Source organism: Bos indicus x Bos taurus, chromosome 10, assembly GCF_003369695.1.
Source record: "Bos indicus x Bos taurus breed Angus x Brahman F1 hybrid chromosome 10, Bos_hybrid_MaternalHap_v2.0, whole genome shotgun sequence".
Classification (NCBI taxonomy): Eukaryota; Metazoa; Chordata; class Mammalia; order Artiodactyla; family Bovidae; genus Bos; species Bos indicus x Bos taurus.
The window spans coordinates 40,810,578-40,882,472 of NC_040085.1; the positions used below are offsets into that span (position 1 = coordinate 40,810,578).

Consider the following 71,895-nt stretch of genomic DNA (forward strand, 5'->3'; position numbering starts at 1 on the left):
CCCATTCTGTTGTTTTCCTCTATTTCTTTGCATTGATTGCTGAGGAAGGCTTTCTTATCTCTTCTTGCTATTCTTTGGAACTCTGCATTCAGATTGCTTATATCTTTCCTTTTCTCCTTTGCTTTTCACTTCTCTTCTTTTCACAGCTATTTGTAAGGCCTCCCCAGACAGACATTTTGCTTTTTTGCATTTCTTTTCCATGGGGATGGTCTTGATCCCTGTCTCCTGTACAATGTCACGAACTTCAGTCCATAGTTCATCAGGCACTCTATCTATCAGATCTAGGCCCTTAAATCTATTTCTCACTTCCACTGTATAATCATAAGGGATTTGATTTAGGTCATACCTGAATGGTCTAGTGGTTTTCCCTACTTTCTTCAATTTCAGTCTGAATTTGGCAATAAGGAGTTCATGGTCTGAGCCACAGTCAGCTCCTGGTCTTGTTTTTGCTGACTGTATAGAGCTTCTCCATCTTTGGCTGCAAAGAATATAATCAATCTGATTTTGGTGTTGACCATCGTCTTATGTAGTAACACTTAAAATCATTAACAAGGTATCTTAAAACATACAGAAAAGTGTTGAAATAAAATTCACATTTTAAGACGAGAGAAATTGAAAGATAAAATTTTTCTCTGCCCATTGGCCTCGTGCTTCCCCTCTAGGGTACACTGTGCCTCTGCACTATGTGTTAACCAGATCTTCCCAAGGGCAGAAATACCTGTTCAACCATGAAAATCAATTTTTCTCCTTCTGGTGCCAGCCCTGTAACTGCATAGAAGATAACATTCCCTTCTCAATCCTGTAAGGGGTCACAGTAATTCCCACTCACCTTGTACGTGCAGGCGTCTTTGGTGAACTTAATGTACAATGTCAACACATCATCCCTTAAAGCAGAACAGACTGGTCTGACAACCTGGGGGGATACTGGGCCCCAGCTAAAGGAAGTTCTCAGTTTAAACACTTATCTATGATCTTATCAATGTTACTTGTATTTTGCCTATTTTACAAGATTATTATTTCTTGTATTATCAAATATGTGATTGAGCCTCAGGTAAAATGAATGATTAGGTGACTTGAAATGATTGGCCAAAGATATAGTTCAGTAAGATCAAGGATTGGGCTTCCCTGCGGGTTCAGTAGTAAAGAACCCGCCTGCCAATGCAGGAGACACAAATTTGATCCCTGATCTGGCAAGATCCCATGTGCCACAGAGCAACTATGCCTGTGGGCCACAACTACTGAGCCTGTGCTAGAGCCCAGGAACCACAACTACTGAGTCCAGGTGGTGCGGCTACTAAAGCCTGCACTCCCCGAAGCCTGTCTACAGCAAGAGAAGCCACCTCAGTGAGAAGTCCATGCACCACAACTGGAGTAGCCCCTGCTCACCACAACTGGAGAAAAGCCCCACACAGCAACAAAACCCCAGCACAGCCATAAATAAAGTTTTATATATCTATATATATAGATATGTGTGTGTATGTATATGTATACACACACATATATAGATCAAAGATTGTAATAGTGTATCTCTAGGTATGGGAAGAAGCAACAAGAGGGAACCATGTACTGAACAATAACAGACAGATGGTGCAGAGGCTTTGGGCTGCTGTTCACAGGGCCTCGTCCAGTAATAGCACAATAATGAAATACTCACCTGACCTGGGATGTCTAGCACTGTGAGACAAATTGGTCACTACATGCCTCCCAAACTTCAGTTGAAATTAAGACTGAAAGGGAAGGGATTGTAAAGAATGTTGCCCACCATCCAGTTCTCCAAGAATCAAATCATCAGTTGCTGCAGTTTGGTGTATCTGAGAAGGGAATTCAGGAATGAATTCATTCAGGAATGAAGATCTGGAATGACGCACTATGTGCTCTGGGAAATCTGGCAGAAGGCCTTCAGATAGTTAGATATTTTAAGGAAAATTTTCTTATAGCCTGGATTCTTACACCTTTGCATACTTAGAAAAGCACTGCAAACATCATCTAAGGTATCTGTTTCTCGTGACTAGCAACAATCTCCTACTGAGATGTGTGCTTGGTTGCATGTACCTCTTTATCAAAAGCACATCACTGACCTCTCCCCTTACCTCTTCAGAGCAGTTCCCCAGAGTATCCACTGTCTCCTGGGCTATGGTTCTCAGGTCGGCTCAAACAAAACTTTCGGTTTCTTTCTTTGATGATTGATTAATTTTTTTCCTTGACAAATTTATAAGGAAAACAAGTAAAGTTACTCATGATCCTACCACCCAGAAATAACCCTGTTATTATCATGATGTGTTTTTTTCCCCATAGTGTTTGTACATAACATGGCTGAGATCACATCACATACGTACAACTCACTTGACCCTAAGAAAGAGGCAGAGCTGGGCTGACACCCTGGGGCGGCTGGCTCTGGGTCCAGACCTTCCTCTGTAGCCATTTCCCTGTACTGCCTCTAAAAAGTTAAGGCTTATATCCATTTTGAGAAGCTGATGAAAAAATATTTAAATGTTTTAAGTTTGGAAATATACACTTACATTCAAAAGCACGTAAAGAAACCAGAAGTAGCCAAAATAATTCTATCATATAGTTAAAAGTTGGAATTTTGCCTGGAAAAGTATTAGTGTTTCATGTGGAAAAAATGTTAATTTCTACTATTTCTGTGTAGCCAACATTTTAATTATTAAAACATCACTCTTCAAGCTCTTAAAATGAGAAAGTTTGGTAAAATGAGTAAATGAGTCAGTTAACAAAGTGATTAAATTGACAAGTCAAGTGAACTGATTATGTCGTAGATTGGGTTTTGGGGGGCACTGATTTTTGGCAAATTGCCCTGCTTTTATTGGAGATGGAGCATTGCTTTATTAGAATTAGAGATACACACACACACACACACACACACACACACATACACACACACTTATTGAGTGAATAAATAACATGAATGAATGAATAAACTGAATTTTGCTTTAATAGAAATGATCTTTCCAAAATTTTTTACATGGTGTAATGGCTTTACATGCTGTCAGCATTTTAAGAAACTTGAGAGTTGCCTGAGATAGAAATTCTCGTTCTGGATCATAAGTATTCACCGTGTGCATATTCCTAGTTCAAATACATACTCATGGCTGATTGGCTGCTTAGTGAGAGCCAGTACTTGCTGCGGGTTCTTGGTCCAAGCCCCACACACTGTGAGTGAGCTTGGAGTCAGAAGAGCGAGGTTCCAACCTTGATAGGCTTATGCATTACTAGTTCCAGAACACTGGGTAGTCAGTGCACCCCCGAAATGTTTCCTCACCTGTAAAATGGGCATTGTTCTGACACCTGCCCCACCTTGTTCCCAGCATCACAAGGTGCAGGGAAGTACTAGAGAAGACCAGTTCATTACTGTGAAAATGATTAGACCTCAGGGTCTGAAGTGACCCTGGTGTGGTGGAGGGAGCCCTGGGGAGAGGGCCACTGCTCCGCTTTGCTCGGGTTGCTGCTTTTCTGGTCAATGGTGCCCATGACAGAGAGACACACAGACCCAGTAAACTGCCTTCCTCAGGTCACCTGCCATGAAGAGCAAACAGCATGGCTTTACAGCCAGCGTGTCCTCACAGCTACTTCCGGCCTGACTCTGCGCAGAGCCCCTGGTGCTGGGGTGACAGGGAGGGCCCGGGTTCTCCCACAGTTACCCCTGGGGCCCCTCAAACTGGCCTCTCCCCTCTCTACCACTCCCAGCTCTGTACCCAGCCTGCAAGGCTTCTGAGGGGTATCTAATGACCACTTTTGTGACCTCAATGAAGGAAATTTGTAGGTAAAGACACCTGGCTTGAGAGGGTGGGGACAGGGAAAGAACACAGGGCCTGGCATAACATGAGCCCGGGAGAGCATCAAAGACAAAAAATGAGGGGGGAGAAAGAAGTCTGGGAAGCACTGTTTTTTTCCCTCCTCTTTTTCCTCAAGTGTTACAGTGAAATCATTAAGGGGCAAAAAGGGGGGAAATGGCATTGAGTGCTGTATTAGAGTGCTGGGGAAGGTGACAGTCCATTCCAGCTACCATCAGGATACTTACCACTGCTAAGTCCAGCCAGTCCAGGCCACCGGCCCCCAGCAACTCCTTGCAAACACACCTGGACCTCCTGACCTGGGCAGGATCCCTGCCACCAACCAAGTAGTAATTTATCACCCGCTCATTCTGGCTCACTTTATCCTTCATGAGTTACATTAGCCCTAGTGGAGACCTAACATAACAGTTCAGTTCACTTGTAAGGTGCTTATTTCTTCCAGAGAGCTTTATATATGCAATATAAGAGTTTATACATCTGCATAAAGAAGTGGTGGTATATACACACACACACACGTGTGCACATATACACACACGTAGAAAAGAATGACATGTTGCCGTTTGCGGGAACATGGATAGATTTGGAGGATTATGCTAAGGGTGAGACAGTGAAAGACAAGTACTGTGTGCTATCACGTACATGTGGAATCTAAGAACTGTAACAAGCTAATGAACAGGACAGAAAAGCAGCACACTCACAGATACAAAGGAGCCAGAGATTACCAGTGTGGCAGGAGGGGCACTACAGGGACTGGGGAGTGAGAGGTACAAACGACAGGGTGTGAGGCTACAAGGAGACATGTTTTGTACAACACGGTGAATATAACCAGCATTTTGTAAATGGAGGGTAACCTTTCAAAATTGTAAACAATATACAAATTTTTTAAATGATTAAAAATGTATAACACATTGTATATAAAAGATAAAAATAGAAGCTTACACATCTGACTAGCTCTTCAGGGTTGAAAGCACTTGTGTGCAGATGGACTGTGAATTTGAAGGTTCTAGTTCACCCAATGTAATTATTATCTGACATCAGATAAGGCCCCCATCTCACTCCTCAGAGATCTGGTTCAACTTAGCCTATACCCCAGTTCCAGGGCCTGTGAACAGGGCTGGTTTCAGACCATAACAGGCCCTGAGCCTTTTAATTACAGAGTCTACATTCCACATTAGACCAAACACATCAGTATATACCCACATTTCACATTAAATATAACATTTTTTGCTGTGAAAAAAAATAAAAGGGTTTTCCTAATTTTGCTTTTGAAATTATTTAGGTACCAGTCATTCACTGACTATATGATTGGCTATGACTTTTGAGCTATTATCATACATTCACAGGAAATTCTATACAGTGAGAAAATCAAACCGTAGGTTTCTTTTCAAATGTAAAGAACTTACAAATACTAAACTGAAAAATGAATGAAGTCAACATAATTACATCTTACAGATGTTTCATTAAAATGTATTACTTTCAATTTTATACTTTTATTCTTGTGTTTTAGGTCCATTAACTTGTTTCTCATCTCACATGTTTTCACAAGCTTTTGAAATAGCTGGTCTGCCAGGGGCCCTGTTTTCCCAAGGCCTGCTGGCCAGAAGATCCTGTTGCTAAAAGACCTTCTCAAGACTGGCCTGGCCTGCACTTCACTTCTGGCATCTTCTGATTCCTGGTCACAAACTTAGCTCCTTCGTTGTCTCCTACAACATATTCAACCACACTGAATCTTCAACAAAGGGGAGACACAATAAGTTCTGAGGGCTGTGGACAGAGGTCACTTACATACCTCGCAGCTTTCTGCCCTCTGGTCAGCACTACCCTTTCACCCCCTGTCCACCATCCCTCATCCCACATCCTCCAATCTGCCTGTGGCCACCCTGCCCAGGGCAGCTCTCCAGGGTCATACCCTCCCCTTCCCTTGTCGGGCTGCTTCTCTCTGAAAGAGCAGACCTGCCAGGAAGGCTGCACTCCCCAGGCTCATTGAATTTCCTGTCTCCTTTCATAAGCATTTATCTGGTGCATTCATTTCTGGAGAGCCCCTGGGCAGGAGCCCCTGCTGGCCACTTTCTGGATGAGGACTTCTCATCTCTCAGGTCAGAGCTTCTGCTTGCCTTTTCCACCATTAGAAACTAACAAGATCATGGGACTTCCCTGGTGGTCCAGTGGCTTAGACTTCACGCTCCCAGCACAGGGAACCCCAGTTCTATCCTTGCTCAGGGAACTAGACCCCACATGCTGCAACTAAAAAGATTCCATGTGCAGCAACGAAGACTGAAAATCCTGCCTGTTGCAACTAAGACCTAGTGCAGCCAAATAAATAAATTAATTAAAAAAAAAAGAAACTAATTAGATCAGTCCAAGTTCTGGTTTCATTGAAACTTCGTTTCCCCCTCATGGTCTCCTCTGACCTTTAACGTTCCCCTGAAACAACATACCCCTGTCTTCACAGGATAATGGGAGGAATCAAGTGACAAAGTCCCAACTGAGACCCTGTCTTCCCCACTCCCGGTCCTGGGCTTTTTCAGGGTTTCTTTCCTTTTGACTGTCTTTTATTACTTGGCTTTCTTCATGAAAGAAATGCACTGCACTGTGAATTTCCTTCAGTAAACACAGACGCTTGGCTTGTTTGAGCAAACAGGGCCACAGAGATGGGACGGAGCAGAGGAGGCAGGGTGGGCAACAGGTCCATCTTCTCTGTTAACCACAGGAGGTGCAGTGTCCAGGAACCACGAGGCTTAGGAGGCCCATGAAAATGTTTAATTTCTTAAAAAAAAAAAATAGTTATTTATTTGGCTGTGCTGAGTCTCAGTTGTTGGGATCATGTTTAGCAGCATGTAGGATCAGGAACAGAACCTGAACCTGAATTGGGAGTGCAGAGTCTTAGCCACTGGATCATCAGGGGGAGGTCCTTTAATCTCTTTTAAAATCAGAAGGAAAAAAACAAACAATTTTTAGGTTGAAGGAAATGTTTCAATATATAATAATATTTGTCTTCATACCAATATAGACATAAAATAAAATTTAATCATTTTTTTAAGAAGGAAGGAGCCCACAAAAGCAAGAGTATCCAGGGTCCATTTCAATTATAATGTGGCCCTAGTGGGCAGGTGTCTGCTCACTGAACTTTACATGTGAAAGTCCATTTAAAGTTGTGCTGCTGGTTGGGGAATGGAAAGTTGGCACCTCCTGAACTATGAATAACCATCACTTATGTCAGGTAAACCAGAGGAACTAATTACAAGGCTGGTTCTGTCTTCTGGGTCAGCATGGACTGGAGCCAGCAGCCCAATCCTTGTAAAGCCACGGACCACACTCTGGGGGCAGGGGCTCAGCTTTCCCCATCTGGGGGGAAGTTTGCCTCCTCTCTTGGACTATCATTCCAGTTACAGCTCAACCCAGGGTTCCCTGAAGGTCAGGTAGGCCATCCATTAGAAGGCCTTGGAACCTTGCCTGGCCCATCCTCAAACCAGCCACTCCCACTGGGCCCCTCCTTTTCTCCCTGAAGCTTATTAGCATTCTCAGCAGAGAAGTGGCAGAAAAGGGTAAAAAACAACTTGAACTTTGCTCCATATACAGTCATATATTTGACTCCAATACAGTCAGCCCCGTATTCCAACCCCAGCTCTAGTACTTGCCAACTTTGTGTGCTTTCTGAGCCTCGATTTTTTCAATTAAAATGGGGATAACATTACCTGTTTATACAGTTATTGCAAGCATTGAATAAGAGAACCTGTGCAAAGTCTGAGGACCCAGTGGTAGCCTAGGGTTGGCAGCATGATAGTAGAGTCTAGGGCATATGTCTTAAAGTTGTGTTTTTGTACTTTCTGCAATATAAATAAATATTGATAGCTGCAGCAAAGATGGTTCTTCCTCTGGCATAGAGTAGTTCCTCTCACTCTTTTTTAATGTCCTAATCCTATCCATTAATAATCTGCCTTCATGGTTCTGTCTGCCACCCACCTCCACAAGCCAAGGGAAGACAGTGTGGTGTGCTGGGAAGTCATCTGGGTAAGAGCTCAAGGACCCTCAATTATAATGTGAACCCTGCTGCCCCTGAGCTGCAGAATCTTGGGCAATTTGCTCCAACAATTTGGTCTTCAGTTCCATATCTGTAATATTAGGTTTCCCTCTGTGAAATAATAAATACATATATATGTCTATACCTGATTCCTGACAAAGAATTCCTAAAACTCTTGAAAAATAGAGGTCCTAGGGAAATCTTCTAATACTTAAGTCTTTGACTCTAGTTCCTAACATATAGCTTCCAAGACCTTTTAATTTCCTAAGTGATAGGAGTGTCATTTGTTCTAATGAGGTGACCTGTGGTCAAATTCTCGATAAGGATTTGTCACCAGAAGGACCAAGCCATGATCAGAATCTTAGAACTTTCAGCCCCAACCCCCATTCTCTGGGGCTGAAAATGGAGTTAATAATTGACCTGGCTTCCCAGGTAGCCCAGTGGTAAAGAATCTGCCTGCCAATGCAGGAGACACAAGAGATGCAGGTTTGATCCCGGGGTAGAGCAGATCACTTGGAGGAGGAAATGACAATCCACTCCAGTATTCTTGCCTGGAAAATCCCATGGACAGAGGAGCCTGGCAGGCTACAGTCCATGAGATGGCAAAGAGCAGGCACGACCGAGCACATACATACCTATATGGTGCTGCTGCTGCTGCTACTAAGTCGCTTCAGTTGTGTCCGACTCTGTGCGACCCCATAGATGGCAGCCCACCAGGCTCCCCCGTCCCTGGGATTCTCCAGGCAAGAACACTGGAGTGGGTTGCCATTGGTGAAGCCTCCGTAAAAATCCCAGTAGGACCAGGTTCGGGAAGCTCTGAGATGAGCATTGACATGCTGGGATAGTGGCATGTTGCCACTCCACAGGCACAGAACTCCTGTACTCGGGACTTTTCTGGACCTCACCCTCTGCATCTCTTCATCTGGCTTTAATCATTTAATTAATCATTTTAATCATTTAATCTTCATTGTGTCCTTTACAATAATCCTGAGTTCTGTGAGCCATCCTAGCAAATATTTTAACCCAAAGAGGGGTCAAAGGAAATCTGATGTGTAGCCAGTGGGGGTCAGAAGTACAGGTGACAGCCTGGGACTTGGGACTACCACCTGAAGTGGGAGCAGTCTTGTGGAGCTGAGTCTTTAAAAAAATTATTTTTGCATTTTAATTTTTTTACTAATTAATTTTTGTTACAGAATAGTTGCTTTACAATGTTGCATTAGCGTCTACTGCATAACATAATGAATCTGCTCTATGTATACATAAACCGTCTCCCTTTGGGGGGACTGAGCCCTTAACCTTCGAGATCTGATGCTAACTCCAAGTGGACTGTGTCAGAACTGAACTGAATTGTAGGCCACTTGGCTGGTGCCAAACAGCTTGTTGTAGTGAAGAATCCACACGTGTGGTGTCAGAAGTGTTGTGAGTGTGGTCACTGCTTGGTTTTATGATTCTGGGCAATGGCAAAATTTCTTTACACAAAGAAAAGACTGGGGATTCTTTGTTTAAAGGTGTGTGCATGCTCAGTCATTCAGTTGTGTCCAACCCTTTGCGACTCCATGGACTGTAGCCTGCCAGGCTCCTCTGTCCATGGGATTTCCCAGGCAAGAATACTGCAGTGAGTTGCCATTTTCTTCTCCAGGGGATCTTCCTGACCCAAGGATTGAAACTGCGTCTCCTGCATCTCCAGCATTGCAGGCAGATTCTTCACCCTCTGAACCATTGGGGAAGCATGACACTACAAAAATGGGAGATGGAAAAATTCACCAGAAAAGGCAGAGTGAAAGCCTTCTATTAACTTCCCTCAGTTGAAACCCTGAAGGTGGAGCTGGGTTTCAAGTTGCTTACCAACAATCCAGAGCCTGGCTAGAAGGCTCCTGTGCTGCTAGTGGCCTGCGAATTCTCATAGGGCACTGAGATGAGAAGGGAAAATGGAGCTTTAAGACTCAACACTGCTGAGAGCAACAAAATCCCCAAGGCAAATCCAGGAACACACAGGATTCCCGAGAGCCTGGGGGAATCACAGGTTTCAGGCTGGGATCAGGCTTCATCAACTTTCCCGACTGGGAGGTAAGGTCACACTTGAAAATCCCATTGCAACCAACTCAGCCCAAGTTCACATTCCTTCAGGCAACCAGCTGCAAAACCGTAAGTTTGTGGAGAGAGTCCGTGTGAGGATGTGGGGCCAGACAACCTCATTCCGACTGCTAACCTGGAGGGGGGGTGGGAGGCAGGGGACAAGGGACACCAATTCTGGAATTCCTATCCTTGCCTGTTCCTGCCCACCCCGCTCTTTGCAGTTACGGAAACAATTTCATTGCAGACAGGTGATTTCTCAGGCATGTTGTTGGCAGTACATGGAATAAATCACTTTCTCCTCCACCCTGAGAAAAATTGTCCCTCTCCTGTAGGAGCATAATTCAAGCAGTCTGCCTCCAGGGAGCTGAGAGGAGTGCAACCAGCGCCGGTGGCCTAAGCTCCAAGAATTATGAGCAGTGAAAAGACACGATGAAGAGAGGTGCCTCGGCGGTAAGGCAGTGCCTGCCTCAGATCAACCTGACACTGAAACTCAGACACAGGACGTTTTCTTCTCTCTACACCTAAATAACCATTTAAAGTAGAAGTATGCTGCTGCTGCTAAGTCGCTTCAGTCGTGTCCAACTCTTTGTGACCCCATGGACTGCAGCCTACCAGGCTCCTCCATCCATGGGATTTTCCAAGCAAGAGTACTGGAGTGGGGTGCCATTGCCTTCTCCAAAGTAGAAGTATAAAACCCACTTAAACCAGGCTTCCTCGGTGGTTCAGTGGTAAAGAATCTACCTGCCAATGCAGGAGATAAGGGTACCATCCCTAGCCCTGGAAGATCCCACATGTGGTGGAGCAACTAAGCCTGTGCACCACAACTATTGAGCCTGTGCTCTAGAGCTCACGAGCTGCAACTCCTGAGCCCATGTGCTGCAACTGCTGAAGCCTACGCTCCCCGGAGCCCGTGCTCCGCAACAAGAGCAGCCACAACAATGAGAAGCCGCAATTGTAGAGTAGCCCTTGCTCACCGCAACTAGAGAAAAGTCCACACAGCCAAAAGGACCCAGCACAGCCAAAAACAAATAAATAAAAATTATTATTATTAAAAAAATTTTTTAATTAAAAAAATAAATTTAAACCATGAGTCTATTTATAAGATTTCTACTTACACATAACTTTCTGGTAATCTATGTAGCTTCTAAAATGAGTGTTGGTTCCTCACTAAAATTAGATTATATCTAGTGATACAGATATATTTGTACATTTACATATTTTGTAAAAACAAAATACTGGAACAAGCTGATAGGATTAAGTGTAGGAGTAGAAACAGCCTCCTTTGAGAGCATGGAGTCAACAAACTTCTTCTAAATAGTAAACAGTTTAGACTTTGTGGACCTGTAAGTCTCTGTCACAGCCACTCAGCTCCATCATCGTAGCACAAAACAGTCACAGACGTCACAGAACTTAAGGAACGTCGTCGCGTCCCAGTAAACCTTTACTTAAAACTGCTGACATTTGAATTTTACATAATTTTCATATGTCATGAACTTTTATTCTTCTTCCAAGCTTTTTTCAATCGTTTAAAAATTTAAAAGCCATTCTTAGCTCTCAGGCTGTATAAAAACAGGCTGTGATTTGAAGAGTGCCCACAGGAGACAGTTTGCCCGATTCATCAGAATTCCCAAGGCAAAAATATAATGAAGGCAAAGTTTTGTTTTTGGTTGATTTAATCCTTTCCCTTGCCTATGGCGTACTATTTTAAAGTAAGATGGAAAAAAAAAAAAAAGACCATGGTGAGGGTGGGGGTGGGGTGCAGTTTAGGAGTTTGGGATTAGCATATACAAACTACCATATATATAAAATAAGCTAAACAACAAGGCCCTACTGCATAGCACAAGGAACTACATTCAATAGCCTATAATAAACCACAATGGAAAAGAATATGAAAAAAAAATACATATGTATGTCTAATGAATCACTTTGCTGTACAGCAGAAACGAACACAACATTGTCAATAAACTATGCTGGTGCTACCTCAATTAAAAACAAATTCCATTCAGGGAAAACAGAACCACTCAGGGCTGCTGTGGTGGTAAAGGCACCCCTGTAACCCCGCCCTTCATGCGTGCACGCGCTCTCGGTTGTGTCCTACTCTTTGCAGCCCCCTGGACTACCCAGCTCACCAGGCTTTTCTGTCCATGGAATTTTCCAGGCAAAAATACTGCAGTGGGTTGCCACTTCCTACTCCAGGGGATCTTCCCGACCCAGGGATCAAAACCACGTCTCTTTTGTCTCTTGCATTGGCAGGTGGGTTCTTTACCACTGTGCCACCTGGAACGCCCATCCCCACCCTAAACAAAACCAAGCCTTCCTGAGACTTCCTTGATGGTCCAGTGGCTAAGACTCTGTGCTCCCAATGCATGGGGCTTGGGTTCAGTCCTTGGTGGGGAAACTAAAGACACTGCAACTAAGACCCAGCACAGCCAAATAAATAAAAATAAATAAATATTAAAACAAAACAAAAAGCCTGCAAACCTTCCTGCCTCGACAGCTGAAATGCCTTTAACAGAGGATAAGTTCTGGAATTTGACATATTAAATTAATAGCCACAATAAGGATAAAAATAAAGTAAGATAGGTGGGTAAGGAAAAAGTTAAGTCAAAGGAACACATTATCAACACAGGAATTTCAGAAAGAGCAAGGGAAATATTTTGAAGAAGGTCCCTCTTTTGCTACCTTGTAACCAACTACCGACTTTACCTTCAAGGCGAATGAATTTTGCTTCTGGCAAAATCAACAGACTTCTGTCGACTCCCATTATATTCCAGGAACACAGAGAGTGCAAAGATGAGGCAAAACAGCTCCTGCTCTCAGGTAGAAGAGAACTGCTATTAGATAATAAAAGGTCCTTTCCATTAAGTGAAAAGAGTCAATGATTCATTGAACAAAACATTTACTGAGCACAAAAAGGTAAAATGGTTGTCTGAGGAGGCCTTACAAATAGCTGAGAAAAGAATAGAAGCTAAAGGCAAAGGAGAAAAGGAAAGATATCCATCTGAATGCAGAGTTTCAAAGAAAAGCAAGGAGAGATAAAAAAAAAAAAAGTCTTCCTAAGTAATAAGTGCAAAGAAATAGAGGAAAACAATAGAATGGGAAAGACTAGAGATCTCTTCAAGAAAATTAGAGATACCAAGGGAACATTTCATTCAAAGATGAGCACAATATAGGACAGAAACAGTAGGGACCAAACAGAAACACAAGATATTAAGAGTTGGCAAGAATACACAGAAGAACTATACAAAAAAGATCTTAATGACCCAGATAACCATGATGGTGTGATCACTCACCTAGGAAACATCACTATGAACAAAGCTAGTGGAGGTGGAATTCCAGCTGAGCTATTTCAAACCCTAAAATATGCTGCTGTGAAAGTGCTGCACACTATATGCCAGCACATTTGGAAAACTCAGCAGTGGCCACAGGACTAGAAAAGGTTAGTTCCAATCCCAAAGAAAGGCAATGCCAAAAATGTTCAAACTACTGCACAATTACACTCATTTCACATGCTAGCAAAGTAATGCTCAAAATCCTCCAAGCTAGGCTTCAACAGAACGTGAACTGAGAAATTCCATATGTTCAAGCTGGATTTAGAAAAGGCAGAGGAATCAGAGATCAAATTGCCAACATCCACTGGATCATAGAAAAAGCAAGAGAATTCCAGAAAAACATCTATTTCTCCTTCATTGACTATGCTAAAGCCCTTGACTGTGTGGATCACAACAAACTGTGGAAAATTCTTAAAGAGATGGGAATACCAGACCACCTTACCTGCCTCCTGAGAAATCTGTATGCAGGTCAAGAAGCAACAGTTAGAACCAGACATGGAACAACAGACTGGTTCCAAATTGGGAAAGGGGTACGTCAAGGCTGTATATTGTCACCCTGCTTATTTAACTTATATGCAGAGTACATCATGAGAAACGCTGGGCTAGATGAACCACAAACTGGAATCAAGATTGCAGGGAGAAATATCAATAATCTCAGATATGCAGATGACACCACCCTTATGGAGAAAGTGAAGAGCAACTAAAGAGCCTCTTGATGGAGGTGAAAGAAGAGAGTGAAAAAGCTGGCTTAAAACTCAATATTAAAAAAAACTAAGATCATGGCATCTGGTCCCATCACTTCATGGCAAATAGATGGGGAAACAATGGAAACAGTGACAGAATTTATTTTTTTGGACTCCAAAATCACTGCAGATGGTGACTTCAGCCAAAAATTAAAAGATGCTTGCTCCTTGAAGAAAAGCTGTGACAAACCTAGACAGAGTATTAAAAAGCAGAGACATTACGTTGCCAACAAAGGTCCATCTAGTCAAACCTATGGCTTTTCCAGTAGTCATATATGAATGTGAGAGTTGGACCATAAAGTTGAGCACCAAAGAATTGATGCTTTTGAAGTGTGGTGTTGAAGAAGACTCTTGAGAGTCCCTTGGACAGCAAGAAGGTCCAATCCATCAATCCTAAAGGTAATCAGTCCTGAATATTCATTGGAAGGACTGATGCTGAAGCTGAAGCTCCAATACTTTGGCCACCTGATGTGAAGAACTGACTCATTAGAAAAGACCCTGATGCAGGGGAAAGACTGAAGGCAGGAAAAGGGTACAACAGAGGATGAGATGGTTGAATGGCATCACTGACTTCATGAGTTTGAACAAGCTCCAGGAATTGGTGATGGATAGGGACGCCTCCAGTGCTGCAGTCCATGGGGTCACAAAGAGTCAGACACTCTCTTTCAGCAAGCGAACTGAAGAAGAATTACTACATTCCAGGTCCTGGGTTGGGTCTTCCTCCTTTTCATTTGGTTATCTGCTTTTCTTAATGCATAAAAGTGTCAAGCTGGCAGTCCCAGATGGAACATCAAAGAGGGAAACCACAGAGTGACTGGTCTCTGCCCTAGCAGGGCTGGACTAGGGAGAGGTGAGTGAGAACTCCAGGATGCAAAACCAAGGAAGTCTTAATGTGTATGTGCTTGCATGACCTGGAGAGTGGGCACCTCCTTGAATTTTGCACTGTAGCGCCCCACCTGGCTGTACTGGCAGAGCCTGCTATGAGCCTGGGAGGGCTGGAATTGGCATTTTTGGGTTTGGGTTACCTAAGACCCCCCAACTCCCTGGTGAGGAATTACATCTTTCTCACTGTATCCAGTCCTGCGGAACTCTCCCATGGCCTTGATTCCCCAGAGACTAGGCTGGTGTGGGCGTCACAGGCTCCCTTCCGGACTGTGACTCCTGGACTGAATGAGCTAGTTTCTGTTTCTTCCCACCATCTACAGTCTCCCTGAGTAATGCTGACATTCCAGTCCAGGTCCATGGACCAGCATCGCCTGGTGCTGGTGAGAAATGTAGACCCTCAGGCCTGTCCCAGACCACAGTCAGAATCTGCATTTTGACAAGGTCCCCCACTCCTCCCACCATGGCATGGCCCTTGCGACAGCCCTTGAGGTTCACAACAGAAGGCCTGGCAAAGCAGCTTTGCTGAAAATGCACCACTTGTTCCACTGCAGAGGCTGGGTTTGATCCCTGGTCAGGGAACTATGATCCCACGTGCTGTAGGGTCAAAAAAAGAAAAAAAGAAGTGGGGGCCAGGGGGCCAAGGGGCTCTTAATGTTGTTCAGGGATACTTGCCTCTTACAGATCCAGTCTCAATGTTTTTCTGACATCCTAGTGATAGCAGACCCTGATATCACAGTTAATACTGTGAGGAGACAAAATAATGAGAATAGTTTTACCAAAGACAATGAAACATTGTATAATGTCTGTATTTCACCATTGACTTGAGTGCACCCTTAGAAAACTAAGTGTAACAAAAACCCAGGACATTTTTGGAAACTGTATGCTCTAGCAACTCTTTGTAGAGTTTTATACAAGCACTCTTTTATGAGTTATATAAAATGTTATAAATGTAGGGAAAAAATGCACCACTTGCTGAAACTCAAGGAGGCTCAGGGCTGGCCCTGCCCTTCCCAGTTGGGCCTCCCTCCCTGAGGAGTCCTCAGACACACTCATCTGGTGCTTTGTTAATGGTTGACTCTAAAATAAAACAAATAGGTATTAATTTCATAAAATGATGCCAGCACCACCATTTGAACAAGCCTCTTTCCAGAGATGCCCCTCCTTTTTAAAGTGGAGGTGGGTGACTCAAGAGGCTACTTCAAAGTGTAAAGGTACCCCCCTCAGTCTTGAGCTAATATGAGACAGTGGTGGTTCTTTTTTAGAGACAGACCTCTGGTCTTTCTTCCTTTTAGAATGGGCCAGGAGAGTAGAGAAGAGGTGTCAACAACTCTAATACTTACTGATAGCCTACTACACACCAGACCCTGGACATATATTTTTTATTCTTTAATGCTATCATAAAGGACAGGCTTAGACAGAGGATGAAACAAATTCAGAGAAGCCAAAAGAACTTGCCTCAAATCATCCAGTGTCTACCTGGGAAGAACCAGACACTGAACCCAGGTTCTATGTGTTTCTGACTCACAAGAACATATGAAACCTAACACATTACTGCAGCCAGCCTTTGCCCCATGTGAGAGTAGTGGTGGGGGTGATGATGGCTCTGGGTGTGCATGTATGTGAATATGTGTTTGGGGATGGTGGGTTGGGGTGCTCAGGAGAGGCAAAGGCAAGTGAGAAGCTTGCAGGCAGGCCCAACTCCTTGTGGTGGCGGGCCATGGCATCAGTGAGATATGCAGTCAGCTTAAGGTTTCACATGTTTGTAAATTAAAATGAGAGGACTAACAAGGACCTACTGTATACCACAGGGAACTATATTCAATACTTTTTAAAATTAAACATTTTGGGGGGGGGCACATGGCATGTAGCACTTAGTTCCCCAGTCAGGTATTGAACCAAGGCACCCTGTATTGGAAGTGCAAAGTCTTAACCACTAGACTGCCAGGAAAGTCCTATACTCAGTATCAGTTCAGTTCAGTTTAGTTCAGTCGCTCAGTCGTGTCTGACTCTTCGTGACCCCATGAACCACAGCACGCCAGGCCTCCCTGTCCATCACCAACTCCCAGAGTTCACTCAGACTCACGTGCATCGAGTCAGTGATGCCATCCAGCCATCTCATCCTCTGTCGTCCCCTTCTCCTCCTGCCCCCAATCCCTCCCAGCATCAGAGTCTTTTCCAATGAGTCAACTCTTCGCATGAGGTGGCCAAAGTACTGGAGTTTCAGCTTCAGCATCATTCCTTCCAAAGAAATTCCAGGGCTGATCTCCTTCAGAATGGACTGGTTGGATCTCCTTGAAGTCCAAGGGACTCTCAAGAGTCTTCTCCAACACCACAGTTCAGAAGCATCAATTCTTTGCTGCTCAGCCTTCTTCACAGTCCAACTCTCACATCCATACATGACCAATGGAAAAACCATAGACTTGACTAGACGGACCTCTGTTGGCAAAGTAATGTCTCTGCTTTTCAATATGCTATCTAGGTTGGTCATAACTTTTCTTCCAAGGAGTAATCATCTTTTAATTTCATGGCTGCAATCACCATCTGCAGTGATTTTGGAGCCCAGAAAAATAAAGTCTGACACTGTTTCCACTGTTTCCCCATCTATGATGGGACCAGATGCCATTATTTCGTTTTCTGAATGTTGAGCTTCAAGCCAACTTTTTCACTCTCCACTTTCACTTTCATCAAGAGGCTTTTTAGTTCCTCTTCACTTTCTACCATAAGGGTGGTGTCATCTGCATATCTGAGGTTATTGATATTTCTCCCGGCAATCTTGATTCCAGCTTGTGTTTCTTCCAGTCCAGGATTTCTCATGATGTACTCTACATACAAGTTAAATAAGCAGGGTGACAATATACAGCCTTGACGTACTCCTTTTCCTATTTGGAACCAGTCTGTTGTTCCATGACCAGTTCTAACTGTTGCTTTCTGACTTGCATACTGGTTTCTCAAGAGGCAGGTCAGGTGGTCTGGTATTCCCATCTTTTTCAGAATTTTCCACAGTTGATTGTGATCCACACAGTCAAAGGCTTTGGCATAGTCAATAAAGCAGAAATAGATGTTTTTCTGGAACTCTCTTGCTTTTTCCATGATCCAGTGGATGTTGGCAATTTGATCTCTGGTTCCTCTGCCTTTTCTAAAACCAGCTTGAACATATGGAAGTTCACGGTTCACATATTGCTGAAGCCTGGCTTGGAGAATTTTGAGCATTACTTTACTAGCGTGTGAGATGAGTGCAATTGTGCAGTAGTTTGAGCATTCTTTGGCATTGCCTTTCTTTGGGATTGGAATGAAAACTGACCTTTTCCAGTCCTGTGGCCACTGCTGAGTTTTCCAAATTTGCTGGCATGTTGAGTGCAGCACTTTCACAGCTTCATCTTTCAGGATTTGAAATAGCTCAACTGGAATTCCATCACCTCCACTAGCTTTGTTCATAGTGATGCTTTCTAAGGCCCACTTGACTTCACATTCCAGGATGTCTCAGTGTACTCAGTATAATAACCTATAAAGGAAAAGAATTTGAAACAAAAAAAGTATGTCTAACTGAATCACTTTGCTGTACACCTGAAACTATCACAGCATTGTAAATCAACTATACTTCAAGTAAAAATAAAAAATACAAGTGGAAATAAGCATATTTAGATTTTTTTTCAATGGTGATTTCATCAATGCTTTTTTGGGGAAATATTAAAACCTAAATTCTATCATGTTTTCTAATTCTTTTGGATCCCCTGCTTTTGCTGACACACTCAGTACACAACCCTGTAAGACCCACCTTAATGCCAGTTCTGAGGTTGAGGGGACCTGGCCCAGCTATGTGGAAGTGGTGGTGACAGCTTCTACCTGGGAGACCAGCAGTGCAAGGTGTGGTTAGGGAGGCGGGGAGGCTGCAAACTTTAGAATGAGCTACTGCTCCAAAAATTTCTGGAGTGCCTGTTTTCCCCATTCCTGGGCTCTGAGTCAAGAATGTAATTGAAGCCAGGGGACAATAGAGTGTGAAAGGAAAGATGTCCCCCGGTGTCAGATACCCTAGCCAACCAGACCCAGACACACAGAGCAGGTGCTTGGCTTTTGCTCCTGGTGCTGGCTGGGTCCCTGCACCCTGCCCCACACTCTGTGATAAAAGCCACAGCTCCTGCCTCTGTACCTCCAGGACGAGCTCTGACTGAGAAGAGCCTGCTTCCTCCTCCCAACCCCTTGTTTCCAGGCTAGAGATACAGAGGCAGGAGCCATATCTCAACAGAGGAAACCATGAAGTAGGACCTCAGATGCTAAGGACTTCCCAGAGGAGGGAGAGGATTTTGTTATTGTCTGAAGAAAAAGTTACCCTAGATAACCTTCTGGTGTGTGGGAAGAGGATCAATAGCCGGGTGAGCTGGGTTTGCATAGTGTCACTGAGAAGCCCCCATCGTGCCCTGGTGGAGACACAGGACCTGCATGCTGTCTTCTGGATGGCATGGGGGAGGTGGCTCCCACAGGGCTGGTGATGGTTGGCCTTTCCGTCTTGCAGGGTCTACTTAAGCCCTGCCTCCCCCACTGGAGAGGGGCTGTTCTTATTGTTCATCAGTTTTGGATTTTAGGGGTTTTTTGGCCACAATGTGCAGTTTGCAGGATCTTAGTTCCCCAACCAGGGATTGAACTGCCATCGTTAGTAGTGAAAGCGCAGTGTTAACCACTGGACCGCTGGGGAATTCCCTGGATTTTAGTTCTGCAGGGCAATGAAACCTTATCTCCTTGTGATTTCAGGGGGAAAATCCAAGTGGGCTATCTGGCTCTGAACCATCCTGATGAACACCAGAGGCAGGCTTGAAAGAGCAAGGGCAGCACCATATGGCAGCCTCCCAGGTGAGTATGGAAGAGACAGGAGGCAGCCTTTTCCTTGAAGCCAGGGAGGGTGGCTGTAATGGCTGATGGCAGACACAAGACTCAGGTGTGTTTAAATAACAACACAAAAAAATGAAGCTATCTCTCTCTGAAAGCTTGCTGTGTCAGACACTGTACTAAAAACTTTACACGTAGCATCTTAATCATGCCCTGGATGCAGGTACTATTATTATCACCCCCATCATGCAGACAGAGACATTAAATAGCTTTCTCAAAGTGATACAACCAGTAAGTGGCAGATGACTTCAAAAATCTGGTCTTACTTCAAAGTCTGGCTTTTTGATTTTTGTTTTTGTAGTTGTATGTTTTTATTTTTGTCACACAAAGAAGGAGAGAGGAGGCGAAGGGGCGGAGCCCAGCAACATCCCTGGAACAGACTCTGAGGCATAGGTTCTGAGGCATACATTCATTCGGGTTTGTTCTGAAATGGCAATTTCAGTCCATGTTTCAGGAAACTCTCCAGGCGGTCAATCTCAGGGCAAAAAACTTACAGTAAAAACCTCCCACCTGTTCACCACATGGGGACACAACACAAAATGCAAAACAAACTTGTTTGGAAAATGTCCTTAAACAAGAATGGGCAAAGCCTGGGATTTTGACCTCTATCCTAGACCGCATCCGTCATAGTGCAGTTTAAGTTTCTCCTATTGCTGCTTCATCCATCTATCACCATTCACTACCAGTAGTTAAGGCTCTTACCAAAAACGGAGGTCAGAGTGACCCTGAGCAGTGCCTCGGAGACCACACAACAGTTCAGTTCAGTTACTCAGTCGTATCCGACTCTTTGTGACCCCATGGACTGCGGCATGCCAGGCTTCCCTGTCTATTACCAACTCCCGGAGCTTACTCAAACTCATGTCCATTGAGTCGGTAATGCCATCCAACCATCTCATCCTCTGTCATCCCCTTCTCCTCCCACCTTCATTCTGTCCTAACATCAAGGTCTTTTCCAGTGAGTCAGTTCTTCACATCAGGTGGCCAAAGTATTGGAGTTTCAGCTTCAGCATCAGTCCTTCCAATGAATATTCAGGACTGATTTCCTTTAGGATGGACTGGCTGGATCTCCTTACAGTCCAAGGGACTCTTGAGAGTCTTCTCCAACACTACAGTTCAAAAGCATCAATTCTTTGGCGCTCAGCTTTCTTTATAGTCCAACTCTCACATCCATACATGACTACTGGAAAACCCATAACTTTGACTAGACGGACATCTTTGTTGGCAAACACCCATTATTCACTTTTATCAACTTCAGGTCTAAACATGGGTTACAGGAAAGAGTGGCCGCCATGAAAGCATCTGTTAAAGTTCAAGTTTGTGTGTTTACGTTGGTGGGAGGAGGTGGGGGAGAAACAGAGATAACATGGAACTGGATTTCTTAAAGCCCTCTATTTCAACCAGCTTGGAGAAACTGTCTTGTTTGTTTGTTTGTTTGTTTTTTAAGAACCCAAAAGCTGGAAATTAAATGGATTGTCCAGTCCAGGCTGGAGCAGGAATCACTGCATATTGATAGTTAAACAGTTTAACACTATATTTAGGAAATCCTACACTTAAAATAAATAGTTTTTTCCCCCCAAAGTGTATGTTTTCATTTCCTATGAGTCAGAAAATATACAAAGAATTTCCTATCAGTTCTAGTTATAAGAACAAAAAAAATCAGAAAGAATCCAAATGTTTCAAAAACAGGAGAATAACAAACTATGGCATATTAACCATTTCATATAATGATACCGTGAAGACTAGATTAGCAAATAGGAAGGTATGCAAAGTTTTAAATAGAAAGTCCTCTGCATACACACAGGCAAAACACATGGAAAATAATTGTTTAAAGTGATGGTGAGACTTCTAGTGACCTTTTTCTTTATAGACTTTCTATTTTTACAATCTTTTGTGACAAATAAACTGAGAAATGTTTACAGTTATATGGTGCCTTGTACTTTAGATGTACATTTGGCTTATTTACCTTGCAGTCCTATATCCAAATATGGCAAATAGGTTTTCATTTGAATTTCTAAATCGCTACATGAAATTTACATATTCCTTTAAATATGTAACACCTATTTATTACTGTTATACAAGCTGGAGTTAATTCTCCCAGTTAGTCTTTTTCATCCAAATTTCATTATTCCATGTTAATCAGTAATATTTTATTTTTCTTGGGTCGGAATCCAAACTAGTAAAGTGAAAGGGAGCTGCCATCACCAAGCAATTCCTATGGATACAGCAGTATAGGGACTTCCCTGGTGGCCTAAGGGTTAAGACTGTGCTTCTAATGGATGGGATGAGGATGTGATCCCTGGTCAGGAAATAAGATCCCACATGCTGTGCCCAAAAAGTAAAAATTAAAAAACAAAACAAAAAAAGACACAGTAGTGAAAGCCCATGTACATTACCTTGCTTTCTGTCTTTCATGGAAGGCTGGAAGAAAGATTACCTAGAGACCCCCAGGGCTCCTATCCCATTAAGAAAGTTGAAGTCTGGCAACCCCAGCAGATCAGGTGACTCTTCTCTAAGGACCTCAGGAAAAGCACGGAGGAGTCTTCCCACGGACTAAATGAGTTCGTGGTGATGCTCATCCATCTGCTTTCCTGGGAAGCAAAGGCTGTCTCCCTGCAGACCTCCCTCATGGAGTAGAAAGCTGATTTTGTAATCTCCAAGAGCCTATGTTTATTTAGGTATACACTACTCTTTGCTCTGAAGATTAGGAGATGCTCTAAGAGAAAAGCAAAAGTATAGTAAGATCCCAATTTTTTTGTTTTTTGGAAAGTCAATGGGATAAAACAAGAAATGAGGGGAGGGTAAGAGGGGAAAAGTTGTAAATTAAGTTCGACGAAATAAACCTACAATAATGAGCAAAAACTTGGTGGTGAGAGTAAATAGTAAGATCAAAGCAGATCTAAACTAACAGAGCTCTAGTTTCTAAGGTTTGAGAGGTAAGGGTGAGTTGTGCATGACTGTGGCTGGAATACTCAAGAAAATTATACAGCATGCCCAGAAAAGCCTTTCCCATTGGTTTTAGGTGCTTAAAAATCTTCCAGGAAGGGGGAACAATGCCTGTTTTCCATGCACTTCTGTATAATTTACTCTCATTTTGCAAATCATATCCTATTATTATTATTTAACATGTCTGCATTGCCTCCTGTAGATTATAGACTCTTTGCAGCCAAAAATTCTATACTTTTTCCTCCAACCTCCAACATATAGTCCCTAAAATAACAGGAGTGCTTTTTAAGTGGAAATGGAAATTCTTAGTCCTGTAAGCCAAATTACTGATGTATTTTTGGGTAAGTTTCTTTTTGATTTGGACCATTTAAAAAAAGTTTTTAATGAATTTGTTACAACACTGCTTCTGTTTTATGGTTTTTTGGCCACGAGGCATGTGGGATCTTGGCTCCCTGACTAGAGATCCAACCCACACACCCTGCACTGGTAGGCAAAGTCTTAACCACTGGACTACCAGGAAAATCCCTACTTACAATTTTAATCTCCATGTACTCTCTAGTCACTAGAAGACGATATACAGAGTCCCTGGTGGCTCAGAGGTTAAAGCATCTGCCTGCAATGTGGGAGATGCGGGAGATGCGGGTTCGATCCCTGAGATGGGAAGATCCCCTGGAGAAGGAAATGGCAACCCACTCCAGTATTCTTGCCTGGAGAATCCCATGGAGGGAAGAGCCTAGTAGTCTACAATCCACGGGGTCACAAAGAGTCGGATACGACTGAGCTACTTCACTTCACTTTCTATGTTTGAGAGTGAGCAGAATAAGAGATTATAATGAAAAACTACAGCTGGAGGGGAAAGAGAGAAGACAAACCAGAAACAGGAGAATGTCCAGATAGGAATTTTCAAGCAGAGGATCAGGGATGGAAGAGATGTGAACAGTTCTGCCAGGATTTGAGACCAGATACACTTCACTGAGTCACATTTTCTTTACATTGATTACATCTCTATTTCTAGGCAAATTACCCACCACATTCTTTTTAATTTCTTGGGAAGGTGCTAAGGCAGACAGTCCTGGAGTATCCTGGAAAAAGAGAGTACTTTGTGAGAACAGAGCAGGAAGACACATGATGGAAATGGTGGTCATTAAGCTCAAGTAAGCCACTGATGAATCACTTTCCAGCTGGGTCCTAAGATACAGATAAGCCAGCCATCTCCATGAAGCTAGCACTTACTTTAAAAACGAAAATGAAAAACCCTATTGCCTGGGTGCTTGGTCACACTTCTAATATGCTGATTGCTGGACTTTCAGCAACAATGCCAAACCCTTTTGGGATAGCAGTGGTGCTCACTTTGGATAATGGTGTCTGTAACCACAGCATGACTCAAGGGCTTAACTGGCAAACTGTTTTACTGTGAAATGTACTTTTCAGAGGAAGTGGGCTTGGGACAGGGTGGGTGGGTGGAGGTCCTAAAGCAGGAGGTGGCCAGCACATCAAAACCTGGTTCATCAGAAGGCCACAGGGCTATAGGATCCCACTGCATCTACTGGAGAATTTAATTTTCCATTTATGAGTTCAAGCAATGAGTTCCACTGGAAAGGCAGCATTTCAAACCCTGAGTTGATAGGAGGTTAGGACTCACTATCATCAACTGTACTCCCCTCTTACCTCCATCCCTATGCAGCATCCATCCAGGGGAGCCCACTCCTTTGTGCTTCTGGCCCAGCCATGTCCAGCTGGCCCCTTGGGAGCAGAACAGTGTTCTGTGTGTTCCTGGGCCACATACAGAAGGGCTTTTCACCTTTCTCGTCACTAGGTTTCCTCTGGAGATGGGGATCTACTGCAGTCTCTTAAGAACGAACGAGGGCTGATCTGTCTTCACTTATATTTGCTGCAAGGTCAACCATCAGGATCTGATGTTCTGTTCCCTTTCACTCAGCAACACATCCAAATGCAGTTCAAGAAATGGAGAAACAGAAATTTTCAAGAGCCAGTATTTTACTTAAAAATGAGATATGGCTCTTGCTACTCTGAAACATTCTTCACCTTTTATGCACAGGTGATTATGCTGAAATTGTTACCTGAGCATTTGTGTCTGGGTCAATCAACAACCATACTGTGAATGCCTTTTATGTGGAAGTACCACTGCAAAGCCATGAACAGTCTACTGGAGATTGGTGCTCAGGATTTTCATTTCAAAAGGAAAAAGTTATTTCAGTTTCCCCAAGGACCAAACACAAGGGGAAGAAAAGGCTTGGGTCAAGGGCCAGAAGAACTGGAAGCAGAGGCAGGGCGGGGGTGGGGCGTCCACGCACATCACCTCATTTAGTTCTTGGTCTTGTGAAGAAGTGCACAGGCAAACCATCTTTAAGGTTGGAGAAATTGCTGCACAAATGGTTAAGATTAACCAGGGGTCACTCAGGAAGTGGTGGAGGACCTGAAGCAGGTCTCTCTGGTTTCCAAGCCCCACCCTGTGCTGCCTAGCCTGGAGGGGAACTGGGGTTGCACACAAGCAGATGGTGACCTTGAGCAAGCCACCAAGCTCTCTAGCGTTGAGGACGATAAGCCTCTTTCCGGCTCCGCATCAGCATTTCAGTTATGGCATTAGCCTTGGCAGGCCCTGATAAGGCCTTGACTCCCCTCTTTGTTCTCCATGGCCTTGGTAACAGACAGAAAGCAAGCTCACAGGCAGCAGGAACCAGTCTTATCTTTTAGGTCGATGCCTATTCCTCAAGAATTTGGCAAAAGTTGCAATCACATTAGTGAGCCCTCAACATATCTTCATTCATCGTTTGACACAAAATTTATGACATCTGTCAGAGGAATGTAGGCCTAAAAACCCTCAATCAAAACGTGTATACAATGGAAGGAATACTTCTTGCATCGCCTGCCATTCCTAGCAATTTCTTTCCAAATCTGTCTCCAATTTTCGAAATGATGGCTCCCTGAACACCTCAGCATTTTGTTTTGATTGGAGAATTCAGAGGATTTTCTTGGTATGTACATCTGAGGGCATTTTCTTTTTTAATCACATTTATGAATAGTGTTGAAAAGGTAAAAAAATGGTTAAGATAGATTCAAGCACTTTTTTGAAGTGAAAAATAATTTTTCTTGGAGAAAAAAAATAATCAGGCCCAAGGTTTTAAACTCTGGAGGATACACAACAACATACACAAAAGTTAGATTTTGTTTCTGCTAATGATATCTCTAAGAGCAGTAAGTACTGTTCTCTTCAATGCCAGCCAGCCTCAAAAGGTTCAGAATGTACCCACAAAGTGCTTTTCTTTTTTCCTTAATAAGACATCATAGAATTCCCATCACAAAATTAAGTATTTTTGGAAGATGCTTATATGCTTACCTTGTAACCTTTCTCTGTGGAGTTCCACATTGTTTTACCCTGAACAAGGCAACATGTCTGGCAGTGCATTCTGAAATCTGGGCCTGCTAAGTCTTGACAATGGAATTCAGAGTACGAACCTTCAATTCTTTGTCTGCACTACATGGTTTTCTAAATGGTGACTGTATCAGCGTCCGGCCTTGGTGTTGGCACTCTGAAGACCTGTCACTGCTCTCCCCTCTCACTGAGCAGCACGTTCAGAGACGATCACGCTGGGTGTAAGACATATGCCCCGTGGGGACAGGGCGTTCTTCCTTTTCTATGTATCAGAATCATCAGTTAATAACAATTCTATGAACTAGCATGAGGCCACAGTAATCCACTGATTTCATCTGGTCCCTGGAACCCGGGAGGAAGTTGGGCCCTAAACCACCCATGGGGGTCAGGGCAGCTGCAGGCTGACTCAGCCTCTGGCCTCATCCTCCCACAACCGTACCTGCCTCCTCATCTGGTTCTATCTATGTCCAGGAGCTGCTTTTCTTCTGCTGCAAAATGTCTGAAACACGTGGAAGAAGAGCCCAAACAGGGCTTTGGAGTTGCACAGGCCTGAATTTGACATCTGACCACACTACTTGCGAGCTCTGGACCCGAGAGCAGGTTCGCTCAGCCTCCCTGAGCCTGTTGTGTAAGTGAAATGGGGCTGAGGTGAAGCTGAAAGAACAGCTCTAAGGCGCTCACGACAGGTTGTTGCCCAGGGTATCTAAGAGAGTCCTCATCGCCATCGGGCAGTTAGTGTTGTACCAGCATCCACCAGTCCCCTGTGGTGGTCTCTGGGCACAAGGGGCAGCAGCAGGAGTGGTCATTGAGTCCGCTTGAGGTACTGTGATGCATACTCGTCACCCGGCTCACACATTCCAGTCCCATGCTAGTAACCTGTGTGCTAGGTACCCATTCCATAGATGAAGAATCTGATTTAGGGACCTGACAGGCTAGGCAGCTAGGAAATGTGAAGTCAGATCTGGCTCCCCAGGTGAAAACACGCTGGCATAGGAAAGCTTTTGAGTGGAGGCAGGGGTATCTCTCTCTACCTGGGAGTGGGCAGGGGAGTGCCCAGGGCTGGTGAAGATGCGAGAAGGCTGAGACACAGAGAGTTCATATTTGCTTTGAGCAAAAGGACAGCTTTTTATTTAAATACCAAAAACATTTTGTACTGAGGTATAGCTGATTAACAATGTTGTGACAGTTTCAGGTGAACAGTGAATGGACTCAGCCATACATATACATGTATCCATTCTCCCCAAACCCCCTCCCCGCACCCCCATCCAGGCTGGCACATAACATTTGAGCAGAGTTCCATGTGCTATACAATAGTTTTTGTTGGTTATCATTTTAAATATAACAGTGTGTACATGACCTTCCCAAAGTCCTATCTATCCCTTTCCCTGGCAATCACGAGTTCAGTTTTCTGAGAGTCTGTTTTATAAGTAAGTTCATTTGCATCATTTCTTTTTAGATTCCACATATAAGGGATGTCATATGATATTTCTCCTTCTCTGACTGACTTCACTCTGTTTGACACTCTCTAGGTCCGTCCATGTTGCTGCAAATGGCCTTATTTCGTTCTTTTTAATGGCTGAGTAATTTTCCATTGTATATACACACCACATCTTTTTTATCCACTAAAAGGACAACTTTTTAGAGGTGGGAACTGTAACTCAGATGCCAGGCTTCTCTCTGGGTCTCTGCAGAGAATACCTGAGAAGAGTGTGGAAGAACAGCTAGAGATACTGGATCCTTTTCAATGAAAACATCTGTGCATCCAAATGAATGTTTCCGTTTTACTGTGTTTGCTTTTCAACAGTGTAATCTGTTTTTCTTTGCTTAACGTCTTCAAGACTGGCCAGTGATGTTTTCAGTTTCCAAGTCCAATAAAAGGATGTACTGGCATTCAGAACTCAAGCACGAGTTAGAAAGCAGAAAATCACCAAGATCCTTTACTTCTACTTAAAAAAAAAAAAGTTAATATTCATTTATTTGGCTGTGCCAAGTCTTAGTTATGGCATGTGAGATCTTAGTTCTCCAACCAGGGATCAAACCCAGGGCCCCTGCATTGGAAGCACAGAGTCTTAGCCACTGAACCACCAGGGAAGTTTTTTTAAATAGAATCACTTCTACTTTTAAATAGAATCACACTGCTGGGGCACAAAACATTTGGTGCATTAACTCGCAATTTTTTGATGTGTATGATCGCCACTGCTAAAGACTTAGTTAAGAGTTGAGGAAAACTCCCCAAACTGGTAGAACCACAGCAAAAGGCCTACATGTATGTATGTGCAGATATAACCCATAACCTGGAGGAAGGCTGGGACTTGGGAAGGGTCCCCTGCTACTTGTTTTACCTTAGTCGTTCAGTTGTGTCTGACTCTCTGTGAGCCCATGGACTGTAGCCTGCCAGGCTCCTCTGTCAGTGGAATTTCCCAGGCTGCCATTTCCTCCTCCAGGGAATCTTTCTGACCCAGGGATCAAAACCATGTCTCCTGCAGTGGCAGGTAGATTCTTTACTACTGAGCCACTGGGGAAGCCCCTTTGCTGCTTGCTGTAACTTTAACAGACTAAAGGGATCCTGCTTTGAGTGCTTCTGGGAGGATCACACAAGAAACCCACTCCCTGCCAGACACTGAGATATTCGTAAGCTTTAAGAAACATGTGTGAGGGAAGGTAGGTCAGTCACGCGATCTGAAGTTCACAAAGTAAAAACGGACAAACGACAGGACCACCCTGTTTAGAAAACGTCCTACAATGTGCATTTATTCCATATCATTGTACAAGGCTTCCATACAGTTGTAACTCTTAAGACAATGTGTTTTCTTCACCATTGTATGTGGTGCCCACATCTTTCACTTGAACATGCTGGAAATCCACATCGCATGCTATCCCACAAGTTGTAACGAGCTGCAAATACGCCAATTAGAAGAGCACAGTGGCTTACAAAGCTTCAGCTTTAGTGAATTCTGACAGACAGGATCCACAGTCTCACCTCATTGTAAAACTCACAACAAAATAAATTAGTGTTGGACAGACTTCTAAATCATACAATATTTAAGGAGAGACCATAGTGGGACCTTTTGTTTAAAGTAGCACCAATCCACACCCGATTGTTTCCAACATTACCCTTCCTGGTCATTGGCAGTTTGAGTGGAAATCTTTCTGCTTCCTCAAGGATTCCTGGACTGACTAAGCATACTGTGTTGCTAAACTCTCTACGGTGTGGCAATGTCAACTTGGGAAATGGCACATTTAAATCATTGTCACCTTGAACACGGGCTTGCCTGTGTGTGTGTCTTCCCCACCCCCGATCTAGCTGGTATCCTGTGGATGTTTTTGTGACAGTGGTGAAAGTAAATAAAAAATGCATTAAGGGGTTTCATGGTAAGCATGGTGTTTAAAAACAAAACAAAACAAAAAGATAAAACAACATGAAAGAATGTGGTCGCAGCTAAGGAGGTTTTCACATGTTGTTTAACTCCAGTAAAGTCTGATCCAGCATCTGGTGCATACTAAGGTTTTCTTCTTTGGCATGAGCCACTTTCTCTGTGGTGGGATTAGAAAATTAAGTCATGAATAGCTGAGCTTTGGACACAGCGGTGGTTTGTACACTTAGGCAGGCAAACATCAATCACAAACACAGGATGAGATGATTAGGACCGGGCATGCTCGTACGACATGACTCATTTCCAGACAGGGACCTACAAAGGGGACGCTGTCCTGGACCTGAAGAAACTGCAGGCACAGCAGGCTCTCACAGAGCGGCCAGGTGAATCTCCACCAGTAATCCCCGGGGAACAAAATGCAGGTGGGGCTGGTGGATGTTCACTGCTCATGCGCTGTGGGAACCGGGAGAGGTGCGCGCAGCACTCAAGTTATAACAGCAGCAGACATTTCTGAGTTACAGGCAGCTAAGGTCCGAGAGTTGTGTTGTAACACAATCTCAGAGAAAACAAAGATGACATAACTAGGCCTTCTGACAACGTTTCAAGGATTTATTTCTGTTGCTCGTTTAAAAAAAAATAACCAACATGTTTCATGCACACTCCAGTAGGACATTCTCTTATTATTCTCACAGTGTTCTATTTATTATTAGCATGACATTCTCACCAGATTCCAACAACACTGTTAAGACTAAATAAAAGCATACCTTTCAGACAATCGGGGACTTCTGACATGAACTCCTGTTTTCAAAAGCTATTTTGCCCAAGCATAGGTACATTTAATCATATTTCAAACACTATACCAGATACTTAGAAGTGAGAAATATGAATATGTAATAGGAATATATATTATATATATCATATCCTATATATTATATATATATACATATATATATATATGCTGATACACATCCCTCTGCTTTGACTTTCTAATTTTAAGCAAGACTCAGTTCTCTGTAGGAAATAGAAAACATGTTTTTGGTTCTCATTATGCATCAGTCCAAACAAGAGGACCTGCTATTGCAAAGACGAGTGCTGAACTGATTATAAACATTGATCCATATACACAGATGTAATTTTACCATAAAAGCAGTTTGGGGATTAAAGAGAACTTAATTATTCCAGATATAAGAGGAAAATTGCAGGCAAGGCCAACCTTTCAACTGATTCATGTTCAATTCTGCAGAATTCTGCAGAAAGCAATCATTTCCAACCCTACTATCTGAAGGTATGACAGTCTTATATTTCCTGACACGGGCTGCATTCCTAGAATTCAGCCCAGGTTCTTCCCCACTTAAGTTTAATCCTCATTCAGGGCCAGCTTTAGTTGGTTAGTTAGGCGGCGGTTTTGCTCAAGTTGCTGGTAGAGTTGATCTGTACAGGTCAGCAAGCAGGTTAGCAGAAGAGAAGAGGCAGAAGGAAGAGAGGTTAGCTGGAGTTGGTGAGGAGGAGTAAACAGAACACAGAGATACCTCAGGTACTGGTCACTTGCTGAGCAGGTTCCCCTCACCCCATGAGAAGCTGTCCTGTGCTCAGGGAAGGCCTGGCTGACAAAGGAAGAGCCAGGACTCCTCTCTTGGCAGGAGGAAAGGGAAACAAGAGGGGGGAAAAGGATCCTCCTCCTTGGCAGGATCCGAGGAGGAGAGAGGGGGCATGTTCCTCATGCATCTCACTAAAACCACCATGTGAACTGAGCCCAATGAAGCTTCTGGCAACAGCCTTAGGAACTGGGGCAGGGCTGGAGGTGAGCCTAGTAGGCCATCCATTCCTTGCAGGACTCAGTGACTGAAAGACTTGCCTGCAAAACCTTGACCTACTGTTTCTGCTCATCCCTCCCTGGAACCCTTTCATCTCCACTGCTAGGGCTGGCTTTCCTTTCAGGTGGCCCCAAGAGGGGCTACTCCCACTGTATTAACAGTTTTGGAAATGCAGAACTAATAAGCTCCACGTCTCTGCCCCAGTCATTGTGTTACACAGTATAAACTCTCATCCAGCTTAGACGTAGGGTGTGTTACTCTACACAAACAGCAAAAGAATAAGCACTTACCCCACTCAAAACTGATTTAACTGTTGACTTCCTAGAAGGATGGCATTCTCTGGTGCTAAATGGACATGTATAAAATCCCAAACGTCCACATGGAGACTGGTGTGAAGTACATTCTGCCCAAGGGCATGTAATCTTCTCATTTGGCAAGGAAGGCAGCTGCTAGTCAGCCTTTTATCTGATGGGGATACCAGGGGATGCCCAAACAAGGACAAGAACCTGGCCCTTATCACGGAAAGCTGGAGGTTACAGAACTGTCTTGCATGCCAGGGACAACCTAAACCACAAACTCTAACTTAACGATCCTGAAGGCTGACAATCCTACACCTGAGGAGAATAAAAATGTTCAGTTTCTAGTTCCCAGGTTTGTTGGGAAATCAATCAGTCCTCATTTTAATGTTCTCTCACGTATGAAGAATCTGCCTGCAATGCACAACTGGGTTTGATCCCTGGGTAAGGAAGATCCCCTGGAGTAGGAAATGGCAACCCACTGCAGTGTTCATGCCTGGAGAATTCCATGGACAGAGGAGCCGGGAAGGCTACAGCCCATGGTCACAAAGAGTCGGACACAACTAGCCGGCTAACACTTTCACTTTCACATATGGTAGGAGATGAGGAATACCTTATATTCATTGTGTTTTTTAGCTTGGAATATCTCTGCCTTGTCTTCTTTGCTGATCCAAATGTTCTGAATATGCAAAACCCCAGTCAAATGTCATCTTCTCCAGGTAGCTCCCAATCAGAATTATTGTCTCTATTCCTCACGGACTCTAAATGTACACCATCTGTTAGGTCAGACCTGCTTCACTCATCTATCTTCCTACAAGATGGCCAGCTCACTGAAAACAAAGAACATTTCCAGTTCATCTCCTGACCACATCCTCCCTCCCTTTCATGATGTCCTGCATGTTTGGGGGCTGCAAAATTTAAACCCCACTAGCACATTCACACTCTGACGTGGGAGACATCATCATGGGCATGTAGATGTCTTAGCTTCTGAACCAACGTACAGTCAAGCTGGGATGAAAGAACTCTGCAGAAACCCTAGAGAACCCAGAGGGTTGATGTGAATGCAGTTTAAATGACAGTATCCTTACAGCCTCATTTGGACCTGCTCTACTCTGGCTACCATAGAACTGGTATGCTTGGGGGGCCTGAGAGGATTATGTTTGAAAATATTTTTCCTTCCTGTTCTACCTCCCCAATATCTGGGACGTCAACTGCCAAGCAATGCTTTTGCGGTTTGGTCCAACCAAGGCTATTGCAGCAGCTGCCTCTAAGTTGGCATGATCCACTGAGCTAGAAGCCTGGGCCCCAACAATTTCTTGATAAAATCAACTAGCTAGTCATCCTCTTGTGTGGAAGGTATGGACCTTCTTGGGCTGTTTCAGATTTTATTTTTTTTTTAATTTGGCTAAACCCTGTGGCGTGTGTGATATTAGTTTCCCGACCAGGGACTGAACCTGGGCTCCCCGCACTGGAAGGCAGAGTCTTAATCACTGGACTTCCAGGGAAGTCCTTGGGCTATTCCAGATTTGCCTTTGCAGTCCATTGGTTTCCCATTTCCCCCTGTAGAATATACCTAGAGAAAGTGTAAGAGCCTCTGGAATGGTTCCCAAAAAATTGATGTGCCTCCAGAACTAACTAAACATTTGTTCAGCACAACTTTCAGACTTGTCATTTCTTTCTGTGGCAGAAAGCAGGGTTACTCAGAGAAGGGCCCACTTTTATTACTCTTAATTTTAAAAGAACAAAGCAGGAATCAGTCAAAAGCAGGCCCAAGAAGCCTTAGGAAAAGAAAAGAAATTACAGAAGTCCTGACACTCTCAAGGGAGAGAGACTGTCTAGATTATAAATTTTTAAAAGTCTATTATACCACTACTAAATTCACAGCCCTCTTAAAAAGAGTACTTTTACTCTGTTCTGAAGTCTTTGTAGAGTGACTGACATTTTCAGTTTGCTCAAATTTATTTGAACATAGGGATATATAAGTACTTAGGCTCAGAAAAACTATACATAGATAACAATCACCCACATTTAAAACACAGGAGAAATATAGTCAGATTGTTGAGGATGAGAAGTGTTGGGCATTAAGAGAGAAAACTCCACATCATTTTAAAGTTCTAATTTTGTGATATGTTAAAAAAAAAATCACTTAAATGCTGTTCTTTAATTTATAAATATAACTGATAAACCATAACTGAACAATTTCTACTATTTTTAGGGGGTAAAAAAAAAAAGAACAAACTTTAATAGCTATGCTTTAAAAATATTCACAAATAAAAAAAAGTTATCACAAAGATTATATAAGTATAACCCCTCCTAAGAATATATGATGTGCTTAAGAGCAAAAAAATAAATCTTGACTTGAACATACTCATATATTCCTAAAACCTAAAGAGTGTCATTTCATGATCAAAATGAAGGTGGCTGAGGAATGAATATACTTTTCTTTGTGCTGTAAAAGGATGATCAACAATGATCTCAACTTACACTGTTTTTGTATCCATATCCTTTTCATCTTTCCGGATATTCTAGCAGTGTGGGTTGGCAGCCTTTCCTTAGTTAGCTACCCACTCTCAAGCAGGACCATCTAAATACCAACACAGAAGGCTCTGCTGCTGCTAAGTCACTTCAGTAGTGTCCGACTCTATGCAACCCCATAGACAGCAGCCCACCAGGCTCCCCCGTCCCTGGGATTCTCCAGGCAAGAACATTGGAGTGGGTTGCCATTTCCTTCTCCAATTCATGAAAGTGAAAAGTGAAAGTGAAGTCGCTCAGTCATGTCCAACTCTTTGCAACCCTATGGACTGTAGCCTACCGGGCTTCTCCGTCCATGGGATTTCCAGGCAAGAGTACTAGAGTGGGTTGCCATTTCCTTCTCCAACACAGCAGGCTCACCACACCCCAAACTCAACATCTGCACACAAAGGCCCTGCTCAAGGCAGACCTTCTGGCTTAAACAAGCAACGTCCTCTGTGTGGAGGTTCTCAACCCATTTCATACACCAGTACCATCCCAATCCCTAAAAAACATCCCTGGACCTAACTCTAACCTTTGCAAACCAAAACTCAGAGATGGGCCCAGGCATGTGTATTTTGAAAAAGTTCCACAAGGAACTACCGCTTTAGAGACTGTTGATTTTAATGAATGATGTTCAGAATTGGAAAAAAAAAAAAGCAAAGCAGCAGCCAAAAATTAACCCTCCTGTGTGTGAAGCAGATTTGTGGTTTTATTCAGCGTTTAAACTAAAATATCAATAAATAAGAAGTAAAAAGAATAGCAAACAGAAACAGCTTACATAGTGTTTATTTTACACTGAAGTGAAGAGCTTCTGTACAACAGGAAGCACAGTGTGTACCTGGCCCTAAGGCAGGATGTGAAAAGAAAGAATCAGGGTCAGCTGGAGAACAGACAAACTGCAGAGCTCAGAGAGGTGGGACATCCAGCTCGATGAAGGGGTCTTGGGAGAAGTGAAGCAAAGAAACTTATCTGCATGAAGAGAAAAGGTGGGAGAAACAGAAAAAAAAAAGTGGTACAACAGAAAAAACAGGGAAGCTAAGTGAACAGATGAGAGCAGCACTCGAAACAGGTGAGAAGCAGACATGCAAAACCTGCTGCCAGTCAGAGCTGTGGGAGGATGTAAATCCTTGCCCACCAGGGCCTGGGCCCGAGGCCAGCACAAGCCTCTTCTCCGGGAGGGATCATTGTAAGAAGACCAGTGAACAGAACTCAGATTTTAAGCTAAGCCCACCTTTCAGAGTACATAACCAAACGTGATGCTGCAAGTTTTCCTCATAGAATCACCACATTTTAGCAATCAGAGACAGATGATCTGATCTACCCCCTCATTTATAAATGAGTGGAGAGAGGATGCAATTTTCTCCAGTTTCCATGGTAACAGTCATGTCTCCGGGGGTAGCATGATGATTCTATAATGTGTAAGGCAGCAGGCACATGCCAACACTCTTCAGACTACCATTTTTCTGCATGGGTAAAGGAATGACAGGTGGGCCTGGAAAGTGAAATTTCCAGCTTATGTGGAATTCAGTGCCATCTTGTGAGATTAAAAGGAAGCCTCTGTGAAACACTCCAAGTTAGAATTTAGTGGGGCAGAACCGGTTCAACGTTCAGGCTTGGTTAGTAATACGAAAGTTAGTTGTGTATGCTCCAGGTTCTCGTGAGATTAAGACTATTTACTCCACCCTTACTGCCCAGAAGTAGTAAAAGCTGGGCCATTAACCCTCAAACTCATATCACACAATCTGTGCTTTATGTCCCATTTCTTTGACACAGGTTGTGCTGTTTGCATATTACTTTTTATATAAACAGAAACTTAAACCCCTCCTAAAGAACACATGATGTGCTTAAGAGCACACAATCTATGCTTTATGTCCCATTTCTTTGACACAGGTTGTGGTGCTTATATGTTAATTCTTTTTATATAAACAGAAAATTAAAGGCTTGGCTACTCAGCAAAAGGTTCATTTTTGTCTAAAATTCTTAAAAGAAAGATGTGATGTTTTACAGCAACATCCTTTATGCTGTTCTGGATCAATTTCCCTCCTCTCAGAGCCTCAGTCATCTGAGGATGTAGAGTTCCTTAAATTTGTATTTTTTTTTTTTAATAAAAAATGTTCACATTATATTTAACTGAATCACAGGAAACTGGCTTTTGCTATTTCTTGGGCAATTCTTGCACAACTGCACGGCCTACTGATTTTACTTGAGCCTAGTGTACGTTCCTACAAGTACAGTGCCCAAGTCACTTCTATGCCAGTTCACTGCATGGTGGGAACGATCTAGCTGAGACAATGTGGAATGAATGGATTCTGAAAGGAAGACGGTTTGTATAGACAATTGTCTATACAATCTGTATACTAGTAGAATGTGAAAAAACCCAAACAATGACTCTCCTAGATTGTGCAAAGAGAGTGAGCAGAAAGGTGTAAAGGCTGAGATTCTGGAGATACAAGAGGGAGTGGTGGCGAACTGATCATATTAGCATGAGGGCACGGATGTGAGCAGGCAGGGTGGATGAACATTTACATGGAAGTCATGTCGTTGAGAGCGTGGTCCAGCTCCTCGCTGATGGCTTTGTACTTCAGTTTCTGAGCGTACAGCTCGTCTATGACCAGGAAGTGGAAGGCAGAGGTGCAAGGACATGGAGAGTGATCAAGAGATGGAAGGTGAATGAGGGTGGCAGGGACACCATCCCGACACAGCAGCAAGAAAAGGGCAATGCATGAAGGAAGTGATGCCGCAGCAGGTGGCCAATGCAGGAGACGTGCGTTTTGTTTTTGTTTTTTTTTTTTTTTTTAATAAAATTGAAACAAAAACAGAAAAAACAAAACCCATTAGAAAATAAAACAAGAAACTCAATATGAAAATCGTAACAAATATGGTAGGTATACCAGTAAACCATGTTAAAACCCTAAACAAAACCACAGAAGGCTATCTCCCGCTTGGGGAGGAGCAATAGGACAGCTTTGCTTTTATAGAGCTATAATTTAACTGCACTGGAGTAGTCAGCCACCTGCAACTATAAACAGTGGAAAAAATAGCCACGGGCATTGTTTTGGAGGAACAATTTGTGACTACAGTCTGTAATCCTTATCTGGCTCCACCTTCAAACCACTGACTTCCTGACCGAACTAGACCACTGGGAAATGGATTTCTTGGTGCTATCCAGACTACTCCCTGTGGCCTTCCCACTCAAGCTTCCTTCAGTGGTCCAGGAGGCTTGAAAACCGAGGAGAGCCACGCTTCTTACAGTGTCACTGTGCCAAGTTTGCACTTCAGTTTTTCTAACGATGAAGGTGTCATACCTTGCTGCGCTTTGGAGACTGTTTTGCACCATGTGTCACCTTCTCTTTTCCACCAGCTTGGGTATCATCTGAACCAACCCCCAATTCCTTCTCTAGCCCCCTCCACCTTTGGTGCATATATTTTACATATTTTTTCCTTTCTTTTTTCACAGCCTTGGAGCTCAACATTTGGAATTTCTAAGAGACAGAGAGGATGTTACCAAAATAAAACCTCAATATCTTAGCGAAGAAATGCTTACGTATAATGTCCAAGTGCAATAATGCCCTGTTACCCTCCACCCTCCTTTCAGGGCACAGAGCATATGCCAAGATGATTAGTAACTTAGAAAAATAAACCCAAGCCCTTACATTGAATTCATACCTGGGGAAAGATTAAGTTGTGCCTAAAAACCAAATCCTTACCATTCTGACAATAAGAAGGTATCACTAAAGACAGAAAACACACCAGTCATTCTCACCTACAACCGCCTCACTCACAGTGAAAAATAAACCAGCCACACTTCTAAGAGTGTGAAGTAGAGCCACTTGGCATCTGCTGTTACAAAAAGAAGACGGGCCCCGTCTGGTGGCTAGAGGTCATCTGGTGATCAGAGAGCTTAAGAACCATAGAACTCCAAAGAGCAGACCGGAAAAATGTGCAAGAGCAAAGGAGTGTGTCAAGGAGGATGCCATGACTGGAAAGTCACTTTGCCACGTCAGTATTCAGCCATAAGGACTAAGTTAGAAACAAGACTTAAGATCTTACCTTCCAAGTCATCAATGCTTTTCTCCAATTTAGTTACTGACCTCTCCGCAAACTCAGCTCGAGTCTCAGCCTGCAATAATTCAATTTATTTCAATCAAAATTGGGAAGTTTTAGGTGGCTGGTAGCTATAAAGATAGGGAAACCAGAAAATGAAAGTCAAGCCTGGCACCCACAAAGTGGTCTGAAACCACCCACCAGTGAATCACCACGGTGAGAGGTGGCTGGCTACCACTGCTGGATCTCCAAGCCCACCCCGGAATATTCCTGGATCATTGTAACATTAAAATGAAAAATATCTCGGCTCCATAGAGACAAACTCAATCCATTTGGCTTTGTTCAAAACACCCCTAATATTACCTCCTTCAGCTTGTCAGAAAGGACCTTGATCTCTTCCTCGTATTTGTCTTCCTTCTGCGAGTACTGTAATCAGAAAGAACGTTCCAGATGTCAGGCCACAGCTCACCCTATACTTGTGTCTTCTAATACAAAGAAAGTGCCAGCCCAGCCAACAGATGTTGAGCATCTCTCAGGAGGTAATGGAGCCTCTGGGATCAGATGGCATGCCACAATGCGGTCTCTGCTTTCCTGCCTATTGTTTTACATGGGATAAGAACAAGATCACTTATCCATTTGGCACTTCGTTTAAATTAATTGTTATGGATGACTCACATACTCAACACAAAATGGATTTTCCATTGAATAAAAAAAAAAAAAAAGAATCTGGTATCAATAACCATCAGGAAATCGCCTCAAAATGAGGCCTCTGGCTAAAGTCTCTAATGGACTATTCCTCTGACTGGCAGGGCCTCAGAAGGGAAAAAGCGGGTGTCTCTTAAGTAGCTCTTAAATGATGCCTCTCCCCGACATGGTGCTCCTGGCCTACCTTCTCAGCCTGAGCCTCCAGTGATTTCAAGTTGTTCGTCACAGTTTTCAACTCTTCTTCAAGCTCGGCACATTTGCTAATGTTTTCGATCAGAGGTAGAAAGGGTGGGAGACAGGCCAGAGGAAGGAGGAGAGAAAAAGGAGAGGGATGGGAAAAAAATGAAAACCAAGTCCTAGAGAACAAAGGGCTGCCTTAAAGAAGCCAAACCATCAGGGGCTGAGATGTCCAATTTCACTATGGACACTGCCCTGGACCTTCCTTCCAATGCAGAGAGGTGGGGAGACAAAATCCAACAACTTCAAAGTGTGATGATTTGGCTTCTTTTTTGGCTGCACCAAAGAGCATTTATGAAGGAAAAACAAAAGAGTATAAAGGACCCAAAGAAAGCACTTAAAGCAAGATATAAGATAGCAGAGGGTGTAGTGAAGGTGCAGTCGTTATAAAAACGGACCAGTAGGCATTGGAAGCTGAAAGACGCCTGGGTTGCAGTTAAACCTAAAACCCATACATGAGCCATCAGTACCTTATCCTCTGCAGCCATTAATGCTTTCAAGGTCTGATCCATTATTCTTAATTGTTCTTCCAGCTGTCGAACTTGGCTGTTAGTGGACACAGGAAATGCACAAGGCCATTCTCAAAATCAGTGTGCAGGTAAGGCATGCAGTGATACACGCATTCATACACAGACACCCCACACAAGTCCTCCATGTTCCAGACTCGTGGCTCATCCATGTCGAATGAGCACATGAGGAGCCCGGAGCTGAAACAGGTAAATGTGCAGCTGCCAGAAGGTCATGCTGTTTAGTCACTGCTCCGCAGCACCCCACACAGGGCCTCCTGGCGCCGGGCCCGCTTACCCTTCTGAAAGCTCAGCCCGCTCCTCTGCACGCTCCAGGTCACTCTCAATGATGACCAGCTTACGGGCCACCTGCAGCAGGACACACATAAAACACAGACACCATGGGGCTTCCAAGCTCTGAGGACGGTGTGTGTGTGTGTGGGAGGAGAGCAGGGGCTAGACTCAGCCCCTGGAGTTCTTGCCTACAAACAAGATGATCCTCTCTCCCGTGGACTGGAAGGGAAGCAACTCTCTACCAGGAATGCCCATAGAGAGGAGGCCATCTGCTCACAAAGATCCAGAATGGTCAGTTATGAGTAGGCAGGCACATTTGAAGTCTGACCCAACTGAAGCCTGTATAATTACACAGCAGCCAGACCAACTGTGGAAGGAGGGGAAGAGATGAAATTCACCATCTCTGAAATAGCAGGATGATGAGACATGATGCCTTTTATGCTGAAAAGGTGGGAGCTGCAAGGCAAGACTGAAAATAACCCTAAAAGAACTTCATCAATTTAGAGCTCTATACCTCCACTTCCTTTTGGTGGAGGAGGTTAAAAATGCCAACAGAAATAGCAAGAAATGCTAACATGAGAAGTTGGTAAGATGACTAATGAGGTCGAAGGAAGAAAGGACCAGGAAGAAGGGATCCTATGAAGCATTTCAAAATTAGCGAGCATAGCGTAACCTGGAGAGGATGATGATGATGAAGAGTCAGTGGTGTTTCAGGAGAGCTAAAGGGAAAACTAAAACCTTAAAGAGTCATGTGGGCTCTTAACACAGGAGGGTGCTTTCATGGGGACATGACCAGGAGGTGATTCACCTGGGAATCGTGAGGAGAGAGGACAGACTGAGAGGTGCCTCCATGAATCCAGGAAGCAAATGTGTGGTCTATGTCTCCACCCTGCCTAAACTGGGATGCACCAGGTGGATCTCACTAGGGATAACTGCTTGCATGGTGACAGCATGAGAGACTCCTTTCACAAAACATAAGAGACCCAACCTTCCCTGCTGTCTGGCCAAAGATCTTTTGTCCTAGTCTTTGAGGGTGGGGGGACAACAAATCCCTGGTCTTTCCCAGTGCGAATGACTCCCTAGCAGGATCAAAATTAAGAACCATCTTCTGGAGACAAAGGAAATCTCCTTCTCAAAAACACTCATTTCTGCTAAGGAAGCAGATGGTTTCATTGCTCCCCCAGTCCCTGCTTCTGGGCCATGGCTGGGACCCATGAGGCCTTGAGCTCTAGGATCTGACCTCTTCATACTTGCGGTCGGCATCCTCAGCGATGTGCTTGGCCTCTTTCAGCTGGATCTCCTGAATCTCCATCTTCTCCTCATCCTTTTGGGCTCGGCTCTCAATGACTTTCATGCCTCTGAAAAGGAAGATTGGCAGGAAAAGCCAAGATTTAGAGGTGCCTTCCATGAACTCCCATTGCACAGCCATGGTTTGTGAGGTTCAGTGTGACTGACCGACTGAAACATAGCTACTTTCATCTTCCAAGCCATAATGTGAGACTTTCCAGAGCCGAAGGCAGGAAAAGACATCCACTTCCCTCTCTCTGTTTATTGTGAAGGAAAGCTTATACTTTTGGTACGGCTGACACTGTCCAGGCAGCTCATGTTAAATGAAAGGCACCATGGCATGGTCCTTTTTTTTTGAATCTGGAAGGGGGGGAATCAGAAAAGCCAACATGCTTTACTTGCTGTATAAATAATGGGACTTCTTCCCTTTTCCAGTGGTAAGCCTTAGCCTGGAAATGGATCAAGGTTAGAACAAAAGCAAATTTACCTTTGTGTACTTTTTTCCCACAAAGAAAGTAACTGTTCTTACCCCTTTAGCCACAAATGTAACTATTAGATTGAATCAAATGAAACTGCTAGAATTTGACCATGCTGCTGCTGCTAAGTTGCTTCAGTCGTGTCCAACTCTGTGCAACCCCATAGATGGCAGCCCACCAGGCTCCCCGTCCCTGGGATTCTCCAGGCAAGAACACTGGAGTGGGCTGCCATTTCCTTCTCCAATGTGTGAAAGTGAAAAGTGAAAGGGAAGTCTCTTAGTCGTGTCCGACTCTTTGCGACCCCATGGACTGCAGCCCACCAGGCTCCTCTGTCCCTGGGATTCTCCAGGCAAGAATACTGGAGTGGGTTGCCATTTCCTTCTCCAATGCATGAAAGTGAAAAGTAAAAGTGAAGTCGCTCAGTCTGTCCGACCCTCAGCGATCCCATGGACTACAGCCTTCCAGGCTCCTCCGTCCATGGGATTTTCCAGGCAGGAGTACTGGAGTGGGGTGCCATTGCCTTCTCCAAAGAGATGGTGAGTCATCTTTAAAAATTCCAAAACTCTTAGTTAGAAGAGACAACACACAATGGTGAATAATGAACTGAAAAACTTCAGCTAATGAGCTTTTTTAATCCTAAAGTCTGAAATCACCCTTTTCCCATGGTGGCAGGGAGCAGAAATGCACCTCAAAAATGGAGAAAGGGACAAAAGGATTGACTGCATATACCTGCCAGGTCATAGCACAGATACCGACTGCCAGTGTCTGAGACACTACACTGCTTCCTCATCTCTCTAAGGACAGAACTCTCTCCAGTATTATGGAGTCTTTCTTGGAGTGCTTCCAAGCAACAGGAGTACATTAACTTGAGCAGCTAAGCATGAGAGAAAATGCCTGCTGGAATAACATGATGGCTGATATGGCCCTGGTCTTCCTTTACTACCACAAGGCTGGATCTTGGGGTCATAAGTCAGGGAGAGCCAGGTCACGGGGTGAGTGGGCTCAGAGGACATGCAGATCTGACTGTATTTACTTGTGCACGCATGACTTACCAGCTTTACTAAGTCCAACACAACTTACTTTTGTGGATTATATTTCTGGTTTATCTGTGCTTTCTCTTTCACTCATTTGTTGGGCTATTTGACAACTGACAGCCCATACTTTATTTACCTCAGCCTAAGCCTTCTTGGTGTATTTTAACATAAAGTTATCTTTTAAACAAAATGCAGAATTGCTCCATGGTCAGCAGGAATGAAAGAACCAAATCACATCCCTAGAACCTCCCGTTTATACATCCATCTCCCTCGCTGGGTGGTGAGCTCTAGGAGGGCAGGAACAGAGTCTTTTTCTTCTTTGCAACCTTGAGATTTAAAACAAAAGTGTTCCACTAGTGTTAAACAAATAAAACCAGTAGTTACCCCTGGATCAAGTGAGGAAATGGCACCAAGGTGCTGTGAAATCCTCAGACACCCAAGATCAGAGAGCCCTCTGGTTCCATCAGGGGGAAAGGTAGTGCTAACAGGTGGGCTGGACGAGGGGGCCTCACCTCTCACTCTCATCTGCTGCCTTCTCGGCCTCCTCCAGCTTCTGCAGAGCTGTTGCCAGACGCTCCTGGGCACGATCCAACTCTTCCTCAACCAGCTGGATGCGTCTGTTCAGAGAAGCTACGTCGGCTTCAGCCTGGGCAGAGAATGAGAGGTGTTTTAGTGTTGGAGAGGATGTGAGGGTAGTGCCTTCAAGAGGGGCTGGACTGAAACGTTGGTTCAACAAGGAAGCCTGGTTTTGTGGTGAGCTACCCTAAAGTGTGCTACAAGCCGTGGTCAACTCTGGAGTTGCTGGATATGTTCATCCATTGATTTATCCAGTGGTTGTCCACCTTGGATTTGCTATATGCAAATCCACATATATCATCCCCACGAGACAGAGACCGTCAGCAACGCTTTCTCATTTGGTTCCTTTCTACCACAGATTTCAACAGGCTGGCTTTATCTGACTGTCAGAGGGGAGCTTCATCACAGCCACCTCACACGGTGGGGGATGAGGTGTGGATAGAGGCGACAGGACTGACCCAGGCTCCATCACACAAGATGAGAGGAGCTCGGCGAGAACTCTGACTCAGGAGTCTCAATTCTCCTTTCTTCTGATCACATTCTCAAAGGGGCTTTATTAAATATTTTAGGAACTAAAAGATTTTTAAGTTCAGTGGTTCTAAAATATAAAACCATACAGAGACACAACAAAACCCAGTAAGCCCCCGTGCCCTTCAGCACCTCTTGAGGATAACAGGTCACACTGGAATACTGCCAAGACAAATTTCCCAAGCGCCTGTGACCTAAGCCTACAGGCATTTCTTACAAGTCAGGGTTGCTACAAGAAGAGTTTCAGCCTCCTTAGATACTGTTTTCACTTGGTATCTATCTCTGAAATATGCTCCTTTTTTTGGGATGTGATGTTGACCTACAGTTACAAGCATTTATTACTATGAGCCTCAGGACACTTGCAAGACTGGCTGAGTCCATTACATACACTTGCATTGGTGGCTGCTTAAATATTATGCATGGAAGTGAAAGATGGAATTTGCTAATCTGGTAGCGTTTCCTCATCTACTTTCAGTTCAGTTCAGTTCAGTTCAGTCGCGTCTGACTCTTTGCGACCCCATGAATCGCAGCATGCCAGGCCTCCCTGTCCATCACCAACTCCCGCAGTTCCCTCAGACTCACATCATCTACTTTGAATGTGTGCTTATCCTGCAATGATGGGGTTTTCAGGACATTTGGGAGTTTTCTAAAAATTACGGCCTGCACTTAGGGATGATGCTAGCTCTCTACCTACAGTGCTATCTTCCTTACTCACGTTCCTTCTTATGTGCAAGGAATCATGATTCTCTACACGGAGTATGGGCTCAGTAAATGTCTACGGAATAAAATAAGCAAAAACAACTTAAACAAAAGCAACTTTCTGAGTTCTGGACCCATGGTACACGGGCTTGAAATGTACAAGTAGTGAGAGTCTACGATCACAGCCTTGAACTAAAGGAACATGAGAACACTCTGCTCTCTGCTCATCTAGATTTGTAAAATTTTAAAAGCCAAGTTCTCTCTGGGAAAGAGAGGTGATTAGGGCATCTCCAACCTCGGTGAAGGACTCTATAAAAACATTCAAATACACTTTTATCTCGTCAAAAATTAACTATGTAGTAACAACTGGCTGATGGAGGCAGGGAGTAGGGGGAAATGTGAAACGAATCCAAGGTCAGTTTACAACTGTACCCACCCACAAAGTCAATCATTATAGATGCACAGTGAGAATTGGGCCCCACCAGGTCTCAATGGCCAGTGAACATGGTTTTTTTGGGGCTGGCGGTGGGGGGAGGGATGAGGGTAATATGGATAACACATTTCTTAAGTACGAGAACTTTTAAAAGTTTTTAGCCCTGTATTAAAAAAAAAAAAAAAAAAAAAACTGGAAGAAGGTATACATTAACGGCATATCTTTGGGTCAGGTCAGATTTCTGTATTTTCCAGTTCCAGAAAAATTCTATTCCTTTTTTCACTCCCCTCAACAAGAATTATAATGTTTATTTAAAGCAATACATTTACAGCCCAAAGAGTTCTACATTATACACTTCAGGTTTAACCAATTTCATAAAAATACTTGAGAACAGCTGTATCCACAGATTTAGACTACTAAATTATTTCTTTGCCCATTTTTCTCTTTTCTTTCCTGAATAACCTCTTTTAGATATGGTTCAAGGTAGAATTTATCTGCCTCGTATTTTGTCCACTGCTCTTTAGGCAGGATCTGCTGCCTCATGCTCAGGTCCAGCGCTCTCTTAATGCGAAACCCTCTGTCGTTATAAAGGTTCTCAGGAAGCCTTCTTATGGCTTCTTTTACATCGTCATTCTCATACATTGTATCATCTGGCATTAAGCCCAGTTTATTGAACCCAGTAGCCTTGCATACCATTTTCGAATACCCTCCAGCTCCACCTGCTTGATGCCGAAACGGCTAGCCTGTTTGCCATGTTGACCTGAGATAGAAGGAAAATTCTATTCCTTTTATGAACTGGGGTGGGAGGACAAGCAAGCAACTCTGAAAGCTGAAAACTAAAATGAAGAGCAAAACAAACCCACCCCCTAAAATACCACCAAGAAAAAAAATCAGTAGAGTGTCTAGGTCATGTACTCAAAAGTATTTTCTCCCTCTTTCTTAAATATGCTTGTTATAGGTGCTGTGGCCAGAGAAATGTCAACAAGATTTTCAAAACAATTTCTGTAGCCACCACACTAGAAGTTTCCAGCTCTGTTTTCAATCTGGGCCCTGACCTCAAGGACTTTGTACTCACAGAAAGGAGACTGTTTATGCTCTAGGGAAAGGACCTTTCAGGTGACAGGCCACTCTGGGTCCCCAGGCTCCCATGTACCTGGGGCGTTGGAGACAGCACTCCATGTTCATTCCTGCCTCTGCACAAAAGATCTCCCTCCCTGAGAGGAACCCCCATTGATCCAAATCTTTGCTCTTCTGGCCTCCACTCTGCTTTTTCTTTAGCTCTGGATGCAGTTTTATAGATGGAACTTCTTTCCCCCTTGGAGCATTTTGTAGAATCTACATTAGGGGTTGTGTCCTATAGGAATACCAGTCGACAGGCCCCATAGAGGGCACCCAAACAACAGCCAGGAATGGATACCAGTTCCAGGAGCCCCACTGGGTCAATGCAGAGAACAGACCTGTAAGTGGTCCACAAAAATGGGGTCTCAGATGTTTAGCTCAAAGGGTCCCTAATTCCCACAAATGGCTGTCTGAGTTCACCTGAAGACACATATTAAAAGTACACATTTCCAGGCCCCATCCCTAGAGATTCTGATCCAAGAGGTCAAGAGAGGAAGGTGGGAATCTGCACTATAAAAAAGCACCCACCCACCACCCCACCCAAAGACGCCAGCAAAGCCTACAGGAAGCACTTATGCAGCTCTTTGTTGAGCAAATAGGAAGAGGGAGGGACCTCTGACCCTGAGGGTTGAAGCATGCTTGGGTCACATAGCCATCAGCGGGAGACAGGACGAGTACCCAGTTCCCTGCTCCTCCTGTACAGGCTCGCCTGTTTCACTTTTCAAGGCTTCCTGGAGCCTCAGAGAAGCCCTGGAATTGTTGGTTCTCACCTATGGGGTCTTTCCACCTTCTGACATCAGCACGGCAGGTTCTCTACAGTCACCCCCAATTCAAGCCCCTGACTCAAAGAAAGGCCTTCGGGACAAGGCCTAACCAGGACTAGGAGAACTGTACTCATTATCATCTGCTGAGCAAGTCCTCTCAATGCTTTTTGAAAAAAGGCGTGGTATAAAATCAATAACATCATCAAGTAATACCAAGGGGGAACAGCTCACACAAGGACACAGAGCATTTGTTCTCAACCCAAGAAGCCAACGGCTGCTGCCCTGGGAGGTTTCACAGCAAGATGGGCAAAGGTGCTTGTAGGTTACAGCCTGGATTTGAATGCAGTATCTGGGGAGTAAGTATCCCTACAAAAGGTTCCCCAGGGAAAAACCTGGACTCTTCCAGGCTTCTCAGGCCTTACAGTACTGGTCTGATCACAATTAAGTTTGGCTCCCTAGAACTGAAGATACATTCAATTTCATCAATTAAGGGCACTCTTTTCACTTTTTTTTTTTTGGATTATGCTGTGTTCAAAAGGCTCACATCTCTCACCTTCACTAGCTTTTATTTCTGGTGTGTATTCTCTGAGTTCTGAGGCTTATTCAGGTATTTTCTAAGGTTGTTTTCATCACAATACCTGGGCAGTCTACTTAAGACTTCACTGGCTGTTGCCTCAGTACAAACCTCACAGCCACAGGACCTTTTGTTATTTAAAAAGCAGATATAAATAACAAGGCGTTTGGGAAGGATCACGACCCCAGACGCAAATTATTTCCAGGCATGAAAATCCCCCTCAGTGTCCTAGGTTACCTTCTAACAAGGTAACCCATGTGTTGACACTGCTGGCAAAGTCTTTGTTTAGGATGTTAGTTTCTTTTATTTCAAAAATGCTATTGTGTCTCAACATGCTATGAGCTACTCAGAAAAGAGACTGCTATATTAGTAAAGGCTACCAACTGTCTTCCTGGAGAATTGTTGTTAAGCAACCACCAGGTGCCCTGCACTTGTGAGGTGCCTTAGAGCTGTATGTGCCTTGCCCCATCCCCTTCCACAAGAGGTGTGCTCAGCTGTTCACTCATGTCTGATCCTTTGCGACCCCATGGGTTATAGCATGCCAGGCTCCTCTGTCCATGGGATTCTCCAAGCAAGAATACTGGAGTGGGCTGCCATTTCCTGCTCCAGGGGATCTTCTTGACCCAGAGATCAAATCCAAGCCTCTTTTGTCTCCTGTGTTGGCAGGTGCATTCTTCACCACTGAGCCACCTGGGAAGCCCTCTTCCACAGGGCAGGTGTACACCATTCCTGTGCTCTTCTACAAGACGCTACAAAGCTACAAAGCCATCAGAGGCATGCCCACACAATACAGCAAAAATATTTCTCCAAGTCAGATCTGAAAGAAAACTTTTACAGGGCCTAGATTTTCACAAAATCCAGATGTTACAGTCAATATACCTAGAGACAATTTAAAAATAGCAATGACTTTTACTTTAAAAACAAGTAGTCCTGTTAACACTTAAGAAGAAATAATGGTAGGAGAATAGTATTATATTCTAAGAACAAATCCTCTGAATATATTTTCCAAGTCCTCCTGAACTGGAGTGCAGCATGGGATGATCACAGGTCAGGTCTTTTTATTTCATGCAAAGTGTAGTTGTCCAGAGACGGTTTCACCCTTTACTGTGTAAGACCAAGCCACTACTGCCAAGTTAAACTTCTGCCCTTATATGGTAAGGAAAGGGGGAAAAAAAACACGCATGACATTAAGGGGCACTCCCATGGATAAGAGATAAAAACAACCTCTCTATCCGCACCAAAGCCTATAATTCATGAGGCATATTTGTACAATGAGCAAGAAGGGATATGAACAGGGCATTGTAGTGCCTTAGCCTCATCTATATATGAAAGCAGAAAGGCAGAGAGTACACTCCTGTTATTGCCACCCTGGGGGTGCCAATGTGAACACAAAATACACTTTTAGAATCCTGGTCTCAGAAATATTTACCAATTCTAAAGTGGGAAAGGGCTGGGATTTTTGTAAGTTGGTTTTTCCTATGATTTAATAAAGTTACCAATTAAGAACCTACAGGTTGCAACTGTAAGTCCCTTTGTTTGCTGGGTACCATCCAGAAAGGAGAAAGGAGGACTGGCTTCTTCTTGCTCCCTCTTTTCCTTTGATAAGGACAAAAGACAAACAAAACCCCAGTGGGTCACAAGACCTAGAGTCAACCACTACATCGAGCAAAGTAGTTGCATTCCAACATTCTGAAGGGCCCACACACCTTGGAAAAAATAAACCAGTAGAAAAAGAGAGATGACTGCTTTTTCCAAGGTAAGTGCTGGTGTAACAGGGCCAATTAACTACAGCCTGTCTGAACCTTTGAGACTCTGAATGTAGAGGTAACTCTCCAAATATTTTTTTGCAGTGGTTCACGACTTTGTCACTAAACTTTTATCTCTGCTACCAAGAAAAACTGTGACTGCTAGCTTAACTCATAGCTATGTCTGACAACTACCAAGAAACCACCTTAAATTAGCTATCTTCAAGTTTCAGTTTTGTAAGTTAGGAACACCTCTCAATCTGAAATTCCCTCTTCTGTGGGCTGACCCAGTCCTTAAGTTGTTTTCATAAAAAGTTCTGTGTCCGTCTGTCCCATCTTCTGGATAGACTATTTTCAAAAATTGCTTTAAAAATTGAAGTTATTTAAACTTTTTAACATAAAGCTTTGAAAAGAATGAAAGCACTACCTTTACCCAACTGGCCCAGGAAGAGTACTGTTATAAAAACTAAGCCCAAAAGAGAAGGTGAGTGTAATAGTCACAACGTGCCCTTCATAAAATTTATCTTCTGTGTCTAACATCAATCACCAGGACAGGAGTCCATAAGAGGCGCTCCTGTACAAGACCACATATACCCTTTCTCAGCAGGGGGAGGGAAGCTCTACCAACTTCCACCACTAACACTGCTTTGACCCATCAAACATTCCTTCCAGCCTGCCTGTGTCCTCTCTCTGTTCAAGTTGAAATAAGAATTACTGATTAGAAGCATTGAAATGGAGTGTTTTAAGACATAGTGAAATGAGCATCCCATTTTTAAAGCCCTTTGATAGCTGGAGAACTGAAAGCAAGGGAATAATGAGCGATGCAGAGTGCAAAGCCATTCTAATACTAACTGACACAAGGCACTAGTGTGCTAAGCGCCATGGCAACTTCTTTACACATACTCTTTTCATCCTCACAACAGGCAGGTACTACCATTACAAACATTGTGCAGTCCGCGAACTGAGGGGCTGACACGTTCAATGATTCGCAGCCAGGGTCAAAAGTTCTTATCCATCATCCTGTTCTGTTGGTTCTAATGGTTCAAGGACAACAGCGAGTCAGAGAAGGAGTTGGAATTCATTCATTGCCTGGCGAAATGCAGAAACAGCCACGGGACCTTTGCTGTCTTGTCCTTTACAGAAAATGATTTCTTGCCTATCGATTTCCTGGTTCCTCTCCATTTTATCTGAAACTGCATCTAGTTAGGCTTTCCTCTTAAGAGGATCCATTTGCTTCTAGGTATTTTATGCAACACAGGTCCCATAGCTTCTACAGCCCACCATAACACCATTACACACACTTCTCATTACATACACTTTTTCTCTAAAGGCTTCTATTAGTACTGCACGCTACAGTCCATGGGGTCGCAAAGAGTTGGACACGACTGATCGCGCACAGGCCCCGCGCACGCGCGTGCCCACACCCTCCCACCCACCCAACAAGCACGACAGTGTATGAGCGCTTGTCCTAAAATTTCCAAGGTGTTTGAGTATCCTGATATAAAACACACATACTCAAACAGCGAACAAACAGCGAACGCCTAAACTACCTCTGAGATCCTGTTCCTGTTTGCTGGATACGTTTGCCTAGGAAAAACGAAGGAAGCCAGATATTACACTCAAAGTGGGGGAGGGGGAAGCCGGCGGGAGAAAACACCCAATAATCATAGCCATTTAGCCAACTTTTTCAAGACTCGGTAACAAAGGAACATCTATCTGTACAGGAGAACTTGGGAGGAGGGCTGGTTAAGAAAGGGAAAGGCAAAGGGCCGCATACTAAGTCAAAACACGCGCTGTCAGTGTCTCACCCACCCCAGAGAAACAGGCTTTCAAGAAACCAAGGCTAGACAGAGATGGGCGAGTTCAGCATCCCCGGGCCTCAAAACCTGGCAATGCCTCAGACGTGATCTGTTAGCGTCCTTCCCAAAAGAACAGATTTCCACAAGGAGGGACCTCTTTTGTCCCCACCTTCCGAGTAAATAATGCCAGGAGGGCAAAGGGCACATCCCTTTGCCTCGGGGGACCCGAGGCGCCGTGTGGAACGCAAACACCCCACACAGAGCCCCTTCTGGGAAAGTGCTGCTTCCAGAACCTTCTCAACACCACTCCTGCTTTCCCCTCGGTTCTTTGACTGTAGACCAGAGAGATGAAAAGGGCTGAGGTGAAGGGGCAAGACCCCTCCCCAGACGACACCTGCGGGCCCAGGTGCGCCAGGTGCCCCCCGAGGCAGGGGGAGGGGTAGAGAAGGTGGGCTCCGGGAGGCCTTGCGGGGCGCCGGGGCGGGGGTGGGGGGGCGATCGGGGAGAAGGCGCCTCTGGTGGTGGGTGATGGGTGGGTCCCTTACGGTCTCCCTCAGCTTCCTCTCGTAGTCCAGTTCGCGCTGCAGGCTGCCCGCGCGCTCCTCCGCGGCGTCCGCCTGCTCCTGCAGGCTCCGAATCTTCCTCCGCACCGCCTCCAGCGAGCTGCTCCCCGCCATCGCGCCGAGCGGCGGCGGGCCGGCAAGCGGGCGGGCTGCGGTGGGAGAGGCGGGCTGCTGCGCTCCTGCTGCTGCTGCGGCTGCCGCACTCCGACCGACCGCCCGCCCCGCCCAGGCCGCAGCGCGCGACGGCGGCGCCCCCTGCGGCCCAGGCTCAGCCCGGAAGTCTCGGCCTCCCGGGAAGCTCAGGCGAACCGCAAGCGGGTGCGCGAGCGCCGGGGGCGGACCCAGCGGGCGGGGCGGGTCGCGCGCCGCGGACCCCGGGAATTCTCCAGTCGCGGGAGGCACGGCGCATGCTCGCGGCTGCCCGGCTGAAGGGCGCGGCGCGCGCTGCGGGGGCACCAGGTGGGCAGGTGACGGGGCCCCACGGCGCCTAGGATGTTACTTGGACTCCCAGCGCCCCGCCCTGGCGCCGCGGAGAACCCGGAGTAACGGATTTGGCTGCAAGGGGCGACGGTGCCGCCTACTGGCGGCGGGAGCGCTCCGCTCCAGACTGCCAGATCCCTGCCCAAGAGGGAGAGAAGCCGAGCGAGGGGTTTGGGGCTTAAATGTGTCCCCAAAGGGACTGTAAAGAACCCCAGAACACCAGATCCTAACCCAGCAACTCTCCTCCCCTCCAAACTCATGACGTGAAAACCACTAACATACGGCAGAGGTTAAACCTCCTAAATGCTGTCTTGCTGGGTTTTGGTTCTCGCCTGGCTGTGTGACTTGGAAAACAACGTGACTTCATCTGTAAAAGCGCGGTTAATAGTAATACGTGCTGCTGCTGCTGCTAAGTCGCTTCAGTCGTGTCTGACTCTGTGCGACCCCATAGACGGCAGCCCACAGGCTCCCCTGTCCCTGGGATTCTCCAGGCAAGAACACTGGAGCGGGTTGTCATTTCCTTCTCCAGTGCATGAAAGTGAAAAGTGAAAGTGAAGTCACTCGGTCGTGTCCGACTCTTCGCGACCCCATGGACTGCAGCCCACCAGGCTCCTCCGCCTATGGGATTCTCCAGGCAATAGTACTGGAGTGGGTTGCCATTGCCTTCTCCAAGTAGTACATGAGGATTATGAAATAATAGAAAGCGCGAAGCACAATACAAGGTAAGTAGGGAACTCAATGATAGCTTTAGTTAATAACAGGCATTGTCTTAGAGGAGAAATACGGTATGCTGCTGCTAAGTCACTTCAGTCGTGTCCGACTCTGTGTGACCCCATAGACAGCAGCCCACCAGGCTCCCCTGTCCCTGGGATTCTCCAGGCAAGAACACTGGAGTGGGTTGCCATTTCCTTCTCCAATGCATGAAAGTGAAAAGTGAAAATGAAGTCGCTCAGTCGTGTCCGACCCTCAGCGACCCCATGGACTGCAGCCTTCCAGGCTCCTCCGTCCATGGGATTTTCCAGGCAAGAGTACTGGAGTGGGATGCCATTGCCTTCTCCGAAATAAGGTATGAAACTCCTTAAATGAACTTACAAGACAGAAACAGACTCACAGACTTAGAGAATCAACTTACAGTTGAGGGAAAGGGATGGTTATGGAGATTGGGATGGACATGTACACTCTGCTATATTTAAAATGGATAACCAACAAGGACCTACTATACAGCACAGGAAGCTCCACTCAATCTTATGTGGCAGCCTGGAGGGGAGGGGAGTTTGGGGGAGAATGGATACATATATATTTGGCTGAGTCCCTTCCCTGTTCACCTGAAACTATCACACAATATTGTCAATCAGCTATATTCCAATATAAAAAAGTTAAAAAAAAAAAAAAACACACACACAAGCACTGTCTTAAGAGTCAGGCTATGGCCCATAACCATCTGTGGGACCTCAGACCTGCCAGCCTCTCTGGAACTTACTTTCTTTTCCATAAAAACAATTGTCTCAAGGGTCCCTTCTAGTTACAACCTTCTCTGATTGTAGGAAGGTTGTAATCTGGAATCTGACCAATTCTGGGCTGGACTGAGAAGCCTTTTAAAAGCACACCAAGGTAAAGAATGTGACTGCCAATGCAGGTGGGTTCGACCCCTGGATCAGGAAGATCCTCTGGAGAAGGAAATGGCAACCTCTTCCAATATTTTTGCCTGAGAAATCCCATGGACAGAGGAGCCTGGCAGGCTACAGTCCATGAGGCTGCCAAGAGTCAGACACTTAGTGACTACACAACAACAATAAATACAGACAAGATACTGAACATTTCCTTTACCCCAAGGATCCCTCAAATTGCCTTTTGGAAGTCCTGTTCACTTATCCCCTGCCTCATCCCTTATATAAGCCCTGGCATCTACTATTTTTCTTCTCTATAATGTTATAATTGTTTGAATGTTATATAAATGCAACAATACAGTATGTAACCTTCAAGAAGTTAAAAAAAAAAAAAAAAAAGCACACCAAGGAAGCCAACAGAACCCTATGAGAGCATCCGGCTGCAGCTGGATGAAAACCAAAGTGGACACAATCTCTGGGAACAAGTCTCGGTCCATACTCCCCTTGGGCTATGTTTTTAAATGTCTTCTAAGTCTCATGGCTTTCTTTCCTCACCTTTCTCACAGAAGGCCCTTCAAGTCAGTTCCAATGTGTTTAAGTGTGGGAATAATGAAGAGAAAGAAAACACAGTTGACAACCCCCTCCTCCTCGAAAGCCCTAACAACTGAACTTGCTTTTCTGACTCATTTGCTAAGGACATTATCACAGTCTCTGCTGAGACTCACAGGTCCCAGCATGGGCTCTCACATCCTGTAGGTGGAGCCTCTCGCTTTGTTTCCACAGTTTGTCTAGTCAGGAGGGTGGTCACAACTGCTTCCCTAAGGGTACAGACAGTAGGTCTCCAACTTTGAGGGTGGGAGAGGGAGCATCTGGGAACCTTCAGGAGCCCTGGAAAATGCTGGACACGTGCACATGCTCCAAGCAGCCAACTAGTGACTTAATGTCTTGCTTTTCAAACACCTGGGAAAGTCAGTTTGAGGTGAGTTCACTTTCATGCTGATGTCATTATACAAAAGAGTTTAGGACAGTTGTTCACAGCCTTGGCTGCACATTGGAATCACCTCAATCCCAGCGATTCTAATTGGCCTAGGGTGCAGCTTGGATTTTAAGTTTTTAAACCATCAATGTTTAGTTAAGGTTGAGAATCACTGATTTAGGAAGAAAAGACCTACAGGGAATAAAGACTCACATATTGCAGATGCCATAGACATCACAGTTATTGGGGAAGGGGTTTAAAGCCAAAGAAAATGGAGCCCTTGATCCCCTCCAGCCTCACTTAGGTGGAGAGACCATAAGAAATTCAAAACAAAGCCATCAGAGATTTGACCATGTGAATTACAACCTTTCAAGCTAGGACGAGCCCATTTCTGGAATAGGATTTGTAAATCGTTTGGTATAAAATTAGTAGAAAAATGTTTTTAGCAGTAGAAAAATGTAAAAATATTTTACACTGGTGAGTAATGACAATCCAATGCCCTAGTCCCAAATGTAATATGATTCGACCTCAGGAAGTTGACCTCTCTCCTACCTCCTCCTTCCCTTTGTGACATCTGTCTCTTCCTCCTCAGGTCTTGACTATTTTTACTAGTTAGGAATCACTCTAAATAAAGCATTTCTTCACGAATGTCTTCTACATCCCTACAGGTTGCAAACAACCTAAAAGAGGAAGATAATCAATATACTACCCCCCCAAAAAAGTGTACCATATTAGGGACAGTTTTCCAGTGGGGGGGAGGGAACAGTTTCAGAAACCTCCCCCTCCTCCTGGCTCCGCCCACTCCCCCCCTCCAACTAGCTTTAAATATCCTCTTTGCTACTTCTGCCTCATCTCATTCCAAAGCTCCCTTAAACAAGATTTTTCAATAAAGACATGATAGCACCACATAGTTACACAATAATTATGATTTTTTTTCCCCCTTAAGAATTGTAGTAGCTTTTTTCTCCTCTTGCTTTCAGTCTTACTGGGCTATTTTCAAATTCTCTGCATTCTTTTCCTTATAAGGAATATCTCTCCTTGATCTATCAGCGGCCCTTTTGAAAAAGCTAAATAAACGTCCTGCTGGAGAATCTGGGGGAGACAGGCCTCCTCCATTTAACCATATACGGAGCAGACATCTGACCTACATTATACAAAACTGGTGCAGAGTTATACATGTTTTTTGGCTTTTTCTAAAGCCAGGTAGTTTGTGACTTAAATATTTTAGCTAAATCAGTGCTTCCTTGAACCCCCTCTCCAGGGACCTTGCTCTTCACTGAAACTTTTTCTTTTTGTCAGATTCTAAATGTCCTGTGTCTGGATCTCTCATTTACAAAGCACGCTTGGAGATTACATTTCACACCTTTCACATCACAGAAAGCCTTTACTGATTTCAAAACCCAGACCCTCCATCAATGTATACTTTACTCCCATACAAAAAATTCTGCCGTTGCCCTTAGTCGTTCAACTTTCTGGGCATAGCTTTCCCTGGTGCTCATACATTCTTGAAATTGTTGCTCACTTCCCTAGGAATTCTTGCCTAATTGGGCCTCTAGGCTTAATTAGCTTCCAGAATGGTGTGAAAAAGAAGTCATTTCTTTGGAAATCTAATGCCTGTCTTGACTTATGCAGCAGAAGAGGCAAGCTCTTCAGCTAGAAGAGATTTCAGAGGGCAGAAGACAAAATACTGGCAGAGCTTTTGTGGTGTGTGCATCATCCTCGAGACTATGTGGTGGCTGTCAGAGGCTGGCAGGTCGGGGCGGGGCAAGCAGGGGAACCAGGGGCAGCTAGCACACTATACCATATAAAGCACTGAGCTATATATAACTCCCAGCTTACTTTCTGTATCTAGTGCCCTCAGAGTGCAGACCCAAGCAAGTATCATCTTCCCAGGCAGATCTGAAGGGCTGGATTAAGACTTCCCTGGTAAGGAGGCCTCAAGGGTTTCTGAGGCCCACCATCAAGCTTAACCTTCTCAGAATAAGTAGCACACACTATGTCATTCTTTCAATATAGAGGCCAGGTCTTCTGAATCCTGACTAGATTGGTCACTGAAAACCAGGCCTTCCCACCCACCAGAGATAGCAAAAAGAAAGAAAGTGGAGAAAACTAGGCATTCTGCTTGCACAAACCTTGGTGATGACACCTCAGAGGTTTTCTGCCACCACGGGGAAGGGTTCACCTCCAGAGTCCAATTTCAGTTGCTGTGTTCTCCCAGATTCTCACCACCCCCACCCGCCTCCAACCCCAGGGGTGAGGGAAAGAAGGAGAAAAAAGAGAGGAATGGATGAAATAAAAATGAACGTGTGCAGTAGCAGTTGAGGGCAGCATCCAGTGCTCTGGGCCATGGCAGGCTGTGCGCACGTGTCCAGCTAAGAGGAGGTGACCCTCCTCCATGGTTCTCTGGCCTCTGTGGTGACCCCCAGAGCAGGCCCCAAGGGCAGCAGGTGAGGGGGGCAGCGTGTGCGTGCACTTACGTCGGTGGCCTTTTTCTCCGCCAGCTCCAGCTTCTCCTGGGCATCTTTGAGAGCCTCGGAGTATTTGTCCAGTTCATCTTCGGTGGCCTTGAGTTTCTTTTGCAGCGACACCAGCTCATCTTCCAGCTGGGAGTGGCCGTGGGGGACGGGGACGGGACGGGGTGGGGGGTGCGGCAGGCAGCGTGATCCCGCAAGGGAGGGTTGTGGGTGCACAGAGCCAGAAGGACAGGGACAGCGGGAGAGAGAAAGGGAAAGACAGGGAGGGAGAGAGAGAGAGAGAGACAGAGTTAGCCATTCGTGCGCCGCGCCGCGCGCGCCCGGGGTACCTTGGCGGCGGCCTCGTCGGCGGCCAGGAGGCTGTCCTCTGCCTTGTGCAACTCCTCCAGCACCCGGTCCCGCTCGTCCTCCGACACCCGCAGCAGCTTCTCCTTGGCCGCTATGTCCTCCTCGAGCTGGGGGGCGGCGGCGGGCGGGCGCGGGCGGCCGGCACGGACCGGGTGTTAGACACACACACACAACACGGGCACCGGGTTGGCTGGGGCCCTTCAGCTTTGGGGCGCCACCGAGTTGGGGTTCAAGGGTCCTTAGGTAACCTCCTCTTGTCCCGAGGCTACTTCATACCCCCCACCGCTCCCGGGGACGAGACTCCTACCGAGGTCTCAGTGGGCTCAAGGCCACAACTTAGCGTTGCAGAAGAAATGGATGGGCCCGATTCCGCGCCCGCCATACCCTCTCTTCTGTCCCATCTTTGTTTTAACCAAAAAAACTCCGTGACTGTCGTTCCCCACTCCCGGACTTCCCCCCTCCCCCAGTTGAATGTTTTATATTCCCCGGTCAAAAGTCCAGAAGAACTTCTAAAACTTTCTGGACTTGATTCCCTTCAACCCTCCTCCTCTCCCCCACCCCCAGATCCAAAACTGTTTTCTGATCCTCAGAACGAAGTGCCTCTAGCACTTGATGGGACTTGGCGGGCTCCGGCAACCGGAGAAGGGAAATAAGCGTCCCCAGGTAAGAGAAAAAGTTAGAATAAGCCACTTCTGCTCTTCCCCTCCCGCTTCTCAGGCGCCCTGGAGTGGGGATGGCTCCCGGAGTCCTCGGGGTGAGGGGCCAGGAAGGGGTGCTAGGCCGGGTCCCGGGGCTCCCGGCCCCAGGGCGGGCGGAGCGCGGGCGACCCGCGGGCGCACGGTTGGGGAGGCGCAGACCTGCTTGCTCCTGTCCTCCGCTGCCTTCTTATCGGCCTCCGCCTGCTCCGCTCGATCCAAGGCGTTCTCCTTGTCGAGCTTGAGCATCTGCATCTTCTTCTTGATGGCGTCCATGGTGGCGGCGGCGAGGGGCCCTGGGGCTGCGGCGGGAGCAGGGAGGCGAGCGCGCGGTGAAGCGGCGGAGCCGGAGTGCGAGCGCAGAGCCGCCTGCTGCTCCCAGATATGTACTTTCCCAAGGGGGCGACCGCATTCCTCAAGACAGCCAATACTTTTTTGGAAGAGCTTTTTTCTCCTGCCCCGTTTCCCCCTTCTCCTCCCTCCGCCCCCCGCGCCCTCCCCGCTGCTCCCGCGGGGGCTGCTCGCCCATTCGCTGCCGCCTGCCGGCCTCCCAGTTGACGGTGGATATGACTATATATGGGGACCCGAGCAGCCAGCCGAGGCAGCCGCCGGGCGAGGCCTCCCGTTTTCCAAACCTGAACGCCAGGAAGAGGGCACTTGGGCCTCTCCGGACCGGGGGCCTCGGTGCTATCCTCCGCCCTCTGCGCCCCCTCCTCCCAGGGTTCACGCTCCGGCCCTAGGGTCCCCAGCCGAGCCGTCCTAAGTCACAGGAGGCCTGAGGAGCCAGCCGGGCAGGTAGAGGATGCGCGTCGCTTCCTGGGCCGCCAGACCCAGCGGCTCGCCAAGCATCTGACCTGGGGTCCCCGCAGCCACCGCGACGGCGCCCAGGCCCATACGCTCCCGGCGCCCGCCCTGCCTACAGGGTGTCAGCCCGGGATGGCTCTCATGTTCTGGAAACTCAACTGGAGCAGAGAAAGGACAAGTTGGGAGGGAGGCCTGGGGTGCTGTATATGTCTGCTGGTGAGGGCCAGAACGTCTGCAAATCTGTCTTATGTGGTTCCCTGTCCCCCAGGGGAGAGACAGTTGTATACCTTAGGGACATAGGACCCGGTTCTGTGTGTGCCTGTGTGTGTGGTACTTCCCCAAAGGGTGGGGTGTGTTTGTTGGTGTGTGGGTGGGAGCTTGTGACTTTAATGGAAAAGGCTATTGAGTTTCGAGTCAGGCAACTTAGTTTTTTGGTCTCTATCACCAGCAGCTCTGTAACCTTGACAAGTGAGTTGGCCTCTGTGCTACATCTTTAAACCTGGGGATGAGGGGTAGATGATCCCTATGGTGCCGCCAGATCTAACTTTTAATCATTTTCCTTGCACTGAGTTTAGGGAGTTGGCCTCTTTCCATGTTAGGCACTCAGGTACTAGGTTACCAGAACACAGGGATAAATGTTATCCCAGCCAAGTCATTGTATCCACAGCTATAACTCTGAGGAGGGAACAGGCCCTGCTCTGTACAGTAAGCTCTGCTCAGAGGCAGGAGGATTTCCTCCTATAACTCTTACTCCTCCCAGTCCCCATGGGGAAAAGCCTGCTCTTTTCAGACTTTCGATGGGAAGGGAAGAAAGGGCTGTTCCCAAACCCTGCTTGAGACTGGCTGAGGCAGAGCTGGTGAGGGTCTTGTTGGGTCTTACTAACAGTCCCTGCAGAATAATTCACAACCTGTCCTACATGGATACTGAATATTCCCTGGACGGTATCTGAGCAGATCAGGCAGGTCAAACAACTTGTAAGTCCTTCAGAGAATGATCAAGTTCCTCCCAGGATTTTATCAGGTTTCTTCCACTAACCCAACCTCCCAGGAGGGGGAAAAAAATACCCTGACCTAATGGTCAGAACACTAGATTTGTGTGCACAGGCACTGCATGGTACAGAAACTCACCAGGACCCTTTAATCACCGCACGTGAACCCAGCCACTGGAACACTGACAGAGTTCAAGGCCTCTGGGTGATATACAGATGTGTGGACCCCAGGGAGCTGACTTCCCAACTTGGAGCTCAGCATAAGGTTTATGAGTAGGGACCCCAGAGTTAGACCCTGGAATCCAAACTTGGCCTGGCTACCTCCTTGCAAGATGGCCTTAACCACGTTATAATCTCTTTAAGCTTCAGTTTTCTCTTCTGTAAGGTAGGTATACAAACTCTTCCCTCTTAGGGTTGTTACAAGGATGAAAATGAGATAAAGAATGAAAAGCATTTTGTCTAGCGCATAGCAAAGTACTCAGTAAATTGTGGCTGCTCGGGTGGCAGAGGGCAAGTCATCTCTTGTCTCTGGGCCTCAGTTTTCTCATTTATAAAATGAGGCAACTGAACTAGAGAAACTCCTGGAGGGACCATGTATTGCGAATTTTCTCTACTGTGCCAAACATAGAGAAGCACGCTAAAGTTCCCTTAAATGAACTAGTGTTATAGACCATCTATTCAAACACACCACTGGTGAGCACTTTTATATACCAGGTAGGCACTAGGCTCCAGGATCCCCAATTAAGTAAGATACATCCATGTCTTCCAGGTGTTCAGCATGAACAGTGGAGAAAGAAGTAGAAATGACCAGGTCAGAGACAGACAGATAAAACTATTCTGACAGACAGATAAAAACTATTCTGAAAAGTGGTGGTTTTTAAACTGATTTTAGAGGAAGGATAGCAATTAGATAGAGAGGAGGGTATTGTATGAGCCAAGGGTAGAAAAGAGAATATTTGATGGTGGTTGGACAGTAGGTTCACTTGGGGATGAACTGGGACGTGAGACTGGAAAGGTAGATAAGAGGGGTGTATGGCAAAGGGGCTTGAATTTAGGGATTCATACATTCAGGCCTTATTGTTTAAGTTTAAAACATCCATTTTTTCTTCCCCTCCCTGCCTCTCTTACCTGCTTAGAAGTCAAAGACTATGGTGTCCAGTATGCAAATGGAGCTGCACAAAGCCAATTTAAAAAATTCCTTGGTACCATATCAGTAATCCCCAGACTGATGGGTTAACATAACAGGTCCCTGGCCTCAGTCATTTCCATTTCACCACTGGTGAGATTCTGCTCCATGAATAGCCTGGCAATCAACCAGGTTCAGCCCAACTTCATGGTCTGCACCATCCACTACCCTTCAAGGGTTAGGACCAGGCAAAATATCTTCACTTAAACAAGAATTTCTTCTATATTGGTCAGATCTCCTGGTCTTTGGATAACATCAAGGGTGTGGGCTGGGGACTTCTCTGGTGGTCCAGTGGTTAAGACTCCATGCTCCCAATGTAGGGGGGATGGGTTTGATCCCCAGCCAAAAAAAGAAAAAGAGGGGCAAGCTAGACAGCCATGGGATATACAGTATATTTCTGTTCCCCACCTGAGTGGCTATGACTTAAGGACAGATCCATAGACTAGCCAGGGACTTAGGGTTGTGGCCTGTTAGGCAGAGATGGACTGTGCCTCTGGGCTTCTCTTTGACTGTAGTTTGAACTGAGGAGCATGGAAAATATGAATCCGTAGCTGAAGCAGCTGAAACAAAAAGGGGTTATGATCTTGGGCTGGAGATCACTTGTAAGAGGGTGATTAAGGCTGTTTACAGATATTTGGGCTTTCTTCCCAATCAGGTCTTGGTAGGATTGATTGCACATCCCCACCCAATTAAGTGTGCTTATTTGACGTGCTTTGGCCAAAGAAATGTGAACAGAACTAACTTATGGTAGATACTATGAGTTAGTATGACTCACTGTGTTCTTTTTCAAAGTTGTTGCTGTTTTGTAGTCTGAATTTCCAAGTGGCTGTGGTAAGTAGAGTTCCCCTCTCTCCAGAACTAACCCTTGGTGGACATGTAGCACAAGCAAGATATAAACCTCTGCTGTTTCAGGCCATTGAGAACTGGGGGCTGTTTGTTACTGAAGCATTACTAGCTTCTCCTGACGAATATATCATGACAGGCCATGTATCATTTAAGGTATGAGGAAGCAGAGAAGTTGGTTGTAGAGAAAAAGAATGGGATAGACATATCATGGTAAACAGAAACACCATTAGGAAAAAAGACTGGGAAACAATGACCAAATCTCAGTTCTGGGGGTCCTTATAATTATACCCTTTCCTTCCTGAGGTTACATGAGAGAGTCAATGTTCCTTGGAAGTTGAAAAACTGACCAGATCGTGGTGATGTGGAACCCCGCACAGGATCCTTGGTCCAGAGGTTCTGTGTGAACACCAAGAGCATCCTTGGAATTTCCAGAAGATTTCTCCAGTGCTTGGTATTCAGTCATCTCTCCATAAATGTTTGTTGAATGACTGTTTTCTTGGCTGTTAACCATACAAGTAGGAGAAACAGTTCCTGGGAAGGAACCACAAGAAAACTAGGCTCAAAAGACTTAATTCCATTCAAAATAGAGATTCTATGTTATGTTGCCTGAAGAATGGGTATGTGTTGTGATAGGGTAGGACAAATGTCCCACAAATATTTACTGAGCCCCTTTTGTGTGCATGGCACTTAACTAGAGTTTATAAGATCAAGGGAGGTGGGTAAGAGATGGATCTTTTCCTCCAGGAGAAGCATCTATGTATGTTACAGGGTAAAACCCTCTTGGTGGGGGGATGGGGTGAGGCACAGGGGAGGTCACTTATTATGTTTTTCAACTATATTACTGTTGTCCCAAATGCTGTCTGGGCTCTCCCCCCCATAGCTGTGAGGAACATATTGCAGATTTTTAAAATACTTTTTTTGCAGGGGAGGCACTCCCCAAAGGCAGCATGTGGAATCTTAGTTTCCTGGCCAGGGATTGAACCCATGCCCCCTTCAGTGGACATGTGGATTCCAATGGACCACTGGGAAAGTCCCCATATCACAGGTTTTCTAGGAGATCTTTCATTTTAAATACACTGTCCCTTCCCTCTATAAGAGCCCCCATACCTACCAGACTGTGTTTCCCAATATTTGATTAGAAAAGTGAGTCAAAAAAAAAAAAAAAAAAAGTGAGTCAACATTAGCGTAGCTTACTAATGTGACACCTTTAAAAGGAACACTTACTTGAATATGTACATCAAGGTCTGTTTGTTTACAAAACAAAACAAAAACCTTATTACCTAATAGTCCCACCCTACTTAACAGCATTGCCTCTCTACCTATGTTACTGTGACTCCCCCAGAGTCCACAGTGCTGACTCACACAATTAAGGGAAAGTGAAGAATCTGTAATTAAGCTGATAGACAATGGCTTCATGCAGTGGGTTTTGGAATGCAGCATGTCATGTCCCACAGAACAAGATACGGCATGTTCTTCTCATACACAAGAACATTTTCTTTCTTGAGGGTTTGTGATACTACCCTCAAGAACCCAAGGAAAATATGCTCTGTTTCTAGGGAGGGTTTGGAGCTCTGAGAAAGGTCTTTAGGACATCGCGGACATCTTCCTTAATTGTTTAGTGACACATTGCTGGTCCTGATTCTGTGGCGAGCTCCCTGAATACTCTTGCTATCTGGAGGGTTTGTATGGGCAAAATGGTTCTCCCAGTACAAAAAAAGACCACGAGTTTTCCTGTCTTATATCTTAATTCTCTTTCAATAGCAGCAACGAGGTATAGATTTAATCACGCTGACTTGTGAAATTGAGCTGTCTCAAGAATGTCAATATTGGAACATCCCTGGTGGTCCAGTGGTTAAGAATTTGCTTTCCAATGCAGGGGATGCAGGTTCGATCCCTGGATGGGGAACTAAGATCCCACGTGCCTTGAGGAAACTGAGCCCAGCTAGAGAAGCTCATGTGCTGCAACTGCTGACCTATGCTGAGCAACAAGAGAAGCCTGAGCATGAAAAGCCCTTGTGCTGCAACTTAGAGAAGCCCCTGCACACTGCAGTAAAGACCCAGTCAAAAGAAAAAAAGAAAGAACAAACAGCAATATTCTCTATGGCTGTAAAATTTAGAAGGCACCTAAAAAGCTTATTTTCTCTTCCTCACAACTTCTTATGTCAGCATCAGGATGAGTGCTATTCTCCTCTCTATAGATTAGAAAACCAAAGGCAGTGATGACTCAACATCACCCACCTGGGAGGTAGTTGTGCAGGAATAAGGATGTGAATGCCCCAGTTCCCAGAAATGGCGCTTTTTTCATTAACCATTCCCAACTGTTTTTATATTAATACTTGATTTTGTACTTAAAAGCAACACATTATAAGGTGAAGAGGAGAGGAGAAGGGGCCACCAGAGGTCTTGTCTACATATCATGGTGGTGCTCAGACACTCAGTTATGACCGACTCTCTTGTGACCCCATGGACTGTAGCCCGCCAGGCTCCTCTGTCCATGGGATTTTCCAGGCAAGAATACTGGAGTGGGTTGCCATCTCCAGGGGATCTTCCTGACCCAGGGATCAAACCCACATCTCTTACATCTCCTGTATTGGTAGGCAGATTCTTCACAACTAGTACCACCATATGAACATGGTTAAAAGATAATAGTAACAAGGCTGGGACTGAAGGCTCACCCTGCATGGCCCAGCCCAGGACTGCAGCCTAGGCTTCTAAAGGCACCCTCATTCCCCAGTGATAGGAGAACTTGGTGAGAAAGTATGGTTGGGCCAAGGCAACCAACCTTCTTGCCTACTCTTGTGTTTATGGCCCAAGATGGGACAAAAAGAACATCTTTATGAAGACAGAAGGATAAGTACAATCATTTTGTTTCCAGTAGCTTTAAAGGAGAGTTTGAGGTAACTGTTAGAAACCTACACCTCCTTTTTTTAAACCTTTGGATCAGCAAAAGGTTTAAGCTACCAGTCCATCCAGGCAGTGTGTTTGAGGAAAAATGAAGACAAAATATGTGATCAGGACAGCACTGGGTGCTTCCCCAAGCCAGAGCCTGGGCAGAAATGAAAGCATCTACAGACTTCACCAACTAGAGACCTGAGCCAGCTTCAGGGGCCACATCGAGGCTTTGGCATGGTTTTAATCATTGCTTCCCAGCAATTCCTGCATTCCTTCATATTGGATGCCACCTATTCATTTTTATATTTTTATACTTGGTTCTCGAGTTTCTACTGAGAACATATGTGAAAGTGACCTTTGCAGCCTCCCAAGTGGTGAGCAGAGCTCCACGCTTACTCTGCAGACTGTGAAACCTGATGCAAAAATGCCATGGATGTGGACAACCCTGGTGCCTCCTGCTCGAGCTGAGGTCTGGCTCCCAACCATCTGGGCTCTAGGAGAGCCGCTGCATTAGGTTAGTTCAAAATTGGGGTTTCTAAAATTTTATTTCTGGGCCTATGCCCACTACTGCCAACAGCTTCATCTTCAGTTGAGATGATTTGGTTTGGTGGCCTATGGTTCTGAAAATAGGCAATAGACTTCCTTGTTTTTATAAATACCCTTTCTTGCCTGACTAACAAAATCCTTCTTTCCAAGTGCATTCTACGGGGACCCTGGCTTCTCCTTAAGAGAGACGGTTGTCCTGATTTAGTAGAAATCGCTATTTCTCAGTAGAAGTGCTTCTTTCAGTATGTTTTCTCCAGAGGACCATTTCCACCTCAGTAACTTCAGCGGAGGAAGGAGCCAGACCTTTCTCACTGCTTGAGGCGAAGGAAACTCTCTGTTCTTTTTCTGAAGTCCTGGCACTGGAGGACGGAGCTCCGGCTGCCGGCTGAGTTCCAGAAGAAGCTGGGTATTTTTAGTGTGGCCTTCTTTACTTCCCAGCACCTGCCATGATCTGTAACCCAAGGGGCTACTTAAATGCCAGCGAGATGACTGAGGACAAGGCAGCCTGAGCTAATGTCCTAAAATACCACCCAAGGGAGGCTTTTCTTGTGGGAGACATTGCATTACCCGCTCTGTTCTTCTTGTTCCTCCCCAAACTGTGGAGCTTCTATGGATCCTGGTTGGTATGTGTCACATCTGCCTTGGGAAGAGGTTGGAGAAAACCACTAGATCCGTGTACCTCGATGCCAGCCAATGTCGTTTTGATGATTTTATTCTTGGCTCCCAACTTCAATCTTTCTCTCTACTGCTCATGCCAGATGGAAGCAACAGGAGAATGTCTGTACACATTTCCCTGAAGCAAAATCCTCTTTTGATATCTATGAAAATATGTGGAGATTAGAGACAAACCCTAGCTAATGTTCTAGATCAGCCTGACAGGGTTGATAACAGGGATACCATTTTTTTTCTCATAGCAGATATAACTCACTGGATTCATTATCTCTTAAAGATGAGGCAAACTGGAAATAGAAATAGGTTCTTAAGACGCCTGGTACGTATATGGAGGATAGTGTAGCATGGGTCATAAAAGATAATGGGAATGGTTTGGATGTCTCTAATCCTGGAGTTTGATCTCAGCCCATGCTATGCACTGTGTGCCTTTGTGCCACTGTCAGACATACAGTAATGAGTTGGTCAATTCCAGGGCAGCAAGGAAATGGAAACAGCCATTCCTAAAGGAAATGAACCCTGAATATTCATTGGAAGGACTGATGCTTAAGCTCCAATACTTTGGCCACCAGATGCAAAGAGCCAACTCATTGGAAAAGGCCCTGATGGTAGGAAAGATTGAGGGTAGGAGGAGAAGGGGATGGCAGAGGATGAACTGGTTGGATGGCATCACCAACTCAATGGACATGGATCTGAGCAAACTCAGGGAGATAGTGAAGGACAGGGAGTCCTAGAGTGCTGCAGTCCTTGGGGTCTCAGAGAGTCAGACACGACTGAGTGACTGAATAACGATTCTAGGGCTAGCCCAGAGTGGAAGTTCTTCTGTGCCTCTGCTGATTTCTCTGGCTATTCTTAATTCTCCCAAATGCCTGGTCATAAAGTTAAGAACTTATTTCAAAAAGAAGTGAACCAGAATTTAAATATTTAAATGAGTTTGCCTCTTTAAAGTGGTCACTTTTCATTTAGTTGAGTGAAAAATGCAAGCAGTGAATCACACATACCATGTACATTTTAGTAAACAATATGTTTGATATATACAGTATATATGTTTAATACATATGTATCAGATCAGATCAGATCAGATCAGTCACTCAGTCGTGTCCGACTCTTTGAGACCCCATGAATCATAGCATGCCAGGCCTCCCTGTCCATCACCAACTCCCGGAGTTCACTGAGACTCAAGTCCATCGGGTCAGTGATGCCATCCAGCCATCTCATCCTCTGTCGTTCCCTTCTCCTCTTGCCCCCAATCCCTCCCAGCATCAGAGTCTTTTCCAATGAGTCAACTCTTCGCGTGCGGTGGCCAAAGTACTGCAGTTTCAGCTTTAGCATCATTCCTTCCAAAGAAATCCCAGGGCTGATCTCCTTCAGAATGGACTGGTTGGATCTCCTTGCAGTCCAAGGGACTCTCAAGAGTCTTCTCCAACACCACAGTTCAAAAGCATCAATTCTTCAGCACTCAGCCTTCTTCACAGTCCAACTCTCACATCCATACATGACCACAGGAAAAACCATAGCCTTGACTAGATGGACCTTTGTTGGCAAAGTAATGTCTCTGCTTTTGAATATGCTATCTAGGTTGGTCATAACTTTCCTTCCAAGGAGTAAGCATCTTTTAATTTCATGGCTGCAGTCACCATCTGTAGTGATTTTGGAGCCCAGAAAAATAAAGTCTGACACTGTTTCCACTGTTTCCCCATCTATTTCCCATGAAGTGGTGGGACCGGAGGCCATGATCTTAGTTTTCTGAATGTTGAGCTTTAAGCCAACTTTTTCACTCTCCTCTTTCACTTTCATCTAGAGGCTTTGTAGTTCCTCTTCACTTTCTGCCATAAGGGTGGTGTCATCTACATATCTGAGGTTATTGATATTTCTCCCGGCAATCTTGATTCCAGCTTGTGTTTCTTCCAGTCCAGCGTTTCTCATGATGTACTCTGCATATAAGTTAAATAAACAGCCTTGGTGTACTCCTTTTCCTATTTGGAACCAGTCTGTTGTTCCATGTCCAGTTCTAACTGTTGCTTCCTGACCTGCATACAAATTTCTCAAGAGGCAGATGAGGTGGTCTGGTATTCCCATCTCTTTCAGCATTTTCCACAGTTTATTGTGATCCACACAGTCAAAGGCTTTGGCATAGTCAATAAAGCAGAAATAGATGTTTTGTATACACACAAATATAAGCAATTTTGGAAATTTGCACATCTATCTGATAATTGAATTCACTTCCTCTGGGGAGGGAGTGTAGGATTGGATATGGTGATCAAAAAGGAGTGCAGCCATATCTTTAAGATTTAATTTGCATAAATGAATATTTTTATGAATTATACAATTTCTCATTTTTCTTACTGTTGCTTTAAAATATATTCCTGAATGTATCACAAAAATTTCTAGAAGTCTTATCATAGCCCAAGTCTCTTAGAGGATGGAAAATCCACTTTGGCATGTATACAGGCTAAAGCCATACAGCAATTAAAAATCAGTTAAGGTGCATCTCTGGTGGTTCAGTGGTAAAGACTCTACCTGCCAATGCAGTAGACACAGGTTTGATCCCTGGTCCGGGAAGAACTTACATGCTGCAGAACAACTAAGCCTGTGTACCACAACTACTGAGTCCGCCTCTAGGGCCGGAATACTGAAACTGCTGAAGCCTGCTGTACCCTAAAGCCCATGCTCCACAGCAGGAGAAGCCACTGCGATGAGAAGTCAGAGTAACTAGAGAGTATCTCTACAGGCTACAACTGCAGAAAAAAGCCCAGGCAGCAACAAAAACCAAGAATAGCCAAAAAACAAATACAAATTTTAGAAAATCAATTAAAAAAAATGGAGAATTACCTGGAGGTCCAGTGGATAGGACTCTGAGCTTCCACTGCTGGGAACATGGTTTTGATCCCTGGTCAGGGAACTAAGATCCTGCAGGCTGTACAGCATGGCCAAAAAAAAAAAAAAAAAAAACAATTAAAAAATAAAGTGGTCCAGCCCAGCATTCTGGCCTTCCATGAGATCCTTTATTGCTAAGCCACTGTTGTGGCAAACTCAAATCTCAAGCTACTGACTGGAACAATCGTTAGTGCTGTTTTACAAGCCACGTCATAAAATTAGTTTCGTAACTTTACCATCTGTGTTTGGACCGAAAGCCGCGTGGCTTCAGCTCAATCACTAACCAAATTTCTGGTTCCTGGCAACTTAAGGCTGTTCCAGAATGCCAACCTACCTTCAAAGGATAAAGATTTGCCTCATGAGGTAAATTCCAAAGAATGTGCTACCAAGTCTAAGGAGCCAGGCTCCTAGTGTGGAGCTCAAAACTATTTCTGGAAAAATTACAAATAAAAGGGTATATGGCAAGATACATTAACTGTATATTTCTTAGATAATGGAATTATGAGACATTTCTGAAATACTTTCTGTACTTTTCAAAGTTTCAAAAATGAACATGTTTTAATTTTATAATAATAATTAAAAATCAATAAATGTTCAGAGACTCCTTTCAGTTCAGTTGGCAACAATGCTTTATATGTAAATATGAGACCTCCCAAAGGAACGATTTTGAAAGGGACAGGGCTTATAACTCTGAATAATCTGTTAGGTTCCTTGCCATATTCTGCATGTTTCTTATTTCACAATCACAGGCTATTTGTGTACTTGTCTTAATGCCTCTCCCAGCAGGAACACTCCTTGAGTACTACTCTCCTTTTTCCCCAGGACCCAGCTTAGGACTTGCACTGAGTCCTAGGTAATAGCAGCAGCAGACTCTCACTAGACTAGGTTGAACAAGGCTAGGACTTGAACCCAATTCTGACAGACACCAGAGTTCACCTTCTTAACCTCTAGACTGTATCACCTCTCCCAATACTTAAGGACAGTGGACCCACAACACACATTTATTGAGTGGACAAATGTTACACGGATATATTAAAAAAAGTACAGTTGCTGGGCTTCCCTGGTGGTCCATGGCTGGGAATCCGCTTGCTAATGCAGGGGACATGGATTCGCTCTCTGGTGTGGGAAAAGTCCACATGCCACGGGGTAGCTAAGCCCGTGTGCCACAACTGCTGAGCCCATGTGCCTTAGAGCCCGTGCTTCACAACAAGAGAGGGCACTGCAATGAGAAGGCCTTGAACTTCAACTAGAGAGTAGCCCCCACTCACCACAACCAGAGAAAAGCCACATGCAGCAGTGGCACCAAAGACCCAGTGAACCAAAATAAATAATAAAAAATAAATGAAATTAAAGAAAAAGTACAGTTACAATAACTTGTACTGATAGGTTATTAACAGCAATAGGAAAGTCAGCTAGTATCGTCCCGGCTAAGAGAAAAAGAGAAGACAAAGATCACTGTTGCCTGTTTTCATCTCTGCTCACTCTCCATCCACTTCACTGTCTAAGCAGCCATCTGGCTGCAAAGGCTGTGTTTCTCCCAGGTGTATGTTCAGTGGGGGAGCCATTACTCACGTCGTCTGGGGAGGCCAACTTCCCAGACATCAGTCAGTTCCTCCAGGGCACAAATGCTGGTGCTTGCTCTCCAGGCTCCTCCATTACAGGGAACCCACAGTGGGTTCAACGTGACTCTTTTTTGGTACTTGCTGAGTTGGTGGGCCCGGGAACCCTGGAATTGTCAGAGATAAACAGAAGCCCCAAGTGTCACAACCCACTCCCTGAGCACACCTGATCCAGGGCAAAGCCAGGCCACATATGAGCCTTCTTGTTCAACCCAAGAGCTGAATGGGTCCCATCTTAGAAGTCAATGCCAGGAGACAGACTGCCTTGTTTGGGGATAAAAATGCCTTTCTGGTCTTTGGCATCAACCAGGGTAACAATCTGAATAGGGATGATGGCCCTTTAATCTCTCTTAGCCTCAGTTTCTCCTTCTGCAAACTATAGACTATCCACCTCATAAAATTTTTAGGAGGATTAAGTATCATAACAGAACCATAATGTCTGTTGCTCCCCCTACAACAGTTACACATAGGAAGATGATCAGGGAATCCTATTTACTCCTCAAAACAAACAAGCTTGCTTGTCTTGCTACCAGGTGTGTCATTAGTATAAACCATGGATGAATGAACGAGGACATGTCTTGTCTTATGTTTCACACATGAGAATCGAGGGTATACACTTCTACTTGCATATTTTTTAGGGAGTTGGAAAGTACTATTTGAAAAACATTAGACTTTGGAATTAACCCAACCTGATTTTGCCATTTATTAGCTCTGTGACATTAGGCAAGTCACTGAACCTCTCTGGCCTCAGTTTCTTCACCTGAAAAATGAGAGTAAATAATAGTACCCATTTCATCAGGTTGTTGTGATAATCGAGTTAATTGACAAGTGTAAACCAGTGCTCCCCAAACTGCCATTTGAGGGGCATTTCTGACTCTAGCACAGCATCCAGCTACAGTCCTTTCATCTGGCTCTGAGAATCAACTCTGGTTTTATAGACACGTGCTCTGCAGTTTCTCCCCCTGAGGAGGGTGTCCCATCACAGCACAGACCTGGCCCCCAAAACTAATTTCCTGGAGGCAGGGACCACCAACTGTTTATGATGATAATTATTATTGCAGATCATTGGAATTCCTGCCCAGATTTCAGAAGTCACCCACATGCAGGAGAGTTCACAGCAGCACCCTGAGTCCCACATAATTCATGGTCAGAGTAAAGAACATAAAGCTGGACGTATGGTCCCAACTCTGCTCATATCACGTGTGTGGGGCAGAGCCAGAGGCAGGGAACTGTGCTAAGTGTCCTTTACATACATGAAGTCATTTAATCCTTGCTGCAAATCCAAGAGAGAAGCCATTACTCCTCATTTTTTTGGATGTGCAAACTGAGGCAGAGAGTGTAAGTGTAACACAATTAAAGACCATTATCATTTGTAAGTGCTTTCCTCCTTATTATCTCACTTCATCCTCAAGAAACCTC

At 44.9% G+C, this 71,895-nt stretch overlaps 1 protein-coding gene and 1 pseudogene across 21 annotated transcripts; both read right to left on the bottom strand.

Annotated features, from left to right (window-relative positions):
• Nucleotides 1-28,811: 28,811 nt before the first annotated feature.
• Nucleotides 28,812-58,531, bottom strand: TPM1 (tropomyosin 1). 21 transcript variants are annotated; one of them, XM_027553831.1, is made up of 10 exons: nucleotides 58,211-58,522; nucleotides 57,335-57,460; nucleotides 57,009-57,134; nucleotides 43,181-43,314; nucleotides 41,112-41,229; nucleotides 39,876-39,946; nucleotides 39,019-39,094; nucleotides 38,493-38,555; nucleotides 38,136-38,205; nucleotides 28,812-29,621 (listed from the first exon to the last, which is right to left on the bottom strand). In XM_027553831.1, exons 1-10 carry the CDS (start codon nucleotides 58,322-58,324, stop codon nucleotides 29,539-29,541), a joined length of 981 nt encoding a protein of 326 aa, XP_027409632.1. In that variant the 5' UTR covers nucleotides 58,325-58,522; the 3' UTR covers nucleotides 28,812-29,538. The 21 variants fall into 21 exon arrangements, with proteins under 21 accessions (XP_027409632.1, XP_027409619.1, XP_027409616.1 ...); XM_027553814.1 differs by lacking the exons at nucleotides 28,812-29,621; nucleotides 57,009-57,134 and adding exons at nucleotides 34,777-35,054; nucleotides 36,612-36,690; XM_027553820.1 differs by lacking the exons at nucleotides 28,812-29,621; nucleotides 39,019-39,094; nucleotides 57,009-57,134 and adding exons at nucleotides 34,777-35,054; nucleotides 36,612-36,690; nucleotides 39,542-39,617.
• On the bottom strand, nucleotides 45,077-47,954 carry LOC113900245 (annotated as a pseudogene).
• Nucleotides 58,532-71,895: the final 13,364 nt, after the last annotated feature.

Excerpts from the sequence above, each read along its gene's own strand:
- TPM1 (XM_027553831.1), bottom strand. The coding sequence starts at position 58,324 with ATGGACGCCATCAAGAAGAAGATGCAGATGCTCAAGCTCGACAAGGAG. Across the intron at positions 43,315-57,008 it reads CGGAGAAAAAGGCCACCGAC|GCTGAAGCCGACGTAGCTTC; the intron begins GTAAGTGCACGC and ends TTCTCTGCCCAG. Across the intron at positions 38,206-38,492 it reads TTTCTGACAAGCTGAAGGAG|GCTGAGACTCGAGCTGAGTT; the intron begins GTAATATTAGGG and ends GAATTATTGCAG.